Source organism: Ctenopharyngodon idella, chromosome 15, assembly GCF_019924925.1.
Source record: "Ctenopharyngodon idella isolate HZGC_01 chromosome 15, HZGC01, whole genome shotgun sequence".
NCBI lineage: Eukaryota > Metazoa > Chordata > Actinopteri > Cypriniformes > Xenocyprididae > Ctenopharyngodon > Ctenopharyngodon idella.
In genome coordinates, this window is record NC_067234.1 from 32440119 (window position 1) to 32501414 (window position 61296).

The following is a 61296-nucleotide window of genomic DNA, read 5'->3' on the forward strand; positions in this document are numbered from 1 at the left end:
CTACTACACCCACTCGAGTACATACACTTACATGTATACATATACAGTACTAACAGGCCCACACATGTACATTTGTCTATTTTTCACTAAAACATGTCATCTATCACCTTTGTAACCTGGAACGTTCGTGGATTTGGTTCTCAGACAAAGAAGGTCAAAGTTTTTAGTCATTTAAATAAATTACAAGCTGACATATGTCTCCTGCAAGAAACGCATTTATCAGAATCAGATTATAACAAAATTAAATCATCAAATTACAGTCATTTATTCTCTGCTCACTACAACACAAAACAAAGAGGAGTATGCATTCTAATAAATAAAAAAATCTCTTTTGTTCATAATACCACCATTACAGACCCTGAAGGACGTTTCATTATCATAAACATCTCCATTAATAATAGCCCAGTCACAATAGGCAACTTATATGGCCCAAACACAGATGACTCATCCTTTTTCCAGACCTTTTTCTCCTCAATTTCAAATTTTTCTAATTGTCCAGTCATAATCGCAGGTGATTTCAATACAGTTCTAGATCCAACAATAGATAGATGTAATAGTTTAGGCAATAAACGCATTTGGAAATCTGCAGAAACCATAAAACAGTTCATGAGTGATTTTGGTCTTGGCGATAGTTGGCGTCTACAGCATCCTAACAGTAAAGAATACTCATTTTTCTCACCAGTACACCACTCATATTCCCGCATTGACTTCTTTCTCACCAGTAATTCTATCATATCAAATATTTCTGAATCGAAGATCCATCCAATAGTCATTAGTGATCATGCCCCGGTAACATTAAAATGGAACACAACTAGTCAACATAAACCCACTACCAGATGGCGATTTAACACATCTCTTCTGAAAGACCATGATTTTGACAGTTATTTCAAAAGAGAGTGGGCATGCTTTCTAGAGATGAATGACTCCTCGGAAACATCTCCATCTCTTCTGTGGGAAACAGGGAAAGCCGTACTAAGAGGAAAAATAATTTCATTCTCCGTTTACAAAAAAAGGAAAGAAAAGGATCAACAAGTAGAATTGGAACAAAAAATTAAACAACTAGAAGACATTAACATAAATAACCCAACAGAAGAAACACAGGATTCATTAAGAAAATATAAACTCAAATTGAATGAATTAATCAATAAACATACACAATTCCTAATTCATAGGCTAAGACAAGAAAACTTTCATCATAGTAACAAATCTAGTAAATATTTGGCAAATCAAATCAAACAAAATAAGGAAAAAGCTACAATACCACTGATTACAGACACAGCAGGGAAATCCACCAACTCACCAGAAGAAATAAATCAAATCTTTCAAAATTTTTACAGTAAATTATATTCCTCCAATAAAGACCCAGATCAGAAAGACATTGACTCATTTCTCAACAGTATCAACTTACCTCAACTCAGTAAACATCAAATAAATACTCTGGATTCTCCCTTATCAGAACATGAACTTTTTAATGCCCTCAAACTCATGCCAAACAATAAAGCACCAGGCCCCGACGGATTCCCTGCTGAGTTCTATAAACACTTTTGGTCCATTTTATCACCACTCTTCATCCGTATGATTACTGAATCAAAACAAAAATCAAAACTCCCAGATAATATGAACACAGCCATAATTTCACTCCTTCTTAAACCAAATAAAGACCCAACATTACCGTCAAGTTATCGTCCGATTTCCCTAATCAATGTAGACATTAAAATCATAGCCAAAGCACTAGCACATAGAATTGAAAAAGTCACACCATTTATAATCCATCCAGATCAAACCGGTTTCATCAAAGGTAGACTTTCATCCAACAACACACGCAGACTTTTTAACTTAATGCATTATTCATCAACTCAGAAAACCAAAACCATCATAGTTACTCTCGATGCAGAAAAAGCTTTTGATAGGGTCAATTGGAAATTCCTGTTTTCCACATTAGAGAGGTTTGGTTTTGGGGAGTCATTCATTAATTGGATCAAAATTCTGTATACATCACCTTCAGCCACTGTCATCACCAATGGACTAACATCACATATCTTCACACTGCAACGGGGGACTAGACAAGGATGCCCACTCTCCCCTTCATTATTCACCATTTTCATTGAGCCACTAGCAGCAGCTATCCGTCAAAACAGCTACATTAAAGGAATTCAAACACTAAACATGCACCACAAAATTAGTCTTTACGCTGACGATATATTACTATATTTACAAGACCCACCATCATCATTACAAGAAACTATTAAACTCATTGATTCATTCTCTAATATCTCTGAATACTCAATCAACTGGAGTAAATCTGCCATACTCTCATTACATTCCAACAGCTTGGATGTGACATCCCAGACACCACCTATTCCTTTGTGCACCAACTATATCACATACTTGGGTATTAATGTTTCCCCCAGGCTGTCAGAGCTATTTGGACTCAACTTTACTCCATTACTTAAAACAATAAATGATGACCTTCATCGCTGGATGAATTTACCACTATCCATTATGGGCAGAATATCAGTAATTAAAATGACTATACTCCCTAAATTAAACTATTTATTTACAATGACTCCAGCACTACCCACCCTCACCTGGTTTAAATCACTAGATTCAATCGTCACTAAATTCTATTGGAAAAATAAAACCCCAAGAATTAAATTAACTACACTACAGAAACCAAAAACACAAGGAGGACTGGAAGCACCACATTTCTACCACTACTTTTTGGCCAATCAGCTCCAAAATATATACAAATGGATTCACCCAAACCCATCAGAAAGCACATGGCAAGATGTTGAACAGTCAATTTGTAAAGACATTAACATTTCAGAATTACCTTTCTATAATCAGACAATCAAAAAGCATCACTGTTTTAAAACACCGACAATAGCCGCAGCTCTGACAGCCTGGTGGAAATTTCATCAAATCACGAACACCCCTCTTGCACCATCTAAATACACCCCGATCTGGAATAACCCAGATTTTATGGTAAACAAGAAGCCACTCAACTTACGCACATGGGTAGATAAGGGCATCACACAACTTCAACACATCCTGCTTAATAACAACTTGGCACCATTTTCCCACTTGGTCCAGAAATACGGCATTGGGAGTAATTGTTTTTTGGAATATTTACAAATCAAATCATCTATTCAATCAAAAATCGACACTCAGACAATTAATCTAGATCTTCCCCCTCCAATCTCAGAGCTAATTAATATAACCTCCCCAAAAAAACTACTCTCCAAATATATAAAATAATATCCAAATCAGACAATACATTAAGCCTACCCAATGCAAAATGGGAATCAGACTTATCCATTGCTCCCAATGCCGCTTTCTGGACACAAATCTGTAAAAATATCTACTTCATGACAAAAAACGCCAACTTACAACTTATACAGTATAAAGTACTTCATAGATTTCACCTAACTGGACGGAAATTATTTAAAATGGGTTTTTCTTCAGAAACATGCTCACATTGCACACAAAACACTCCAGACACCTATTTACACGCTATTTGGGATTGCACCTCAGTTAAAAAATTCTGGGAAAACGTTACTGACTCACTATCCAACCTTATGGGATGTCACATCCCACTGTCTCCCTCCCTCTGTATATTAGGTGACATATCCATAATCAATTTAAACAGTACAAACAGTCAATTACTCCTAGTGGCTCTAACTATCGCCAAGAAAACTATCCTCATGAACTGGAAATCAAGGAACACCATACACATTACAACTTGGAAAAATTTACTAATAGAGTACATCTCCATGGAAAACTTGTCTACCTCCACTCAAAATAATACATCAGAATTACACCCTTCTTGGTCATCTCTCTTTAACTTCCTACAGTCATGAATCCACCGACCTTCTTTATCTGAAGCCATCCTCAATGGTACACCATCAATATTCACACATGATTGGGGGGAGGGGGGTCAGGAAGAGGTAGCAACACCGACTAATATCAAATATAAATAAAATACTTATAAGATTACATTTAAATCTCTCTCTCTCTCCTCTTTTTTTTTTTTTTTTTTTTTTTTTTTGCTGTTTCTGGGCCCTGGTTGGCTGTGGCATACTAGTCCCTGACATGTGCAGTTTTGATTAGGTGTGGGTGGGTGTGATGTGGGACCGGGGGCCTTGGGCTTTCGCCTTCCAGCTTGTACTTTCACCTGGGATTTCTTGTCTCTGGCTGGCTCAGCACTTGTCTCGCTGTTTTAATGCTTCACATATTAGATGAGGTGCACACACACATTCATTTGGAACATAAAATAAGTTTAAAGCAGGAAGGGGAAAAAAAAAAAAAAAAAAAAAAAAAAAAAAAAAAATGCACACACATAGGGTAAGTGTGGCGTGGGCGTGGCGGCCTGGGCTTTGCACTGGGCTGATTCCATGCTGCACGCCATGCTTTTTTAATGCATTATACACTAATTGACAAACATATTATGAGTATAACAATGAAAGCAGCCATATTTATTTAAAAAAAAAAAAGAAAGAAGAGGAAAAAAAAAAGAAAAAAAAACACACAGACAGGGTAAGCGTGGCATGTGTGGGACGGCTGGGGATGGATTTTGAGACCCTCGGCCCCGCAGCACCGCACCTTGATAGCTCGTTGCAACATGACACTGACGGGGGTCTATCCTATGCCATGGCCATGAGGGGAATAGAGGCAGCTTTATAATATCTTATTATTAATAGCTGTATCAATATTACCATTATTAATACTATTATTATTATTATTATCACTGCCATTGCAACTACTACTATTATCATTACTATTAATGGCTGTATCAATATTACCATTATTAATATTATTATCATTATTGCTATTACTGTTATCTTTATTTTTCCTCTTCCTGATCCTTTAACCTCCCCCTCATTCCGGATGAAATGAGTATATTTCTTAATATTTATCATTACTACTACTGCTAATACTATTATTACTATTTGTCATTTCTTATTAATTGGATTTATCATTATTATTATTATTATTATTATTATTATTATTATTATTATTATTATTATTTATTATTAATACTGTTGCTATTGTCACCTTCCTCATTTTTTGCGTGTGATACTATTATTATCTTCATCATTGTTTCCTCCTTTTTGATATATATTTTTTCTTAACTCTGGTTATGTCTGTTGTACTTTCCTACATGCTCCTTTATTCATATATTTCCACTCCCACACCCAGTTACACTTAGTTACACACACACACACACACACACACACACATATATACCCAAATCATACTGGCGGTTATGTATGTTTTGTTGGTCTTTGTATTTTGCATTTAATTTCTTTTCTGTAAATATTGTAATTATCTGTTTGCATAATAATAAAAAAAAAAAAAAAACTAAAAAAAAAAAAAAAAAAAAAAAGTATTTAGCCTGCCGTAACTGCTCTAGAGCTGCTGGAACCAGGGGCAACGGGTAACGAAATTTAACGGTGATATCATTAAGTCCGCGGTAGTCAATGCAGGGTCTGAGACTACCGTCCTTCTTCTTGACAAAGAAGAAGCCTGATGCCGCTGGTGACGTTAGGGCCGGATGAAACCTTTGGCTAGCTCCTCTTCAATGAATTTTTTCATAGCAGCAGATTCAGGTTGGGATAAAGGGAATATTCTGCCCTTGGGGGGCATGGTACCTGGTAGCAAGTCAATGGCACAGTCACTGGATCGATGTGGGGGTAACTCAGTGGCTTTGCTTTTGCTGAAAGCGATTGCCAGGTCAGCATACTCGACGGGAATGTGGGACTCGTCGGAATTAACTGTGTGGATTGATACAGCTTGAACTGGTAGTGGGGTGACTTGTTTCAGACAAAGTTCATGACAGGATGAGTCCCATTGAATAATCTGTCCCTCCTTCCAGGAAATATGTGGGTTGTGTGTCCTGAGCCACGGGAGACCAAGGATGACTGGGTTGTTGGGTGAGTGGATGACGTAAAATCTGATGGGTTCATGGTGTAATACTCCTACTTGCAGGACAACCTCAGCAGTAATGTGTGCGACCTTCCCCTCTCCGATGGGCCGACCATCTAGCGCCTCCACAGTCAATTGCGAATCACAAGCCGTTAGAGTGATGTTGTGTTCCTGAATGAAAGTATTTGACATGAAGTTGCCTGCAGCCCCAGAGTCTATGAGCGCATGAGTGGGTATGCGCTGGTTGTTCACAGTCACATGTACTGGTATTTTGAAACTGTTAGCTGAATAGTTGGTGGATTGCTGGGAACTCACCGCTTTTGGATTAGAGGGACTTGGCCGGATGGGACAATTGATTTTGATGTGACCGGCTTGGCCGCAGTACAGACACAGGTGGAGTGGTCTTCTTCTTTCTCTTTCTTCTGGGTGTAGCGGTGTATAGCCGAGCTGCATGGGTTCTGGAGTGGGGTTGGTTAAAGTTTGGGAAGTGGCTCCACGGATAGGACGTCGAGAGCGAAGTAAATTATCAATTTGGATGGCCAGCTCTATGAATTCGCTAAGCGTTCTTCCCTCGTCACGGCAGGCTAGCTCGGCTTGAAGTTCTAGGGACGGACCTTTGCGAAACAGCAACTTCAATGTGTCGCCGACCCAATTTGTTTGAGCTGCTAGAGTTCGGAAGGTAAGAGCATACTCAGCAGCGGTGGTTTTGCCCTGGCACAGCGACAGCAGTTGATCTCCAGCGCTCTTACCTCCCGCGGGATGTTCGAAAACCTCTTTGAACTTTCGAAGAAATGCGGAGAATGTGGGAAACGCAGAGCCGTCCTCTCCCCACACCGCCGTGGCCCAATCCAGCGCTTTACCAGACAGCAGCGAGCAAACGAAGGATATCCGACTGGAATCGGAGGGATACAGAGCCGGCTGTTGGTTAACAAAGAGTGAGCATTGAAGCAGAAATCCCTTACATTTAGCTGGATTGCCATCAAACTTCTCTGGGAAGGCGAGTCGTGAATTCGCTGCAGGAGCGGGAGTGACGGCCTGGTTGTCGGGAGCCGCGGGCGGTGAGGCGGCGACCTCGGGAGGCCTGAATCGAAGGCCCTGTAGAGTCGTTACCAGCTCCTCGGTAAGGGAAGTCAGTCGATTCAACTGATGTTGATGAACTGCGAGCTGGTTGGCCTGGGCGGATAGCTCAGTAGAGAGCTGCATGATAGCTGCTGGATCGCTAGTTGGCGAAGTCTTCTGTAATGATGGGTCAACAGAGTGGGGATCCATTTGCAGCTTTTATTAAGAATAGTAAATACACAGGTAAGGGCAGAGGCAGAGATGTAAACGGGGACAGGCAATGGTCGAGGCAGGCGGCAGACAAACGGTATCAGGAAGCAGGCAGAGATCAGGGCAGGCGGCAAACAAACACAGTCCAGTAAACAGGCAAGGATCAAGGCAGGCGGCAGAGAATCACAAGAGATAAACAGTCCAATCGGTAACGGTATAACAATCCACAGAAAACGCTTAGAAATGATCACCGGGGCAAATCAAGACTTCGCAATGTGTGTGTGTGTGCGTGCTGCTTAAATAGTGTGAGTGTGATGTGGTGCAGGTGTGTGTGCAATCAGTCCCAGGAATGAGGGCCTATGGGAAATGTAGTCTGAATGATGATCTCAATATTCCGGTGAAGGCTCCCTCCGGTGGTGCGGGGAAGGAAGTGCGGGAGCCTCACTTGTGACAAGTTTGTAGTTTCATCAGCAGAAGCTTCAAGTCTCACACGGAGTTCATATGCCACTCTGTGTACATTCACATTTCCATAACAATTATACTCTAACAGAGTCCACTAACTACGTCATTACTTAGGTAAAAATGATTCCGATTGGCTAAGAAAAAATAGACAAGATTAGTAATCTTCCAAACATGGACAGAAGCATATCTCCATTCGTCAGGATGCTGACGAGGGGACCCTGGATTTAGGTACTGGATGTCCTGTTGGGTCATGACATGACGTCTTCAGGTCTCCGGCCAAATGCCATCTGTCCATTGATACCAATACAGGACCTACACAGAGAACACTAGTGCACATACACAGATACACATGATTCACAGCTTTTTCAAGGTTGAAGTTGATCTGAGCTCTGTTCTGAGCTGGAAACTTTCCCAAAACATACTGATAACATGTTCTTTTCTCTCAGTGAGAGGTACAGACAATATTCAAAATTTATTTTCTAGTGTCTGAAAAAGAAAATAAATTTTTTAACATACATTGAAGAAGTCATTCTAATAATTTAACAGAAAGACAAATATTGATTAATAACTTAAAAGATATATATTGAAGCGGCAGTGGTTTCCAGAATCCACCCCCCTTCAGAGTCCTGGCTGAGCCAGGAGTTAGAAGGTTCTCCATGTGTCAGTGTGGGTTTCCACCACAAGACATGAGGCAGAGGTAAATTGGCAATACTAAGTTGTCTGTGTGAGCCCTGTGTTGGACTGGCCATCCGTTCAGGGTGTTTCCCCTGCCTGTGGCCTGAGCTGGTGGGACAGGCTCCAGTAACAGTGCAATCCTAGAGAGGATAAGTGGTGTGGAAGAGTAGAAGCAATGGTTTTTGCATTAAAAAAAAAAAAAAAATGGACGTTTTAAACCTTCAGAAAGCATTCAGAAATAATGTTTTCATAACATTTTCAAAATAACAGAATGGAATGTTCCTTTAACGTTCACATAAAACAAGAAAAAACATGCTTCATACATTTTTAAACATGAACATGAACATTTAAAAAAAAAAAACCTTCAGAAATAACATTTTCATAACTCAATGGAAATGTTAGCAAAACATTCTAAGAACATATTTTTGTTATCTGGGTGTCCAGTAGTGTCAGTTTGGGTCTCATCCAGTGTCAGCAGTCAAATCAATAATATTTCTTAAAAGTCTATTCTCTTTTAAGCCCCAGCTGAGCAAGACAAAGGACTTGGATTAAATATACAAGTAATACATCTGTACTGCTTCAACTTTTCATTCAGAAAGATGCTCAATTCTATAGAAGCTTGTTTCCGCCACAAAATAAAAAATGAAAAAGGTAATTGTGACTTTTTATCTCATAATTCTGACTTTTTTTTTTCTCAGAATTGTGTGATATAAAGTCAGAATTGCGAGTTATAAACTCGCAATTGCATGTTATAATGTCCAATTGCGAGGGGAAATTTTTCTCAGAATTGTGCATTTCTCACGATTAACTCACAATTATGAGAAAAAAAGTCAGAATTGTGAGATAGAAACTCGCAATTGTGAGAAAAAATGACTTGTGAGATAAAAAGTCGCAATTACTTTTTTTATTTTTTATTTAGTGGCAGAAACAAGCATCCATACATTTCAGATCATTTGAAACTGAAGCAACAGAATTTGCTTCGATGTCTGTGCAACAGCATTTTTTAATATACCTGAAAGAATATGTGTTAGTTCAAGTGTGTGTAAAGGTCATTTTGCATTGATATGAATGTGTCTTATATTTGAGGAAAGCTAGATCAAACTTGCCTATCTGACTGCCTCTATCTGCTTAACATGTTATTGCTCTCTGTCATTTCTTTTGAAAGAGAGTGTTTGGGAAAGACTACAAATATCCTTGTGCATCAAGCAACAAAACAGCATGCAGAAGGTTTCATTTAAGGTGGATTATGACTGTAATTTCTCTGTGTGATTTAATCTTTATGAACAAACTGCTTTTTAAGATTTTATCATAGAACATATAGAAAAGAATCAGCCACAGAAAATGACACAATGATGCATTGCCCATCATGAGACTGAAATGTGAGATATTATTCACTGTAAACCTTCCATATGCTGGAGCTCTGAAGTAAAAGCATGTTACAGAAATGATTTTTTAGAACAATGATGACAAAAAGTTCATTCTTGGTTGAACTATTCCTTGGTCCTGAAGACCTGTAGGACTGATAATCTATAAAATGTTTATGTGCTAAATGTCTATACACCTTTAACTTAGTGTGATGATCATGACTGAATTCTTGGCTTAACATAAGGTTGGTAACATCAAGGATAGTGAAAATCTATCAAATTACTGTAGTATTGTTCTGTTTTTTTTATCTGTTATTTAACTCTGAATATGTTTATATATTAATAATACAGACATTTATATCTATAACCATTTCAAATTATTGCATTTAAAATACTTCAATTTGACTTTTCAGCACAGACAATGCATCTTTGGTTTTTGCTGTTGTCATTCAGAAGTGTACAACACAAATGATATGTGAAAAAGTTAGTAATCCACAATTAATAGAAACTGAAATGAGTTTAAAATGATCTAAAAATGTCTTAAAACTCAAGAGTTTTAAGAGTCACTTAATAAATTTGTTTCTTCGGGAAAGAAGAAGGTGTGAAGGGTTGTGTGTTTGCATTTGTCCATGAATTATTCTGAAATGAAACCACTGTACAATTATTGAGCGAATATTTATTTTACATCATGCAGTCATGCAGTATGTGTATATATATAACTGAGCGGGTGACCCACGTGACGACCTGACGTGACGCCAGCGTCTTGAAATTAACTGGTTTTTAACCATGTAAGGAGCCAAGCTGATGTGTAAAGACTAGAAATGGACATTACAGGCACTAAATACAGATATTTTATACCTAAATACTAAATACTGAATCCTGGACATTACAGGCAATAAACAACACTAACATATTTTTTCCTGAATCCATGTGCTTGTCAGTGTTTTACTTTCAAAGACTGTCCATACAGACATTCCATCTTCTTAATTTGACCTATATTATCATTCTATCTTGTTTTTATTGTTAATTTTATTGCCTGCTGTACAATGTTCACAGTCCATGCAAGACACTCCAAATTAATAAATTGTTAATTATTGTAATTGCCTACTATAGTATACCATCAGACCAGTCTCTTTATTCTTTTTCCCAGGAAATCAACAGAATATCCAGGTGATATCATGTGAAGCCTCAGGAGAGCCTTTATAATGTTTTTGAATGAATGTTTAACATTACAATTCCTTTAGTGGACAGTTGCTCTTACCCTCATATAGTCTTTGGGATCTGTTTCTTTCATCTCAGTTGAATGAGATTTTGAGACAAAATTATCTGTAATTATCTGTAAAATTATCTATTATCTACAAATAAAAACTGGGATTGATTTGGTTGTTTTAAAGGTATGTACCCCTTAAAAGTCAATTTTGAGGCATGCCTTTTAGAAAATATATTATCTATATAAATTGTAAATACATTCTGTAGAAGTGTGTTGCTGTGTTTTTATTTTATTATCAGACATGACCTCAAAAAATACATACTTTACAGAAACAATCCCCAATCAAAGGGTTGCTATGTTTACATACAATTTTAGGTGTGCAGTTTTACAGTTTTTCTCAGTCGCTTTGGCTACATCATAAAAGCAATTTCTCATTCTGTTGAAAAAAATTTCGTAGAAATATGCTTTACCAAAAGTAGCGAAATCTGCAACCTGCATATCTGTTTTTTTATAGGCTACGCCTAAATAAAAAAATTAAATAAGCTATTGATATATTGCATAAAATATGCTGACCATTTATATCAGACATATAACCTACGACATCTAGCCTACACATATATATATATATATATATATATATATATATATGCATTAAAAATGATTAATACCTATCTTATATTATAAGTTTCAGGAACAGACATCTCTGACCATTGCTGACCAGTATAATTCTGACCATTTATATCAGACATATAACCTACGACATCTAGCCTACATATATATATATATATATATATATATATATATATATATATAAATGATAAATACCTATCTTATAGACAGATGAGGATCGGTTTGATTTATTGTCTTACACTGTAAAGCATTAGTCACTTTAAACAACAGATCACACAAATGACAAAAAAACAAACTGAAAAAAAAAAAGCTGGCAAACTTAGATTTAGGGATTAAAGAATTAAATATTTTAAGGGAAATATTACCTCGCACACACATTCGCCTTCGGCTTCTGTAAACAGTAAAGTTTGATTTGATTGGCCAAAACCTATTAAAAATTTTTTTTTTCATTCTAATTTGTTACATAGCAGTGAATTGATTATATTATTTAACTTCTAGAAATAGAATAGCTGCAAGATGCTTATTATCAAATTATTGAGACCCTAACCCCATTTATAATTACATAAAACAATTATAAATTAATTATAAAATACTGCCCCTGCACAACAAAAAAATGTTTTCTGATTTTGCATTTGTTTTGTTGTTGTTGTTTTTTTGTTTGTTTTGTTTTTAACTATAGGCCTATTTGATGTGACCATACTTTTTTTTAGAACCACACCAATTCGACTACATAAAAGTAGACATTTCAAGCTTTCTATAGATATATTTCTCATGTCTGTGAGGCAAGCAGCCTATAAGCTGAGTTTCTGTTCATTTAGCCTATAAGACGCGCTCCAGCTCACGCGCAAGTGATCGCGCCCGCGCCTCCATGTCATGATTATATTGTCTGCTATATTTGCTTCTTACTTATTAAATCCAGGCAATTTGTAAAAAAGCCCATGTTCAGTTTGTGTTCTTTTCTTATAAGGGCTGTACAGCTCTTATGTTGGTCATTGATTTGAATTGAGAGGGCGTGGCTTGTTTGGTGGTCGCGCGAGAGCGGATCAGTTTCAATGCGTGATCAGCAGAGTGAAAGCATAGGTCCTGCAGTCTTCTCTGAAAAGCAGCAAAGTTATGCAAATGAAGATCTTTTCTGTAGCGACTTCACTTTGTGAACTGCAGGGAGAATATTTGTGATCTCGATTGGCAGTGGATGATGCTTAATTGTCTCAGACTTCTCGTTGAAGTTTCCTTCATGACGATTCTGGAATGTGCGTCATTGAAGACCGTGAGTTTCATTTTGAGTGTTCATTATATTATTATTATGCCATTTATTCACTGTTTAACTTGATATACCACTGCTAGATTATAATTTATGTAAATGAGTGTGTTTCCTTGATTATGTGAAGTATAGTATTTTTATGATGGCGAGAATGATCGCCAATTATACAACTACAATGACGCAGCAATTTCTGTTGTGCTGTTAATGTCATCGCACATTTACGCAGTTTTCTGTTACTGATTAAGTTTATTTGCTTATTATAGAACCACATTTAGAGTCATATACAGCAACGGGATAAATCAATAAAGCACATCATAGACTTTGCAATCTTCATCGCCGACGATACATCGTGCATCAGGGCACCTGAGACTGCAGCTTAACGACTAGCTTCACATCGCTATCCTGACATCTGAGCGCCTTAAAGAACTGCAGAGACCAACACGGACTGTTGCACTCATTGTTTTTCACTACATATTTGTGAAACCAGCCTCCATCTGTATCCTTGAAATCCAAATCTGTTAAATAATTAAGTTTGTTTATTATTTTGCGTAGGCTTACGCTCTTTATATGTATAATTTATTTGCTATTTTGTGATCTGTTTTGATGGTGAATATGTACACAGTGTATTTGATTATTGATATTCAACATCTTAAAGAGTAAATTAGTACAATTTAGTACAACTGCCTCCTCTTTCTTTCTCTCGTGGCCATTGGACATCAGATGTGGTAAACGACTCTCTGAGACGGTTGGCACCGTAGTAGTAATTGGTGCAATACAGTTCCTTTCAAACACAATTGGTTGATGAAACATTGATTAAAATTAAGATACAATTTTTACAAAACGAAATTCACTTTAAAGAAAGGCTTTCTACAAAACAAAACTTAATGAAGTGATCAAAATCATGTCTGACCCACTCCATGTCTCCCGATATGTTGCGCATCATATGATGTATCCTCTTATCTTACTCATGCTGTTCACTTTTCATTATCAAATATATGAAATTAAAAAATAACATTATAATAGGCCTATTTAAACATAAATATGAAACTAAATACGTTTTCTTTAATGGCTAAACAGTAGCCTATACAGTACAGAGAAATTTCATGTCGTGAGCAAGAGCGGGTCATGAGTCGAGTCGGATCAAGCATAATTTATTTTTAGACTTATTTGTTGGCCAGTTGTGTTCTGTGCAATAAATATTAAAAGTTCTAAACCATCTATTGTGTTTTATTTTTTCACTATAGTAATGATAATATTTACAATAATATATTGAATTTGATAGGTGTCTCTCACATTGTCCCACAGCAACATTAAAATAGTGTAGATTAGTGTATGTTACGTCCCCTTTTTATCTAGGGGTGGCAGGAGAGTAACATATAGTATTAAAAATAAAAAAGTATCCCCACAGAGAAACAGGACCAGAGAGAGAGAGAGAGAAAGAGAGAGAGAGGAACAAGGAAAAAACTACACTTCACAGCAGGCTGTTGGGCATCAGGGAAACACAGTCACATACACGTATTCACAAAATTACAAAACAATGAACGATATACGTCCTGGGACGTAACATGTACAATGTTTTATAATAATATTTTATTCTATTTAGTGTCAATTTCATTCATTTAACATATTTAATATTGGGGCATCCAAGTTATTTGACATATTTGAAAAAAAGAAAATTAAAAAGTAACGCAATAGTTACTTTCCCCTTGTAATTAGTTACTTTTATAATGAAGTAGGCCTAACTTAGTTACTAACTCAGTTACTATTTGTGAGAAGTAAAAGAAGTTACTTTATTTTTTTAAAGTAACTGGTGAAAAAGGTGTGTAAAGCATGGCTATACAATTCAGTTCCTGCAGGGACACGACCAGCAGAGTTCAGTTTAACAGCCCGCACTAAAGGCTCTCCTGAAGCACATACCTGATTGGTATTCTGTAGATTTCCTGGGATGTAGGATAAAGAGACTGGTCTGATGGACTGGTATATTGTACAGTAGGCAATAAAGTTAACAGTTAGCATGATTATACGGGTCAAATTAAGACTATGGAATGTCTGTACAGTTACATGCTCTTTGTAAAACACATACTTTCAAGCACAGGATTCAGTATTTAGTATTTATGTATAAAATATCTGTATTTAGTGCCTGTAATGTCCATTTCTAGTCTTTACACATCAGCTTGGCTCCTTACGTGGTTAAAAACCAGTTAATTTCAAGACGCTGGCGTCACGTCAGGTCGTCACGTGGGTCACCCGCTCAGTTAGACGCTCAAAGTACAAGACGTTCGGATAGACGTTCGGTGGATCGGTCAGTCGTTCGGGCGCTTGATTTTGGCACGGAGTACACGCCATAGAGCGCATCTTAAAGCGGCCGTTGTGGCGGGGCCACCTTCAGAACACGGAACAGACATGTGCGTTTGGCTCTTTTGACTCTGGCTGCCCATCAAGGCTTTGCCAAGCCAACATCAATGGTTGATTTCAAACTTTATTTTCTAGTTGTACATGGAATCCAAATAATGTAGAAATAACTGTCCAGCAGGGGTCGCTAATTGACAACAATGTGGGGGAAAACAGATTCACCAAGTAGTTCATTAAACTTATTTGTAACAACAAGATTTGACAGCAGTACTTGTTGATTATTCAATGTGTTTTTTTGCATCGTGCTACAAGTGTCATTCACAGACATTGACACGGCTTACACAACTGCATTAACATGTTTATATTACAGTATCATCTACCACACTATCTACTGTATTTACAAACAGACGCATAAAGAGAGTTCATGTATGAGCAGTTACCTTCTTGATGCACCATTTAGACAGGCTCAACAGGATGTGTTTGGCCTTGTGCTAGCAGCAGTTGTGTTCAGTGCTGCAATGTGTTTCAGGGCCTTGCGGTCTGTTTGACACTCAGTTTGGTACGTGTGAATGATCTGACAGTTTTTATCAGTCGCTACAGTACTGTGAGGCCACAGGATGAGACACACGATGGCCGTTCATTTACATGACAATGCCGTTTTGGGGACCTGAAAACACAAACTTTCCAAAGTGAAAACGATACCATTATCATCTCGGTGTGAATTGCAAAAAGGGGAACTTGTGAAAACCGTTGTATTATGTGTTCAGTCTATAGGCGTGTAGCCTAGTATTTCTTTACAAAGTGACATCGCCAACTACTGGCCTGGTGTGAATAATACAGCGTTTCACAGATCCATGTGAATGGGATCATTTTGACAAAATTGTCTTCTGTACATGTAAAATGCAAAAAGAAAAAAACTTTTTCATTTTTAGTACATCATTGTTGTGTAATCATACCTTTTCTTTATTAATTTTCTTCCTAAATTGTTGGTGATGTAGAAACCCTGTTTCATCTTGCGTCTGCAGCATGTGAGCAGCCCATATAATCAGGTTTCTGTATTCACATTGCAAGAGTAGCCTAGCAGAAGCAGCCATTTTTTGCTACGTGTTGCACACTGAACTATGGTGAAAATATACTGTAAACCTATTTAGAAACAATATTTTGCAATATAGGCTTTTGTAAAGCATCACAATGGAGTGAAATCAAGCATAGCGTCAGTTCTGGCTGGTCACGTCAGTCTACCTATAGAAATACGACACCTATCACAGCATGAATATGTAAGCTCCTTCAGCATTATCAGCACCTGTTTCTCAGGAGCTAATTACCCTCCTCCATCCCCATCTTCTCCTCTCGTCCAGTCAGGATTTGGCTTTCTGATTCCACCTGAATCAGACTAAATTCTCAAAATATGTTGTGCATTAAAATATTGACATTAATGATATCTGTGGTACATTTATGTTGGTTTCTTTTCTGTTTACCCTAAGGGGGTTATCACTGCTCTCCCTGTTCTTATTCATGATAGGCTGCATGGCTGGGCAGGGAGTTCTTGCTCAGAACAGAACCATTCTGCCAATACAAACTCTATGCAATTGTCAATCATCTTTGATGGTAGTGGTCCTGACAAAACTATTGTATAAATCGCTGGTTTATCAGATAAGTGACATCAAAGCACACATTGTTTGATCACAAGAATATTGTGTGAAGCAATCAAGAGCAAATCAACTAGACGTGCATGAGCAGAATTTATTATGTTTGCAGAGTGTACATTATACAGTATATATTATAGCAGTTCCACAAATGATACATGATTATTATGCTCAGAACAGGTGTACAAGAATAATACTTCAAAGTGTGTGTGTGTCATAGCCCATAGCATAGTTTAATGAAAGATATGAGGAGGAAATCATTTATTAACAAGCCACAGTTTGATAACTGACACAAGCATTTTCAAGAAAAGGAAAATTACTTAATTATTTTCAGGCAGACAGAAAGCATCCACAATATTATTTTCCACACATTTCCGACATGCCATCACATTACTGGTTCTCTTACAGCGATAAAGAGGCACAACCGCATTGATCTTTGGGAATTCTTCTTGCAGAACTTTTTTGCTGTCCTTGTGCCAGATCTCTTTAAAGACAAATGCATTCATTCCCTCTTTTCTTATATTTATCCAGTTTGAAATGCCAACGAAAATATTCTTTTGGCCCTGAATGCATGTTTTCACACAAGGTGAGTAGTAAGAATAGAAAACTATACAGTTATCCCTTAGCTTTGTTTACTAGAAGTTCATCCATGGGAGATTTAAGAGGAGGATAGAGCAGAATATACTCAGCATGTTCCTTTGTTTTTGGATCTGGCCTTATAGCAATGACATTTTCTGATGGTGTGCATTTCTCTCCTTCATTGAGTAAACATTTCTCTCCTTTATCGAGCTTATCTTTTACTTTTTGTGCATCCTCCTTGTTGAACTCAGTCTGGATATCAGATCCTTCTTTTGTACCCTGATCCGGTGCGACACAGATCGCTATTGCGTACTGAGCATCAGTTTGGTCTTCTGGGTCTTTGGCTGGACGCTGGAAGACATAAAATATCATAAGGTTATCACAATTCTCAAGAAATATTGTATTTGCCTTGTTCTTTGTGCATTTTGTCATTCAAACCAAACTGCATGCAAATTTACTTTACTACTGCATGTACTGCATGTACAAATGGACCTACTTGTCATAAAAATACTGGATCATTTGTAGCAAGGGCGTCAGTGTTCACACCTTGAACACAGAGATGAAGCAGGCAGAGGAAGATGAGACCCCTCAGTGGGTGAAAACATCACTCATTTCAGCACAAAACATGAGTTAAATTCATGCAGGGGATGATCTGAAGAACCAGAGTGTTTAAACGTAGAAAAGAAAGTTTATTACAGTTTTTTTTTTCAATTGCTAACATACTTTTGTCCAGTCTATAGTGACATATTCTAAACTCTAAACACAATTAGCACAACATCCGTCTGTTATGACCATACCATTAACACAATTCATGTCGTTTTCACACAAAATGCAGTCAATTAACATGTTTCTAAAATGCTTAAATTTTCTTTTCATATAAGTTTACCCCATACCAAAATCATGGATCTTTCTCATTTTATTTGCAAATACTGAACAAATACTGAAACAATTGATAAGCATTTTTAATTAGTAGATTACTGAAATATTGAGAAATAGCAGATTCAAATCTCATTTGGAGGCATAGTCAGGTGTTGAAGTTGAAGTAAAATAAGACTCTTTGAATCGGTTTTGTTCAGTGTGGATGAAGAACAACACAGAGGAGCAGAGAGAGAAAAAATAATGTCTGGGTGAGGGAGAGGAATAGTTGTTGGAGGAGAGGAGTAGTTGGATCAGGACAAGGGAGAAGAGGAGGAAGATTGTGTGTTAGATTGTGCATCTCTGTGGTTTTCCCTCTTACACATGTAGAACATATAAAAACTTATTTCTGCCATGCATAGAAAATAAAAAATTGTAATTGTGACATTTTTTTTTCTCAATTCCTAGTTTATATCTCATAATTCTGAGAAAATTAGTCAGATTTGTGAGATGTAAACTCACAATTGCAAGAAAAAAAAAATAGAATTGTGAGATAAAAAGTCACAATTACTTTTTATCCTTTTTATTCTGTGGTGGAAAAAAGCTTCCACAATAACCAAAGGCCATGTATGTTGGATTTGTTGTTGATCAATGGCTGCAATTTCATGTTTTCATTTCAGTTTACAACGATTCCACTACCACTGTTCCATATATGCAGAAAATATGGTCTGCGTAGGGAACTAACTACCAAGAGGACACCATCTCACCCTTTATGGGTGCACCATCAACACCACACACCCAACCCCAGAAAGAGATTTCAACCAAGGGGCAACTGAAGTTCTGCATAGGGACTCATTTGACCAGTAGCTGAAGTGAGGAATTCTGTTACTTTCTTCTTCTTTTTTTCAACTGTATGTTGAAACAACTGTGAGTCAACAAGTAATGACTCATGTACTTTTAGATAGTTGCTATGTTGCCAAGAATGCACACATTCAACAATCAACCGAAAATGTAGAATGACTTACTTGTAAGCATTCTACTTTTACTGCAGTAAAAGGAAACTGAATTATAAAAACAATTTATTTCACATTTTTTTGTGCACCAAAAAACAAAATAACGACTTTATTCAACAATATCTAGTGATGGACTATTTCAAAACACCGCTTCATGAAGCTTCGAAGCTTTACGAATCTTTTGTTTTGAATCAGTGGTTTGGAGCGTGTGATTCGAAACAAAAGATTCGTAAAGCTTCGAAGCTTCATGAAGCGGTGTTTTGAAATCGCCCATCACTAGATATTGATGAATAAACTTGTTATTTTGTTATTGTTTTGTCAAAAAGTATTCTCGTTGCTTCATAACATTAAGGTTGAACCACTGTAGTCACATAAACTGTTTTAAATATATCTTTAGTAACTTTCTAGGCATTTTAAAGTGTTAATTTTCTTGCTGGCAATGAAGGCCTCACTGAGCCATCAGATTTTATCAAAAATATCTTAATTTGTGTTCCCAAGATGAACGAAGGTCTTACGGGTGTGGAACGACATGAGGGTGAGTAATTAATGACTGTATTTTGGGTGAACTAACCCTTTAAGAGTTTAGAAAAAGTACTTTATGTATTACTAAATGCTTGTTAGCATAAAACACTTAAAGACAACCCAATTTGTTATAACAGAGTCTACCGAAGAAAGACAAAAAAAAAGCTATATATTTTCACACATTTGACCTTTTGACACTGAAGCTGAGTGTGACTAAATACTTGCATGTCTCATCCCATTGCTCTTAACAACTGATCAAATCTGCCAGATCATTCATGTGTTCAAAGATAAGCAGACTGTAAGGTGCTGCAATACATTGCAATACTGATCGTAACTGCTGCTTGCACAAGGCCAAACAGATCGTGTTGATAAATTTTACTGCTCAAACATTATTATTATTATTTCAGCCCTGGAATTTCAGATTTTTTTTCAACTTTTTTATTTTTTACAAGTAAATTACTATATGCAACAAGATATAGAAAAAACACATTGCAGCACTTCTGATTCATTCTTGTTACGACTGCTGTAGTACAGTCAGTAAAATGAAAAAATGTTATTCTTATTCTAGAATGAAATATTGATTTATGTGAAAAAGTCCTTCAGTCTAATGAATAAAAGTTGATCATTTATGTAATGCTCCCTGTTGTTTTTAGGTCAGTGTGTTATGATGACACTCTTTCTGAGTGAGATTTGTTGCTTGTGTTATGCTGGAAAGAGCTTATTTTGAGACTTACAGTTTTTCTCAATCGATTTGACATGTTTCTCCAAACTCGGATCACTGTTCTCAAAACAGTTAACACAGTGATCTGAACACTTTGTAGTTGTCCTAAACAGATTGTACATTTTCATTCATTTCACACAAATTGCAAATCATGTGAATCCTTTTCTCAAAACACTATACGCACAAAATTCTCAAATGTTTTCATAATAGATAATACATCCTCGATTGCTTAAACACATTTCTTGAAACTATGCCTCATATTCTCAAAACAGTAAACACAAATCCATAACGTCTCACCCAATTCCCCAAACATCCTATTTTCAGGTCAAAATGAAGCTCTATACCCAAAACCATTCACTCTTGCTGAAAAACCAAACTTTGCCCTCAGACATCACACACAAGCCCTCAAAAACACACACACTACAACACAGTCTTACACACTGGTGAGATAAATTCAAAACAATACTACAAAAACCAAAAACCAGTAATAAGTTGTGTTACTTGTGGTTCTTCCCCTCACTGAACTTTTCACATGATGAACACGTGTATATACATTTGCACATTTTTTATTCTTTAATGTACTGTACAGTACAATACACCAAAAAATAAAAAAAATCCTGCCCCAGCATCACATCTTTGGTCTGGGACAGGCCAGAGAATCTCATCAACATCACAGGCTGTACTGGCCCTATCCAGGCAGCGGGGGGAAAACCCTCTTGCATGCCTGATCCACAGTAGAGTACACTGAGGTACATGTACCTGTTTTCCCCCCTGAAGGTTCTTATGATCGAGGCGACGATGAAGCAACTTAAGTTTGATTGAACTCATTGCCCAGCCTCCCTCATAGTCATACCATGGACAAGGACATGGTCAACTAGTGGCACGAATTTCATCTGAGACTCCTTGTCTCCTTGCACCTCATCCTCTTCCTCCACTCCTTACTGCTCTTGCTCATCCTCTTCCTCCTCCTCCTCCTCTCTGGTGTCCTCGACCTTTTCAATCACGTCTCTCTGGATCCATTGTTCCAAAACTGAATGAACTCAGGCTCTTTTATCTATCTATTGAAGGTTCTGATTGGTGTGATACATTTTGACTCTTAGTGTTTCCTCGTGGGTAACTGTGTGCTAACTGAGCTCAAGCTATGCTGACTTGAGTGAACAATATTGAATGCTAGTGCTTTCTAAATGACAACATGGTGTAGTCAATGAGAAATGAAGGGATTTGTGTGTAGAGTTTTGCAGCAACAGTTCAACAAATCTGATTCATGTGTCAAAATAGTGTTTATAGTTTAGGGAATTGGGTGTGCTTTTTGATAAATGGCGTTATGGTTTTGAAATTTTAGTTCAAAAGCCTGGTTATAGTGCTTAAGCAATCGAGAAAAACTGTAAAAGTAGAAAAGAAAGTTTATTACAGTTTTTTTCAATTGCTACTTTTGTCCAATCTATAGTGACATATTCAAAACTCTAAACACAATTAGCACAACATCCGTCTGTTGTGACCATACTATTAACACAATTCATGTCGTTTTCACACAAAATGCAGTCAATTAAAGGGGACCTATTATGCCCCATTTTACAAGATGTAAAATAAGTCTCTGTTGTCCCCAGAGTGTGTGAGTTTTAGCTCAAAATACCCAACAGATAATTTTTTATAGCATGGTAAAATTTACGGTTGACCAAAAACGCGCCGTTTCAGTGTGGGCCCTTTAAATGCAAATGAGCTGCTGCGCTCGGCCTAAGAGGGCGGAGCTTCACAAGCTGATTCTCCGGTGTCAGGAGTCAGTCAGGACGCACTATAATGTCAGAAACTGCGAATATATGATGCATGGAGATAGAAGAGGTATAGTTTAGTTTAATTACGGTAACTTATATTGTCTTCTTGTTTTTATCCACTATATTAGTACAAGCCTGTTGTACCATCCGAATGATGGCCAAAACTTTACAGATGAGTTTTGTCATGTTTATTGTACTTTACACAAAATAAGAAGCGTCCGTTTTCACCCTAGAAAATCACTGTAAGAGCTTCATAAAACACAGAGCAAGTGTGCATTAAAATATTATCCATAAACTCTCTCTATCTCTCTCCCTTGCATTATTATCAACATACACAGCGAAGTACACAGAAACACTCATTACAACTAACAGTAAACAAATATATAAAGACCTTTTGGGTGCCTTTTCGGGTGGTGCTTAATAAACTGGTAAACTTTATATCCGTAAATCATCTCTGATGAACTGTAATAAAGTGCTCTCACCTTCATTACTGCCATATCCAGTATCACTCTGGAGACTGTAATTACAGCTTAAAGGATTAGTTCACTTTCAAATAAAATTTTCCTGATAATTTACTCACCCCTATGTCATCCAAGATGTTCATATCTTTCTTTCTTCAGTTGAAAAGAAATTAATTTTTGATGAAAACATTCCAGGATTATTCTCCTTATAATGGACTTCAATGGCCTCCAAACGGTTGAAGGTCAAAATTATAGTTTCAGTGCAGCTTCAAAGGGCTTTAAACGATACCAGACGAGGAATAAGGGTCTTATCTAGCGAAACGATCGGTCATTTTCAAAAAAAAAAATGTAAATGTATATGCTTTATATTTAACAAATGATCGCCGTCTAAGTGCTTCCGCCAAAACCGTACTTTCATATTCTTCAAAAAGCTTACGCTGTATGTCCTACGCCTTCCCTATTCTACTTACGGAAAAAATGGAACTGGCGCTGCGTTCTTATTTGGAGGCATAGTCAGGTGTTGAAGTAAAATATGACTCTTTGAATTGGTTTTGTTCAGTGTGGATGAAGAACAACACAGAGGAGCAGAGAGAGAAAAATAATAAACTAAAGCATGATCCAAGGCACTCGAATAGAGAAACTATTTTAAAAAGCCTTTATTTCATCTTGGATGAATCTTAAAAACAGGTGACACGTACACAGACTGCACACCTACGCGTTGCGGCTGGTTTTGCCTTCGTCAGGGTGTGAGTAACAGAAACATTGAGAGTTCATTTTGAGCAGCAATTAATTAGTCTAATGACAATCACCTGGTTGTGCTATACAGGGCAGAAAGAAGAGAGGACGAGAGAAATCAAACACAGTATAATCAATAATATATATATATATATATATATATATATATATAAAAGATAAAAAATATTGAAAGAAATAAAGTATATATAACTCAGACTCCACAACTTAATGAATATAATCGATAATATACATAGTAACTTAAATTACTGAGGGAAAAAAAAAAAAAAAAAACCCACAATTTTAATAATGTCACAAATATCACAAATCAATAACCAATGTAGTTTATATTTCAAAAAAAAAAAAAAATTCCAATATGAACAAAATATTGTTTCCAAGTCTAACAGTGTAGTATAATCTACATCTGTGAATAATATATGTGTAGCATTTCATATTCATGTCACAGCTTTAAGATAACAGGATAGTAAAAAGAGAAATGACTGAAGAACATAAATCTAGAGTGTGTTTGAATATAATAATACTTGAACCACAAATGATGCTCAATGAAATGTATTTTTATTTGCAGACATGCTGTCATTGGTTTACTCTAACAATAATTACCATCTAACCAAGTGTGCAATTTCAGATTTTATGCATTTTACAGATTATATATTTTGCCAGTTTTAATGTTGTACTGCAATTTAAAAGAAACAAAAAGTTCCTCCACTAAATAAAATGGTCTGTATGAGGAAAGCAACTGTCAAGCATCTTCTTCCTACAGGCGATCACATTTAGCTTTGTTTCTCTCACACTGATAATATGGTAAACCAGGTGCCATTTCCTTCAGTTTTGCAATCACCTCATTCCTTTTATCAAAGCGCCAGATGTCTTTGAATGCAAAGGCTTTAATTCCATTATATTTTTCTAACTGTTGAAGACTGTCTAGAATGCTGTATTGTCCTAGGCATGTCTTCAAACAGGGTGAATTTACAGTGAAATAAACTACACAGTCATCGCTTTTACCCAAGATGTTTTGCAAATATTGCATCAGGCGAAACTCTGAATGTTCTGGATGAGGCTCTTGTATAGGCTTTGCAGCAATGAGGTTATTGCTCTCATAAACCTGGTCGTTGTTAATTTTATTTATCGCTTCATTAGTTAAGGTTACACCTTGAAATGTAGGATCAAGACAATTCTCCTTATTAACTCTGAAGGCTACAGCTGTCACATGTATGTTCAGTTTAGTTCAGTTCTGTCTTGTCTGCATTAGTCCTCGTTAGTCACTATGGTTTCTAATTAGTTAAGTCTTGTCAGCTGTTCCTGTTTAGTAGTCATTATCTGTGTATTTAAGTTCCTGCCTGTTCTGTGTTCTTGGTTGGTTATTGTTTGTGCCTTAGCACTCTGTTGCATATCTGCCTGCTTGTGGAATTAAAACCTTTTGTTTTCTAAAGCTACAGGCTTTGTCATTCTTCCCGTGACAACAGATAATTGATCACCACCCAACCTGGAGAACATGAAACGTTGGCAGTTTAATATTGTGTAAGACTTTGTTGATATTGTTAGATTACAATATACTAATGGATAAATCATTTTTATTACATATTGTACAAATAAAAATATTAAAATACTTACTGAGTTACAAAGTTGTTTACAATATTCATGAGGGTTTTTGGGTTCACACTCTTTGGGTCATCTACTGCAGTACAAAAATGAATCAGGCAGATCAGAAGGAGGATCCTCAGTGGTACAACGAAAACCTAAAGTGGGCAAACGCATAAAACACAAACACTTATGTACACAAAAACGTCTCGGTTACGTATGTAACCCTCGTTCCCTGAAGGAGGGAACGGAGACGTACGTCAGTAGTGACCGACGAATTGGGATATCGCTAGAGAGCCCTATCAGCTTCGAGTGAACTACAACAGGCCAATGGAGTTGGCGTGCGATATTTGCATAATGCGCACCGCCCCCGCCAGGTGGTATAAATAGGGGAGCAGATGCAATCGCACTCTGTTTTTCGCTGAGGAGACAATCTAGTCCGCACTACAGCGAGGGTACAGCAACTGTGGCGACGGGACGTACGTCTCCGTTCCCTCCTTCAGGGAACGAGGGTTACATACGTAACCGAGACGTTCCCTTTCAGTCGGTCACGTTCGACGTACGTCAGTAGTGACCGACGAATTGGGATCCCAAATAAAGCGCCACAGTATGAACCCCTTCCAGTGCCCAGCGCAAGCTCTAGCCACCCGGCGCACCAGTGGGACGGGGAAGGGGGCGAGCTTACGCCGAGAGAGTCTACTGCTGTTCCGATATACCCACTAAGTAAACTAGACTACACTGGGGAAGCGAACCCGTAGGGGACGCTGCGGAGACCACTACCCACCCGTAGGGGAGGAATTTACGTGGAGAGTACACATATGGACTGGCCGAGGGCAGTACGCATATGGAGTCCCTGGGATGGCTCCACCTGGGTAGGGGGAGACTCATCTGACAGGTGACAGCAGAGCTGGCTCTGCTAGGGAAAGACACGGGCTCGCCGTAGGGAGTTGACCGTGGACAAATACACACATGGGACCGCTCACGTGGAGGGGTCACGACATGTGGAACCCAGCCAAACGTCAACGTCGGTGACGGAGGTTTGGCCTGGCATCAGACACTCCGCAATGTCCGAGCCGAAGGGGGAGGCGGAGGAACTCGACAGGGTTCGCCAAGCGGGGAACTCGACTGGAGTAAAAAGGATGCACGTATCCGGCCCAGGGGGCGGGAGTGGCATTGCAAGCCGACACTAGAACGGGCTCTTCGCGTCTACCGGCTGGTGGAAGCGAGTACACGGGAAGATACCGGTTCTACACGAAGGCTATAGAATCTAGCGAACGTGTTAGGTGTCGCCCAGCCCGCAGCTCTACAGATATCTGTCAGCGAGGCGCCGTGCGCCAGCGCCCAGGAAGAGGCCACTCCTCTGGTGGAGTGGGCTCTCAACCTGAACGGGCAAGGCACGCCCTGGGACTCGTACGCCAGGGCGATGGCGTCCACTATCCAGTGGGCCATCCTCTGCTTGGAGACAGCCTTTCCCTTCTGCTGGCCTCCGTAACAGACAAAGAGCTGATCTGAGGTCCTGAAGCTTCGCGTTCTGTCCACGTACAGGCGCAGCGCGCGGACGGGACAGAGCAAAGCTAGGGCTGGGTCTGCCTCCTCCGAAGGCAGCGCTTGCAGGTTCACTACCTGATCTCGAAAGGGAGTGGTAGGAACCTTGGGCACATATCCAGGCCGGGGTCTCAGGATAACGTGAGAGTCACCGGGCCCGAATTCCAGGCACGATTCGTCAACCGAAAATGCGTGCAGGTCCCCTACCCTCTTGAGCGAGGCCAATGCAACCAGGAGGACGGTCTTTAGGGACAGTACTTTTAACTCGACTGATTGCAAAGGCTCGAAGGGACGACCCCGGAGAGATGTAAGAACCAGGGTCAGATCCCAAGAGGGTACAGAGGGGGGCTGGGGAGGATTCAGTCTCCTCGCCCCCCTCAAGAACCTGACGATCAGATCGTGCTTCCCTAGCGATTTACCATCAACTGCATAGTGATGTGCGGCGATAGCGGCAACATACACCTTGAGGGTGGAGGGAGACAGCCTTCGCTCCAGGCCCTCTTGCAGAAAGGAAAGCACGGTTCTGACCGAACATGATCGGGGGTCCTCTCGCTCTGGTTGAGAGGAACACCATTCGACGAATAGGTTCCACTTCAGCGCATAGAGGTTCCTCGTAGAAGGAGCTCTAGCGGAAGTGATGGTGTCTGCGACCGCTTGCGGGAGATCACTCAGAACCTCCGCGTCCCGTCCAGGGACCACACATGGAGTTTCCACAGGTCGGGACGCGGGTGCCAGAGGGTGCCCCGTCTCTGAGTCAGGAGGTCCTTCCTCAGAGGAATGGGCCAGGGAGGTGCTGTCGCGAGGAGCGTGAGGTCCGAGAACCAGGTCCGAGTGGGCCAATATGGAGCCACTAACAAGACCTGCTCCTCGTCCTCCCTGACTTTGCACAGGAGCTGTGCGAGAAGGCTCACTGGGGGAAACGCATATTTGCGTAGGCCCTGGGGCCAGCTGATTGCCAGGGCATCCGTGCCGAGCGTGCCGCCGGTCAGGGAATAGAACAACTGGCAGTGGGCAGTCTCCGGGGAGGCGAACAGATCTATCTGTGCCTCGCCGAAGCGCTGCCAGATCAGCTGGACCACCTGGGGATGGAGCCGCCATTCGCCCGGAAGCGGAGGCTGCCGTGAGAGCTCGTCGGCTGCACGGTTGAGCACGCCTGGGACGTGAATGGCACGAAGCGACCTCAGATGCTTCTGACTCCATAGCAAGAGATGGCGGGCGAGTTGCGACATACGGCGGGAGCGTAGACCACCCTGATGGTTGATGTACGCAACGGCCGCAGTGCTGTCCGAGCGGACCAGTACGTGCTTGTCTGTCAACAGCTCCTGGAAGCGGCCCAGTGCAAGACGTACTGCTAGCAACTCGAGGCAATTGATATGCCAATGCAGTTGGGGCCCCGTCCACAGACCCGACGCTGCATGCCCGTTGTACGTGGCCCCCCACCCTGTGGCAGAGGCATCTGTGTGGACCACAGCATGCCTGGACACTTGTTCGAGGGGAACTCCAGCCCGCAGGAACGAAGGGTCCGACCACTTGGTGAGGGTGCGACGGCAGTTCGGTGTCACGGGAACACGGAACGTACCGCGCTGCCACGCCCATCTCGGGATCCGGCCGCGGAGCCAGTGTTGAAGCGGCCTCATATGAAGCAATCCGAGCGGCGTGACTGCGGCTGCGGATGCCATATGCCCCAGGAGCCTCTGAAAGAGTTTCAGTGGGGCCGCTGTCCTGCGCTTGAGCGTACTCAGGCAGGTCAACACTGACTGGACGCGCTCCTCGGTGAGGCGCGCAGTCCGGGCGACCGAATCCAGTTCCATACCGAGATAAGAGATCCTCTGCCCGGGGGAGAGTTTGCTCTTGTCCCAGTTGACCCGAAGACCCAACCGACTGAGGTGAGCTAACACCATGTCCCTGTGTTCGCACAACTGCTCCCGCGAGCTGGCCAGGATGAGCCAGTCGTCGAGGTAGTTGAGGATGCGAACGCCCTGTTCCTTGAGCGGAACAATGGCCGCCTCCGCAACCTTCGTGAAGACGCGGGGCGACAGGGCCAGCCCGAAGGGTAGGACTTTGTACTGATATGCCCGACCCTCGAACGCAAACCGTAGGAAGGGTCTGTGACGAGGCAGAATCGAGACATGAAAGTACGCGTCCTTCAGGTCGATCGCTGCAAACCAATCCTGGGGACGGACGCATTCGAAAATGCGCTTCTGCGTAAGCATCTTGAACGGCAGCCTGTGAAGGGACCGGTTCAGGACACGCAGATCCAGGATTGGCCGTAGCCCACCGCCCTTCTTTGGTACAATGAAGTAGGGGCTGTAGAACCCTGACTTCATATCGGCTGGAGGGACCGGCTCGATTGCATCCTTCGCCAGGAGGACAGCAATCTCCGCCCGGAGAACAGGTGCATTGTCCAGGGACACCTGAGTGTAGTGGACACCCCTGAAGACCGGGGGACGCCGGGCGAACTGAATCGCATAGCCGAGTCTGATAGTGCGAATGAGCCAGTGGGACGGGCTGGGGAGCGCTATCCAGGCTTCCAGACACCGAGCCAGCGGGACCAAAGGCACCACAGACGCACCGGGGGTGGGGCAGCGAAGCAGAGTGCTGGAACCCGACTCGGACGGCGCAGCGGCCCGAAGTGGGGTCAGACTCTGCGAGGTGACAGTGTGAATGGGAGACGGCTGGGGGGCGGCCTCGACCATCACACTGGGACCTGCTGGCGAAGTGAGAGTGGGCTGCGAGTGGCAAGGCGGAGCCTCGCGCGCTGACAGCCACAGTCTCTTGTGACCTGGAGGATTGGGAAACTGCTCTTTTTGTGATGAAGTGGGTACCGCTGGACTCCGGAGAGCCAGCGGCGGGACAGACAATTTCACAAATTCCCCCCGGCCCTCCTCCGGGGGTGGGAGAGACGATGGAGTCCTCTCCCGAAGAGCAGGAACCTTCCCCTCCAGGTCGCCCGTCTCAGGGTCGCGTCTTCCTCGACCTCTTGCCACCTGGCTTGGCCTGAGCGGGCTGGGCGCCGCGTCCGCGACCGGCACCCTGCTGTTTGGCTGGTGTAGGCTGCTGCTTTGCCAACTTAGCAGGGGCGGAGGACGACGCAGGCGGGTGCCCTCGGCGACGAGCGGGCTGAGGCTGTGCTGCCGGCGGCGGGGTGGAGGCAGCAGCGGACCGCCGGGGCAGGACGTGTTTGATAGCCTCAGCCTGCTTCTGGGCGGCAGAGAACTGCTGGGCGAAGCTCTCTACCGCGTCGCCGAAAAGGCCGACCTGTGATATGGGGGAGTCCAGGAACCGATATTTGTCGGTATCCCTCATATCAGCAAGGGTCAGCCAAAGGTGGCGTTGCTGGACCACAAGCGTGGCCATCGCCTGACCAACAGAACGTGCCGTCACCTTAGTCGCCCGGAGGGCGAGGTCCGTGGCGGCACGCAGCTCCCCAAGCAGCTGCTGGTCAAGACCTCCCTGGGGCATTTCCATCAACGCTTTTGCCTGATGAACTTGCAAAAGGGCCATGGCATGCAAGGCAGAGGCAGCCTGTCCGCAGGCTCTGTAAGCTTTCTCTGTCAAGCCTGACGAGAATTTACAGGCCCGGGATGGGAGACGCGGCTCACCGCGCCAGCCAGAGGCCGTTGGACACAGTTGCATCGCAACAGACCTCTCGACTGGGGGAATCCGCGTATATCCCCTAGCCTCCCCGCCATCCAGGTTGGTGAAGGCGGACGAGGGACCAGGTCTCGCACGAACGCTATAGGGCGTCCGCCAGGACCTGGTCACCTCATCATGCACCTCCGGGAAGAAAGGCATCGGGGCGGGGCGCTGGGGACCAGCGCGGGCCGCCCCGAGGTACCAATCATCGAGCCGAGAAGGTTCGGGACACGGTGGAGGGTTCCAGACGAGCCCGACCTTCTCGGCAGCCCGGGAAAGCATAGCCGTCAACTCAGGATCAGGCTCGGACAACGCTACGGTCCCGGAGGGAGGTAACGCAGCCGAGTCTTCATCTCCCGAGGACTCTGGCTCACCTTCCGATGCCGCGATCGACATGCAGTCATCCGCCGGTGCTCCGAAAGAAACGGCTGGTCGCTCCGTAGAGGGACCAGCACGCTCAATCGGTAACACCACCGGTTGCAGTGAGGTAGAGGGGACAGGGGCCCGCGGAGCGGAGCTCGGCGGGGAAGCCCTGACCGTGATCCTCAGATCACCCTGCCTACACGCCGGCGCACCGTCACCCCGGCCGAAGCCAGAGAAAACGGCGGCACGGGGCATAGGGGAGGGGACCCCCGCTCCCTGAGAACCAAGGAACGAGAGTCTCGATCTCAACACTGCAATAGTCATGTTCCCACAGTGAGAACATGAACTATCCACAAAAGCTGCTTCAGCGTGCTGAACGCCCAGGCACGTGATGCAGCGATTGTGGCCGTCAGCGGGGACCAATGAACGACCGCATCCAGTAACGCACAGACGAAATGACATCTTGAAAAAGACGCAGGGTTCGTCTGTGAAGCTCTTTTAGGAGGGGAAAAATTCAGCTCTCTTGTGCTGAAGCACACAGGGAGTGTCACGATGTGTTCGGGTACACCACTCCCCGAACACAACGGAGGAACCGGCCCAAATCGCAACAGACCACAATGCTGGGAAATGGAAATTGAATGCTGTAAAAACAGCAGTTGAGAGCTTTAAGCTCAGGCTCCTCGGAAGCTCGCGACCTCGCTGGAGTGCCGTTGCACCAACACAAGAAAAAGAAATTTTCCTTTTTTTTTTGGCTTGAAGAATTCACTGAAGTCTGAAAGCTGGAAACACACTAGATGGCTCCGAAGCGAAAGACAGAGTGCGATTGCATCTGCTCCCCTATTTATACCACCTGGCGGGGGCGGTGCGCATTATGCAAATATCGCACGCCAACTCCATTGGCCTGTTGTAGTTCACTCGAAGCTGATAGGGCTCTCTAGCGATATCCCAATTCGTCGGTCACTACTGACGTACGTCGAACGTGACCGACTGAAAGGGAACCCCAAAATAGCATCCTGAATGTTAAGAACTGAATATTCTTTGAGTTCTTATTTATTTGTTTGTTTGTAACTTGAGTTACAATTGTTAACAGAGGATGTCTGTTATTTCATGTACTGATCTTCATGAACTCTGGTTGAATGACAAGCATGTCAAAAAAAAAAAAAAAAAAGTGTTGGTGAAAGCTAACTTGATGTCTCCAAAACAGAATGACACATTTTAATCATTCATATTAAAATCTTCAAAATTCTGCTGGTGTATCAAAAGCATTTTCAATTCAAATGAGCTGAAAATATTAATCTTTCTTTATAGATACTCCTAAATTCTAAAAGTATTGTTACTATATTTACATCACATTACACAAGTATTTAATCAAATAACATAAAATGTTACTTGCAATACTGTAATACTGTCATGATTTTTGTATTCAGTTGTTTCTGCGAAAAAGAAGAAATTCTACAGATTTGCTATTATTATTTTTGACAAAAACAGTATGTAGTAAGTAGTAAATAAGTCAAAAGGAAAAATAGTAATGTGGCATAAAGTGATGAAGAAGTATGAATATGACTTACCATTTTATCTGTTGCTCAAGTCAGGAGGTTCAGAGATGCTGTGTGAGTCTGCAGTGAAGCAGGAGTGATGAGGAAGAGGAAGAAGATGGTTTTTATTCTGACACTCGACCAGCCCTCTTCTTCAACACCATGAAAACACCAATTAAAATGCTTTACAGTTGCATCACTGACTCCTTTAATAATGTCACTGAGCATCTTTGTGTCTCACCATATACAGTGTTTGTTGGACTTCCTCAAAATGGCCAATAAGAAATAGAACAAAGAATAATTCCTCCAAGGGTAACACTTTGTAATAACTTTAATTAATACATCATTACAGTTTTTTTCAATTGCTAACATACTTTTGTCCAATCTGTAGTCACATTTTCAAAACTCTAAACACATTTAGCAGAACATCCGTCTGTTGTGGCCATACCATTAACACAATTCATGTCATTTTCACACAAAATGCAGTCTATTAACACGTTTCTAAAATGCTTACATTTTCTTTTCATATAAGCTTACCCCATACCAAAATCATGGATCTTTCTCATTTTATTTGCAAATGCTTAAACACATGGTGTATTGGGATAATGTGTAATTCATGTGTTGCATTCATTGGTTCCCATTCCTTGGAGCTAGTATTTAAGTCATGTCATGTGATATTCACCAATGAATACAACCCATGAATTAGGCACTTACAAATACACATTATCCCAAGTGATTTCCCTTGTCATTAAAGAGCATATTGCAGTATAATTTTTTTTTCGAACTGAATACTTAACCTACGAAAATACCATATGAAAAGTTAATGCAGGATTTACGGGCAGGGCCACATTAAGACTATAAGGGGCCCCTGGGCTTTATAATTAATCGTTTAAAAGACCACGATCTCAATTCAAACACTCACGCAATCTTATTCATAAATGACAATGATTCGACTGTGTCTATTAAACCTGACAAAATCACACAGGAACATTTAAATCTGTGTAGGTGCTGCTGCTGACCCACAGTTGTCATGTAACAGCTCAAACAAACGAACACACACACACACACACACACACACACACAGTATCATTCTTTCTGAGTACAAATGTAGCGCCCCCTACGCTCTTAGGATTTACCACGCCCCAAGTTCTGTTACGGTGGTGCACCGGGTTCTGGTAATATGTCTCTCGACAAGTAATATAAATTATTACACACCTCTGATATTAATAATAGTTATAAGCTAAGCCTAAATTTTCTCTGTTTGGTAGCCAAATAGATGCTGTAAAAAACACCTATGTTAATGGACTTTACACTACAGGCAAGTATAATTCACTACACCAGATGAGTGAGTGCAGGTGTAGTTAATCAGAATGCCGGGGAGAATGAACGCGTGGGCGGAGTGGGCTGGTCTGGTGACGATGGGCAGACTAATGTCTGAGATGGTTGCAACTCCGTGACAGTACCCCCTCCTCCATGGGCGGCTGCTGACGTCCAGATGGTGTGACGAAGTGGCTTGCCTTGACCTCTAGGTGCTGGATGATTTGGATGATCAGAACGGAATTGGGTGAGAAGAGATGGATCAAGCACATCATCACGAGCAACACAGTTTAGTAATACTTCAGCTGTATTTTACAAGTACTTTGGATGTATTGCACTTGTACTCCAGTCTTCTATCTATTTTATAGGCTATTTTGTGTCCAAAAAACTGCATTTTTCTATATGTAACAAAAACTGTAGTATTGCTACTAAAAAACTGCAGTAATCTTTTGTAAGGGATATTTCAAAAGGGTTTTGAGTAATGATGACATGACCAAAATTGTTACAATTGTCTCCCCTACTCATGACGTCATATACCTCCTCACACTATCAATAAATCGGCAAGGAATAAACACATAACACAGAACTAATGAATAATGGATAACATGAAATACATTGGCTACAATAACACTATACTGTCTGTGGTTCGGCCTGATCCGTCACAGATCTGTCACAGATCCGTCAGAGATGCAGCTCGACGAAAACGTGAACTGTGTACAGCAAGTCTTGTGTTTTTTTGTTTGTTTGTTTGTTTTGTTTTTACATTTGCTAACTACCAAATCAGTCGTGATGAAAAAAACGCTATATCACATAATGTTAGTGTGGACAGACATTAAAGGTGCAGTAAGTGGTATTTGAACAACGCTGTTGGACATTGTTGATATGTGAAATCAACCCAAACAAACCCACCCCTCTCTTCATTGCTCCACCTCCAAAACTCACACTCCAATTCTCACCACCCTGCTCTGAGTCGGCTTTGAACCACTGCCCGATCGCTGATGGCATGCGAGGCGAGTGCACTATCAATGACGCTAAACACCTCATTCTCTAGCAGTCATCAGTGTGCAGTGGTTTAACTGCAAAACTATCACTATCTAGCCACTGTTACACACGCAACGCGAGTGGATGTCTGTTTATAACAGCTGACGCGCAACAAAATGCTTCACCAAAAATAAAGCGCAGTTGATGAACAAACGACAAGGAAGCACAAAACAATGCACATGAACAACAATGAACATACACACGAGTAAATACAAAGTGTTTGTTGTAAGTCGCAAACAGCACAGCAGCTCCAGACAATCAAAACCCAGTGTTACTCACATGATAAGCGGGATCAAAGCAGTTTCCAGGCCTTCCCTCTTAGCTCTCTCCAGCACTGGAAAGCTTTTCTAATATAAACTGGGTCCTAAAGAGCTTGCCTAGTCATAAACATTCATTCCCGTAGTAGCCTATTCTTTTGAGCTGTTTTGTATTGTGTCCTATTTCTCGTTCTGCAGTTTTTTTCTTATTATTTTTAAATCTCCCTCTTGCTCGTTCTCTCTCCTCGACCGTCATACGCCCCCCTCATGCTGATTGGTTAGATGTTTGTTGTTGGTGTCGGCCCAACTAACTTACAAACAGTGGATTTCAAATATCACTGAGTTCCCCTTTAACGAGTGTGACATAAGCCTGAATCAAAGCTTATCAGTTTCTGTTATTATAAGTGTTCTGCTTATAAGTTTCAATACTCCTAGAATAAATGACCAATACTAGCTTTGCTGTTGTCTGATACATGATAATAATCTGTACAATATTGTGATCTGAGCACAGTACATATCGTTAACTAACACCGGTCTCCTGCCCTGTTTTCCACTGGTCCTCACACCACAACTCAATTTGTCTCCTCTCACCGTTGTTCTGTCTAATCCTGGCCTGTCCCTGCTCTCTTGGCCGCATAGCAGACTAACTGTATGTCTGTGGTCCGTCATACGTAATACATACATTTACAATTTCCTCAGCGTCCGAACTGTCATTGCGATCCATTGTTTTCCTATTGTTTATATTGACCGCACTCCCTCCCATTACTTCACTTCCGGTTTGGAATTTTTCAAATACGGCAGTATATTTTTTGCACAAAAACGACTCCAAAAGCCTCCATAGTGTATTTATAAGTATATTTTAAAGTTGGGGTATCACACATAGTTTCTGCCAATCTCATGTTAATCTTGCATCCTTCATATCTCCAAAAAGTTTAATCATATTTATAAAAGATACATACACTGTACCAAGTATTTCCGAAAACAGCCGAGTGACTGGAGGCGTGTCGTTGTGAGCGGAGCTAATGAGCGATGAGCACGCGCAGCTTTTGTGTAGAGATCGTCTGCAAGCTGTCCAAGGTCAGCTAAACACACTACTCATCATCGCATAATTTTTCTCTAAATTCTGCAAATTCAGCAACCCTCTGTTACTGGCACAGCAAATTTAGATCTACCCAAATCTTGGGTTTACTAGTTCATTGATTACTCAGTATGGGGCTATTATATTTTAAGCCGAATTTCCGCCACAGGAACTTTCCCTAGGAACTAGGTACTTTGGGGTGGTACTCAGTGTGTTTCGACCTCAGGAACCAGGGTCTAAATGAAGTTCCGGATAAAAAATTCCCCCTCACAAAGTACCTGCTCGCTAGGTAATACTTTTTCAAAGTTCCGGAACTTTTGGGGGTGGGACTTGGGTGCTGAACATGTCGATTGGTTGAGTTCATGCAGCATTTTGATTGGTTGACTCCACGCAGCATTTTATTTCAACCACCGTTTTTCTAAAGTTTGTTGCAGTGCGTGCAGTCATTTTTATCACCTTTGTCATTCTTTGATTTGAGTGATTCCTTTTGTCTTTATAATGGCATTAAAGAGTGTTACTGTTTATGTTGTTGTTGTTGTTGTAGGTCTTGAGGGCAGCAGTGATGCCAAACTAATCAAAAAGCCTCTGGTCTGTGTCTGTGTGTGCAATATGTAGATCAAAAGCAAAACTGCAAACTTACACCAACATTTAAAACTAAGTAAGACAAGTTTAATTCACATGCCAAACATAACATTATGACTCACCCTGGGCTGCAAATGTTGTGAGTCTACATTAATCGATGATGTAATTCAATATGATGTAAATTCCTGCATCTTTCATCTCCTTTGAGTTGGGCGTTTAGCACCTGATCAAAGAGATTTGAGTTTTGATATTTTCCTGGTATAGAAAAACAAAGATTTCAACACTTTTGTTTTTATTTATTACAAATCATTTATTTGCATTTTCATGAAGTATTATAATCATAGGTATTAATATTCAACCTGTAGGTTTCTATTGATATGGTTTTAATACGACTTCTTGCTGGTTAACCATTCTAGTCTTTAAAAAACACTCAAACTGTGATTTTGAAGAAAACAACCAGCAATAAAAAGCCTAAATATAGTAAACATTTAAAAATGAGGTAAATAAGGAAGCTGGTGTCAGATGTTTCTAGTATCTAGAATCTTTTTTCTTGTATTTAGAGGACTTACATTTACTTAGCAGTTGTGCAAACAGGATCTCTAGATGGAATGTCAACACTTTAAAATCATGAAGTTAGGCTATTTTTAGTAGCTAGTAGTGTGAGACTAATTTCAGTAACTCAGCCTTGACTCTTGGATTGCTGAGTTTGTGTGTTTACCGTTTTATTGCCCCATTTATCATCGTCCTTTGAGGTGAGCCCTCATCTGCTGCCAGCCAAATATCAACAGATGCCAAAATGATGGTTATTTCTAACAGTACCAGAAGTGGGAGTGTTTCCTTCAACTTCACAAGGCTGACATTCATTCTCACTCACACAGCTGAAGAGGGGAACATGCGCTACAATCTTCTTTTCCTCACAGTTCTTTTGAGGATCTTCCATGGTTTAGTTAGATCAAAAGATTTTTGAAAAGCTTTCATTGAACAGTTCTTGCTCCAGTTCTCCAGGCAGTCCAGAATGTTACAAGAGCTCAACTCATTAAGGCAGGATTTAACACAGGGAGATTTGTAGGTGTAGAAGATAGTACAGCTCTCCACTTATCCTTTACGCTCTCCTGTATACTGAATCCCATGTTTTAACACCTGCCACAATGAAACCTTTACCTTTGTAAATGTAACTTAACTCGTGTGTGACCAGCAATGGCTTCTGTGAACTGCAATGAACAATAATCACGTGGTTCACTATGACATTTATAACTACTTGGATCGAAATACAAATTAAAAAGGGAATAAACACAGTTTCCACACAAATCCATCATATTATGGAGTTACCAATGATTATATTATGCTGACTCATCGAGTTAAATGTGTCGCAACAATATTCAATCAGCTTCTTCAGATGCTGGATGGCTCAAAATAAATGAATTTAAAACTTTCGTACACTTTTCAGAGGGTTTTTTAATCTATATTTCATCAAACTGATGTTTTATTAACAAGGTTCGGAAGGAACAGGTGCAGATAATTAACCTAACTTGCTCAGGTGGAGAGCATTCAGTTAATCAGTGCAACCATGACAAGAGGTATAAATACAGCAGACTTACCTCTGTTCTTACCTCTGTTCGTCCGACAGTTCATCAGCATCCCTCCTCCACCCCTTCTCCTCACTTCAGTTCTATCTACTTCTATCACAACGGGGGGGGTACTCTGGGTTCAGGCCAAAATTTTCTGGAAACGGTATTTTTTCTTGGAAACGGTGTGCAACTGGGTTTGAGATGTGTTTTCTCTTGTTTGGTGGGTGTGTCAAAAATGTAAACCCAATCAGCATACATGTATATAAACCATGCGGTATTAAAGAGACAGCTCGCACAATGGGTCCAAGTAAAGTCGTTTACAAATGTGTTCTCTTTTATTCTGGACGGCAAGGGCAGTGACTGTAACATCGAGCGTATTTTGCAGTATTAAACACATATTTATACCAATTTCATCAGGCTCTGAAAATTCTTCAAAAAGAACACAAAGAATGGCCTTCTCAGCTGCCATAGTTGCAACTCTTGCGTCAGGGTGTTCAACGCACCACCGTTTCCGTTTAAAAAAAAAACAATAAAATTTCTCAAGAGCAATTTTTAAAGGGGACACAAATAATTATTACAGTTCACACATATGCTTATCACAATGTTAGTTGTAGTTGGTGTGGGTGACTTAGTATTAGGGCTGTCGCGATAACCGCAATATCGTAATACTGCGCTATTGACGAGCCAACCACAGAGGACGGCAAAAACCGCAGCAACCGCAATATTTGCATGTTTTCTATTTTTTAAAAGGTTATGTCCTTCTCATTTTACACTTCATCCATGTGTACTAAAAAAAAGTTAATAATGATAGCATAATATGTACCATGGTAATTTGTACAGAGGCTCCATAGATTTGCACTAAACAAGCCTAAACAGACAGTTGGTGCATTCTAAACGAGCGAGCGCCCCCTTTGCGGCCGATGTACACCCTCGATGCCCACTTTTGCTGAGCCCGCACTGGTGCGAGCTCCACGGCAGACTTCTTCCCAACAGTCAAAGCGACATTACGTCACAAAAGTGTGGACTCATAGGAAGGCCGTGAGTATTTAGGGTGCCATTTGGGACAGGGTCTCCAAAGGGCCCTTCGGAATGAAGGATTTCGAAGGGTACAACTGATGGACACTTCAGGCCCCCATGATCCTTTGCCCAGGGAAGTTGCTTGACGTCACAGAATAGGTACAGGAGGTTAGATTTTACCTATAAATGTATATATAGTATTTTTCTATACTACTTTAATATTTATACGAGCTAGATTTGGTAGACATTATTATAGTCAAAATGACATTGTACTTCAACAAAAAATACTTTACAGCTCCCTTTATCAGTCCATTTAAATGTTTCAAATACATAAACACAAATATACATTATATTTAAAGTAAAAGACCGGCAGTAGCTTATAATGTTACTAGCCTACAGTAAATGAATGCGTATTAATACAAAGAGTAAACCAGGGGGGAAAAGACGAAGGTGCCTCCTTGATTGTCTCGTTAAGATGACGCTGAAGTGCGTTCCAAAAAAATAGTTTTTTTGACCCCTACACCCTTCATCCCTTCGAAGCTCTCACTCCGGAGGGTAAACCTTTTTAAGGGATTAGGACATAGGGATGAGCCCTTCCGAATGGAACGCAGGGAGTGAATGTGAGAGAGATCGACTGAGCGCGTGCGATTACCTGCGTCTGTCCTTCAGGCCGAGACATATATTCGTGAAAAAAGGTTGTCGTCTCCAAGGATAGAAATCTCTCCCTTAGCATCGACGCATTACTGGTCAGCTGAGCCTTATAAAGTGGCGCTCAAAGTTAAAATGATTTCAACAGCTTGTTTCATTACATCTATCTTTAAATGAATGAACTGTTTAAAGACAATGTAACTGAACTGACTGACAGCCCTTCTGGAACGCGCAGAGATGAGTAGTTCTGAAATATGAAATATCAGCAGAAAGTCTCTTGTTTAGTCAGATTCAAGGATCGGAACTAACTATTATACATATAACAATAGCCCTACGATCTTACTGTCAGGTTTATGTTCTGTGATGTAGACCCTTATTTTGACATTCTCTTTTGTTACTGTTCAACGCTCTATTTAGTTTCGTTATTGAATATGACCGCGTGTATATATATATATATATATATATATATATATATATATATATATTTACTGTTAAAAAGGTTGTATCTATGTCTGAGAGACTTGCTCTGGCAATCAGCCAATGTCAGAGCATGCTGTCATAAAGACGCTATACTCCGCCCATTTCCAGCAGGTGGCGTTGATTAGCTTTCTCTGAATATAGCTCCTCATGGAGCGGGTGCAAACAAACAGATCTTTTGCTTCCTTCACGTTGGGTGATGTGTGCATATATAGTATGACACAAACCACACACATACTCACTCAAATGTACTTGCACTTATGTGCTCAGAGTTTATTCACACTGTGGAATTAAGGTGGTGAAATAAAGCAAACAACAAAGAACTTTCATGCTGCTTCTTCATGTCTCTAACCGGACATCTGTGGTGAACTAGTCCCCCACTGGCAATCCTTAAAACTGGTTGAAGACTTCATCAGTTTTCTTTATATACTGTACACACATATATATATATATATATATATATATAATTACATATGGCGGTAAAACCGCATATCGCAAGGGAAAATTCTTAACCGCGACAGCCCTAGTATCCAGCTATCGTAAACAAGCTCCCAAACAAGCTAGGTAACATTATAATCGCTAACATAGCGGACTCATGGGAAAAATTCATCAGTTATCAACATTTTTTTTGTTGTTGTTATGACTAATTACTCACCATCATCTGTATTAAAGAGAAAATAATCACTTCATCCGATGTTTTTGAATAAAATGGCCTTGACAGCCTACTTACTGGAGGTCTTCAACTAACATTACTGTCTGAAAAACTGGGCTGCGTTCAGCCCCGACAAAACGTTGCAAAACATTTTTTTAAATGGAAACGGTGGTGTGTTGAACCATAGATATACATAATAAAGGCTAGATGTCTTACGGCGAAGTCTCTAACGTCATCACCGGCGGCCATCTTGTCACAGGCAAGCTTTCTGGCGGGCTCTGTGGTACCTGATGTAAGGTGAGTGATCTGCACGAACACAAATACTCTTATCTCGCTGAAATCTTGACGGATTTACAAATGGTTTGGTTTCTTACAAACGTTATTAACGTGGCTATAATTCTGGATGCTTGAACATGTTGAAATTGCAGCTTTTCTTTTCGAAAAACGACTTAATCGTGCAGCATAGTTGTGTATCACGGCTACTTGCGCAAGTTATCAAGGCTGAGACCACAATCGAGCTGTTCAATTATATAGGTTTTACTGACACCAATAACGATTTTATGACAACTAATCTTTTGTCTAAATTACAATCTTTGTGGATGTGGTTGTAGTTATTAGCTGGCTAATAACAAGAAGCTTTGAGTGAGACCTAGTAGTTACAGTTTAGCTGCTACCCAGCAATTTTACATCAGTGGGAGAGGCAGAATTGCTCTTTCTTTTCAATATAACTTAAGTTGCACATGATTTCCAGTCGGTTTGGTTTGTTAAAAACATCTTACATTATGATACAGGAAATTGCTGGCTTTATAGGAGAAGATGCCAGACTTTTGTGCAGCCTATGGATGCTCCAATCGCCATAGTCTCAAAACGAAAGCCCGTGGGATCACCTTTCACCTGTAAGATATGACTATAATATGATTATATTTGGGATAATCGTTAGTTACTTAGTGGATGTATGTACAATACAGGTCCTGTTACACAGGAACAGCGGGGCTATGACATAATAGTATTACAAGATTGTTGTTGACCCAAAGCTTTTTACAAGTTTGTTTACACAATCGCAGAATGTTTCTTTTGGACACCTTTTTTTTTTTTTGTAACAGTGATCTCTGAAGTAGGCACAGTGCAATGTCGAGGGGAAAAGCCTAGTAAATGGCCCAACCCTGAAGAAGTTAAAATAAACATGTAATAATTCAAATTATTTTATTATAATAGTAATATTCATATTATAAAAGTGTATATATATCTCATGTTGCCATTCTGTACACTGAGTTTTAGTAGCCTATATATTGATTTAACATAAATACCTTGTGCGTGTGTATATTCATTGCACCTATCTGTTCTGTTCAATGTTATTTTCATATGGAAGTCCATGGTTATAATTATTCATAAGTATGCAGTGTCATAAGTACATCTCTGACGTTTATAACAAACCAAACAGTTTGAAAATTAGTAGAAAATTGAGCAAGTTATGGTTATTTAAAAAGTACATGCACCATTTAAAAACACAATGTTACAAGTGAGCGAGCTGACTGTTACAAGATGGCCGCCAGGTGCGGACATCGACCTCCATTGGCCAGCAGCGCGGATGAGACATCTAGCCTTTATTATGTATATCTATGCGTTGAACACCCTGTTCTGATGACGCAAGAGTTGCAACTATGGCAGCTGAGAAGGCCATTCTTTGTGTTCTTTTTGAAGAATTTTCGGAGCCTGATGAAGTCGGTATAAATACGGGTTTAATACTGCAAAATATGTATAGTACTTTTATGTTACATTCATACCCATTGTGCGAGCTGTCTCTTTAATACCGCGTGGTTTATATACATGTAGTTGCTGATTGGGCTGACATTTCTGACAAACCCACCAAACATGAGAGAACATATCTCAAACCCCGTTGCACACCATTTCCAGGAAACATGTCGTTCAACCCGGAAACCGTAGCAAAACGTTGCACACCGGTTTGAGCTTGAAAGTGCCCCTGATCACTGGCCTGTTGCACAAAGCCGGTTTCAGTTGCTACTCAGGTAAGTTCAAGATTAGTTTGAGTAAACTCTGGTTTTTCGGGTTTATGAAGTTTGATTGGTTTTTAGCGGGGTTCGTTGCTATGGTAACTTACGCTACATGGCTAACCTGCTCTGGAGCAGGTTTTATTCTGAGTTAGAGATCACAAACCCAAACTCGACCAATCAGCTGTGTGTAAAGTGACATGTATCTGATGCAATAAAGCCACTCCCCCTGTATCTCTCACTCCAAATTAAATCAGTTTATAGTGAAAACATTTTAGAGACAAAATTTCTCAACATTTGCTGTTAATTATTCATTATATTTATATTAAATAAATTAAAATGATGAATAATTCATGACATTCATATAATTAGGCCTATTATATTAATTGACAATATTAAACTTTGCTTTTAAATTAAAATAAATTTAATACATGCATAATATATAAAGCTTTTAAACAGATTAAGCTTACATGTATTCTTTTGAGCTCTTTGTGAAACTATATTAATTATTTGGTCTATTGGGGGTGGCGGCTACAATTATAATAATGTTTGAGCAGTAAAATTTCTGTGACACTATTTATCAGCATGATTGGTTTGGCCTTGTGCAAGCAGCAGTTGTGATCAATATTGCAAAGTGTTGCAGCGCCTTGCAGTATGTTTGACACTTATCTTTGTACATGTGAATGATCTGGCATTAAGAGTCACCACAAGTATTTAGTCACACTCGGCTTCTGTGTCAAAACGTCAAATGAATGTGTGAAATTTCACTGAATGTGTGAGCAGGGTAGAAGAAGCAGCCTCTATTTGCTCTGTTGCATGCTTATTTAGAAGAAAATACAGTGTAATAAAAATATTCATTTTTATAAACAATATTTTGCAATATAGTGCTTTGAGAAACCATTACAATATAATAGACTGAACTACTGTATACTTATGATGGAGATTAATATGCTTTTGAATTAATCACTTTATTACTAGTAGAACAAAAATTTTAAACAAAACATTGTTTTGTCACAAGAGTTTTGTTTAAAGCACTTACTGTAATTTACATTTATTTATAAGAATTTATTGTTATGCCTGAAAAAGTATACACACATTTTATAATAAATATTGTTGCAATCAACAAAGGACAATAATACTTCAAAAAAGTGTATTTGGTGCAGAGTTATAGTTAACTAAAACCATAAAAACATTGTTGTACTTGAAATAAAATAGGCGATGTGAGGTGCAAATCATTCATTGACATGCCAGCATTTGATAACTGAAGCAAGGCAAAGCAGGTATATTTATTTATCACATTTCATGCACAATGGTAATGCAAAGTGCTTTACATGAAGAGGTTAAATATTCATAAAAGGTGCATAAGAAACCAATCATTCTTTAAGGCAGACCAGGGCTGTGTCTGAAATCGCCCCCATACCCTTAAATAGGGCACTATTTGAGGGGACAGCCATTTGTAGTGGTGTCCGAAACCATAGTGGACGTTATCGAGTGCACTCATTCAATCCCACCGCAATACAACTGATGGACGCTCAATGGCTAGCGAATACCCATAATGCACTGTGAGAGTTGCGTGCTGAATAAATTCCAGCATCTCACTTGAAGATAGCGCCCGCAGCTGAATCATCTCTCCAACCATTTTCCAGACTGCAAGTCCAATGTAGAGGTCTGAGTGGGACTGTCTTTTTCGTTCCGTTCCCGCAGGGTTCTATTCCACTCCCAACCGCTCCCACTTAAAAATCACTCTGTGTTCATCCACTATCCGCTTATAATGATTTTCTTCCCAACCCAACGGGTCCCTCTAAATTTAGGTCTCGTTTCCAGAATCTCACATTTAACCCCTTAGCGTTCAAGGATCGCGGACGGCCCCAGATTAGGCCTATTGATGTTCAACAATCCCTGCACTTTAAAGTATAAGATAATGGATGATAGTTAAAATAGGCATGGCCAGTCCATATGACTGAATAACATGAATCTAGAGAGTGTTTAAATGAGATAATACATTGAACCACAAATGATGCTTGATAAAATGTATTTTTATTTGCTCCAGCAGTAAGCAGACATGCTGACTTTAGTTTACTCTAACAATAATTGCCAGCTAATCAAGCACGCAATATCACAATTCATGCATTTTCCAGATTATAGATTTTATTTGCAAATTTTAATGTTTACTGCAATTAAAACAGAAAAAAAATCCTCAGCTAAATAAAACTACATCTATGTGTGAGAAAAGCAACTGTCAAGTATAAGCATTACTTACAGGCGATCACATTCAGCTTTGTTTTTCTCACACTGATAATATGGCAAAGCAGATGCTATTGCCTTCAGTCTGTTTATCACCGCCTCCTTTTTATCCTCTCTCCAGATTTTTTTGAATGCAAAGGCTTTAATTCCCTCATATTTTTGTAATTTTTCAAGATTGTCTTTAATGCTGAATTCCCCAGATTCTGATACACATTTATTCAAACAGGGTGAATTTACAGTGAAATAAACCACACATTCATCTTTTCCATTCAAGATGTTCTTCAGATAATTCTTCAGGCGAAACTCTGAATGGTCTTGTTTATCTTTATCAGCCTTTGCAGCAATAAGATTACCAGTCACATAAACCTCATTTTTCTGAAATTTTTGTTTCACTGCAGTTAGTAAGTCCTGACTTGGATAGTCAGAACCTTCAAGACATGTGTTCTTCTCAACTCTGAATGCCACAGCGTATTGTCCTACGTTACCCAACCTGGAAATTATAAAGCAGTAGGAATTTGTGTGTTAAAATTACAAATATTAATAGAAATAATAATTATGTTCATCAAATACTTTTACTTGACCCCACACCCAGCCTCAGCCCAATCAGAAGTACTGGTACGTAGGTAGAAACCTATATACATGTTAGCCTGATAAAAATGGTAATTTTAAATAAATGCCATTTATACAGTATCTCACAGAAGTGAGTACACCCCTCACATTTTTGTAAATATTTTATTATATCTTTTCATGTGACAACACTGAAGAAATGACACTTTGCTACAATGTAAACTAGTGAGTGTACAGCTTGTATAACAGTGTAAATTTGCTGTCCCCTCAAAATAACTCAACACACAGCCATTAATGTCTAAACCGCTGGCCACAAAAGTGAGTACACCCCTAAGTGAAAATGTCCAAATTGGGCCCAATTAGCCATTTTCTCTCCCCGGTATCATGTGACTCGTTAGTGTTACAAGGTCTCAGCTGTGAAAGGGGAGCAGGTGTGTTAAATTTGGTGTTATCGCTCTCACTCTCTCATACTGGTCACTGGAAGTTCAACATGGCACCTCATGGCAAAAAACTCTCTGAGGATCTGAAAAAAAGAATTGTTGCTCTACATAAAGATGGCGTAGGCTATAAGAAGATTGCCAAGACCCTGAAACTGAACTGCAGCACAGTGGCCAAGACCATACAGCGGTTTAACAGGACAGGTTCCACTCAGAACAGGCCTCGCCATGGTCGACCAAAGAAGTTGAGTGCACGTGCTCAGCGTCATATCCAGAGGTTGTGTTTGGGAAATAGACGTTTGAGTTCTGCCAGCATTGCTGCAGAGGTTGAAGGGGTGGGGGGGTCAGCCTGTCAGTGTTCAGACCATACGCCGCACACTGCATCACATTGGTCTGCATGGCTGTCGTCCCAGAAGGAAGCCTTTTCTAAAGATGATGCACAAGAAAGCCCGCAAACAGTTTGCTGAAGACAAGCAGACTAAGGAATCATGTCCTGTGGTCTGTTGAGACCAAGATAAACTTATTTGGTTCAGATGGTGTCAAGCGTGTGTGGCGACAACCAGGTGAGGAGTACAAAGACAAGTGTGTCTTGCCTACAGTCAAGCATGGTGGTGGGAGTGTCTTGGTCTGGGGCTGCATGAGTGCTGCCGGCACTGGGGAGCTACAGTTCATTGAGGGAACCATGAATGCCAACATGTACTGTGACATACTGAAGCAGAGCATGATCCCCTCCCTTCGGAGACTGGGCCGCAGGGCAGTATTCCCACATGATAACGACCCCAAACACACCTCCAAGACGACCACTGCCTTGCTAAAGAAGCTGAGGGTACCTAAACCGTATTGAGCATCTGTGGGGCATCCTCAAACGGAAGGTGGAGGAGCGCAAGGTCTCTAACATCCACCAGCTCCGTGATGTCGTCATGGAGGAGTGGAAGAGGACTCCAGTGGTAACCTGTGAAGCTCTGGTGAACTCCATGCACAAGAGGGTTAAGGCAGTGCTGGAAAATAATGGTGGCCACACAAAATATTGACATTTAGGGCCCAATTTGGACATTTTCACTTAGGGGTGTACTCACTTTTGTGGTCAGCGGTTTAGACATTAATGGCTGTGTGTTGAGTTATTTTGAGGGGACAGCAAATTTACACTGTTATACAAGCTGTACGCTCACTACTTTACATTGTAGCAAAGTGTCATTTCTTCAGTGTTGTCACATGAAAAGATATAATAAAATATTTACAAAAATGTGAGGGGTGTACTCACTTCTGTGAGATACTGTATATATTATACTAAATTCACTACTGTTAGTTTTTCTTTATATATTTCTTGTCATTTCTTTATTTCTTGTTGTGAATGTGTAATTTTTCTTTTTTATTATTCTTTTGTTTTTTTTACATTGAAAATTCTACTTGTATGTTCGATCAAAGAAACTTACTGATTCTCAAAGTTCTTTACAATATCCATGAGAATTTTTGGGTTCACATCCTCACCTACAGCCCAACAAAAGTGAAGCAGACAGATCAGAAGGATCCTCAGTGGTACAGCAAAAACCTGAAGCAAACATAAACACTTATATACAAAATATATGCACACAATTCACACAAAGTGCATAGAAACTCGAAATAGCATTTTGTTTAAAATGTAATATTCTTTGACATCTTATTGTATGCACAGCTTTTTTGTTTAGTGCTTAAAAAGATGCTTTAGCACCACTAACGTTGGTATTAAGTGATGAGGAAGTGTAACTTACCATTTTTTCTGTTGCTTAAGTCAGAAGGTTCAGAGATGCTGTGTGAGTCTGCAGTGAAGCAGGAGTGATGAGGAAGAGGAAGTAGATGGTGTTTATTCTGACACTCGACCAGCCCTCTTCTTCGACACCTTGAAAAGACCAATTAAAATGTCACTGAGCATCCACGTACAGTATGTTGGACTTCCTCCAGGAAAAACTCCATTCATTCATTGCTATAGGAGAGGAAGAATTGTCCAAACTCTTTAAATCATCAAAATCAACAACATGTATGTTAGACCCTATACCGACTAAGCTACAGAAAGAGATGCTTCCAGAGGTCATAGATCCTCTTCTTACAGTTTTTTTCAATTGCTAACATACTTTTGTCCAATCTGTAGTCACATTTTCAAAACTCTAAACACATTTAGCAGAACATCCGTCTGTTGTGGCCATACCATTAACACAATTCATGTCGTTTTCACACAAAATGCAATCAATTAACACGTTTCTAAAATGCTTACATTTTCTTTTCATATAAGCTTACCCCATACCCCACCCCCAGAAAGATTTCAACAAAGGGGGCAAATGAAATTCTGCATAGGGGACCCATTTGACCAGAGGCTGCCCTGAGCAATTCTGTTACTTTCTTCTTCTTTTTTTCTACAGCACATTCTTTAAAGTAATGACTCATTCACTTTTAGATAGTTGCTATGTTGCCAAGAACGTACACATTCAACACTCAACCAAAAATGTAGAATGTAAGCATTCTACTTTTACTGCAGTAAAAGGAAACTGAATTTTACAGTTTTTTACAATTGCTAGGACCCATTTCTCAATACTTGAGTCACTTTTTCAAAACTCTTCACACAGTGAGCACAACAGAAATCTATGTGGGCTAAACTGTGGATCATTTATCATTGCTTTGGCACAAAATGCATTCAATGACTTCATCTTTCAAATTACATTCATTCTTTTCTCACTCAGACACAAACGACAAAACTCGGTATACCTACAGGCTAGTTTGCACATGCTTACATACTGTTTTCAAAACTGTTAAACTTAAGTTCAAAACAATAACATAATACAAAACTGAATAAGACTGAAATTTGCTACATTTCTACAGTAATATTGTAATGAAATATTACAATAAGAGTGAACAACATTTGCGGTGATAAAATAATATTTAAACCAATGCATTCCAAATCCTGACTGTTGAACCACTGAATTTCATTACACTGAATACTATCCTTTATATATATCATTATCCCACCTCCCTTGGAACCTACTCTGTCCTTTCTAAAAACATTAAAACCAGGCACTTGAACTACTGCAGGAGAAACATTTTCATGGAGCCAAGTCTCTGATAAACAAAGGTAATCTAAATTCAGCTTCAATAAGAGATGATGGACTTGATCACTTTTTGATTTGATGCTTCTTTTGTTCAAATGACCCCCTAAGAGTCCCTTTGTTTTAGCTTTAGGATACCAAACTATCCTAGATTGATTGACAGTCCGAAATATCTTCCATTTTCTATTTTTTAAGATCACCGGATTAACCACCTTTTTATTTAGACGTTTCAAATTTTTCATGGATACACTATATTGGCAAAAGTATTGGGACACCCCTCCAAATCATTGAATTCAGGTGTTCCAATCACTTCCATGGCCACAGGTGTATAAAATCAAGCACCTAGGCATGCAGACTGCTTCTACAAACATTTGTGAAAGAATGGGTCGCTCTCAGGAGCTCAGTGAATTCAAGCGTGGTACAGTGTTAGGTTGCCACCTGTACAATAAGTCCATTCGTGAAATTTCCTCACTACTAAATATTCCACGGTCAACTGTTAGTGGTATTATAACAAAGTGGAAGCAATTGGGAACAACAGCAACTCCAAACTTCGTGTGGCCTTCAGATTAGCTCAAGAACAGAGTGTATAGAGCTTCATGAAATGGGTTTCCATGGCCGAGCAGCTGCATCCAAGCCTTACATCACCAAGTGCAATGCAAAGTGTTGGATGCAGTGGTGTAAAGCACGCCGCCACTGGACTCTAGAGCAGTGAAGACGTGTTCTCTGGAGTGACGAATCATGCTTCTCTCTCTGGCAATCCGATGGACGAGTCTGGGTTTGGCGGTTGCCAGGAGAACAGTACTTGCCTGACTGCATTGTGCCAAGTGTAAAGTTTGGTGGAGGGGGATTATGGTGTGGGGTTGTTTTTCAGGGGTTGGGCTTGACCCCTTAGTTCCAGTGAAAGGAACTCTTAATGCTTCAGCATACCAAGACATTTTGGACAATTTCATGCTCCCAACTTTGTAGGGAACAGTTTGGGGATGGCCCCTTCCTGTTCCAACATGACTGTGCACCAGTGCACAAAGCAAGGTCCATAAAGACATGGATGAGCGAGTTTGGTGTGGAGGAACTTGACTGGCCTGCACAGAGTCCTGACCTCAACCCCATAGAACACCTTTGGGATGAATTAGAGTGAGCCAGGCCTTCTTATCCAAAAATTCCCATAAACACCTTCCCAGCTTTCCCAGAAGAGTTGAAGCTGCTATAGCTGCAAAGGGTGGGCCAACACCATATTAAACCCTACGGATTAAAAATGTGATGTCATTAAAGTTCATGTGCACGTAAAGGCAGGCATCCCAAAACCTTTGGCAATATAGTGTATGTAGTTCATGATGGTAAAGCCAAGGAGACTGGAGGAGTGCCCTCTAGTGGAAATCAAGGGCACTCCAGCTGGTGGATGTAACAGTATTATCAGCAGTGGAATCTAATTCCATGTTTTCTTATAATATTACCAAGTGGCAGCATGTAAATTGAAAATAATAGAGGGCCTAACACAGACCCTTGCGGCACTCCATAATTTACTGCTATTACTGCTATTATTTTTCCCTGTATGACCTAAACCACCTTAATGTCTCTGAATACCAATGTAATATTGTAGTCAATCTAAGAGTATTTTATGATCTATAGTGTCGAACGCAGCACTGAGATCAAGTAACACTAGTATTGAGATACAGCCTTGGTCAGAAGCTAGAAGTAAGTCATTTGTAATTTTAACGAGCACAGTTTCTGTGCTATGATGAGGCCTGAATCCTGACTGAAATTTTTCATAGATCTTTTTTGTTGTTGTTGCAAGAGGGAGCACGATTGGGCCAACACAACTTTTTTTTAGTATTAAATGTAAGATTTGAAATTGGTCTGTAATTTGCTTATTCATTTGGATCTAATTGTGGTTTCTTAATGAGAGGCTTAATAACTGCCAGCTTGAACGGTTTTGGGACATGACAAGAGATAAAGACTAGAATGAAGTTAATAATATTGAGAAGAGGCTCTTCTGCTACAGGTAACAATTCTTTCAGTAGTTTAGTGGGTATTGGATCTAATAAACATGTTGTTGGTTTTGACGCAATGATAAGTTTATTTAGCTCTTCCTGTCCAATAGTTGTAAAGCACTGCAACTGTTCTTGAGGGACGATAATTGAGGCTGAATCATAAAACGCTGTCAAAGATTGTATACATTTACAATTGTATTTCTGATGCTTTCGATTTTTTCAGTGAAGAAATTCATAAAGTCATTACTACTAAACTGTAATGGAATATTTTGTTCTGGTAATGTCTGTTTATTTGTTAATCTAGCCACTGTACTAAACAAGATTGTTTTTGGATTGTTTTGGTTATTTTCTATGAGTTTGTGGAGATGCTCTGCCCTGGCTGCTTTTAGAGCCTTTTTATAATGGGAACTGCTCTCTTTCCATGCGATTTTAAAGAACTCTAAACGAGTTTGTCTCCGTTTACGCTCTAGATTATGAGTTTCTCTCTTGATAGCAAGGGTAATACTTCCATGGTGCAGTATTTTTCTCTCTAACCTTTTTTAATCTGAGAAAATGGTGCCCATATTGCTAGTCATTTCCTCAAGTTCATTTGTGTTTGGGTACAATGAACGGCTGAGACAGATCAGGCAGGTTATTTGTGAATCTATCTATGGTGGTTGGGAGAATTGTTCTATCTAGTCGATAACGCGGCGCGGTATGGCAAATATCAGCAGTATGCATGTTACAAGGTAGTGATCAGTGACATCGTCACTATTGTATATCATAAATGTAATCTCCTGCAATATATTATATTAATGATGATTCTAATTATATATATATATATATATATATATATATATATATATATATATATATATATATATATATAAATATATAAATATATATATATATATATATGTGTGTGTGTGTGTGTGTGTGTGTGTGTGTGTGTGCGTGTGTGTGTGATTCCTTCAAAGAGCTCTTCTTGTTGTCAATCAGCAAATCAAACAATATATAAACTGTTATATAAACTTCAAACCAAATCTTAAGTGCTAGGAATGGCTTAAATGTATTTTGCATGGTTTATCAACTGTTACTTGATGTAACATGTTGCTTGAGCTTCTTTTGTTTCTTATTTACAATGTACCAAATACCTTAAACTTCTCTTACTTTTTATGCTTTTTACTTATTTAAACTTACTGCATATAGTTTTTGTTAATCTGTGAGTGAGTGAGTCTGCATTTCACAGTCTTAAGTACTGTTGTAGTGTTTTTACATGTTTGACAAATAAAACTTTGCCCTGACTACAGGTAACCATTCATATATAAGGTCACGAGAGAAACAAAACTGAATGCAAATATAATGACAACATTACAACTTTGTTACTTTTATTAAAATACTTACAAAGTGTTGTGAATATTAACAATACTTTTAGAATTTAGAAGTAGGCCTATCTATACAGAAGGATTAATACATTTTCAGTTCATGAAAGCTAAATGAATGGAAAATGCTTCTGATACATATGATTTGACACATAAGATTTTAATCTGAAAGATTATATTTTATTTAGTTAGCTGTATAACTTTTTGCATGTAACAGCCTGATACAAATGCATTTTCCTATCTGAGGAGAGTCTGTTAGCATGACTATCTGATTGGCTCTCATAATCAGGTGGTTTACAACAGCCAAGCACTCTCTTTTATTCTCCTTTGCTCCACCGCCTTTTTAATAACGCTCTTTAAAACGTGACTGGGAAACAATTAATATCCCAACCTTTCATTTTGTGAACCTCATCTTCTAAAATCATAAATAATGCCATTTTATATGAATGCAGATTTTCTTTTTCTTTTCTTATTATTATTTGTTTTGTTTTGTTGTTAAACACATAAAACATCTTTAAAAAACAGAACGAAACTATAACAATATCAGAGTTAGTAAATAAAACCTGAAAAGGAGAAGATTTGTCTTAACATTGATTAGAATATTTAAAAAAAAAAAAAAAAAGTATATATATTGACGAACCAGAAACTAGATATGTTCTGTACATTGACTGAAGAAAATGTGAGTGGTGCTTGCCGTGCACAACTACACTGCATTACATGTCTCTACAATATTCTGAGAGGGATATAGGTGTTGTTTTAGACCTGTAGTCTAACGTCTGTGGTCATGAAGTCATTTGAGAGACTGGTGTTGGCCTACCTGAAGAACCACTGCACCCTTGCAGGGTTACGACTGAGGTCTGCAGAAGAGCATCTCTGAACACATCAAACCTTGAAGCAGATGAGCTACAGCAGCAGAAGACACACCAGCGACACTGAAAACAGCAAACTAAGGTGACAATTCACACAGGCTCACCAAAATTGAACAATAGAAGTTTGGAAAAACATTGCCTGGTCTGATGAGTCTCGATTTCTGCTGCAACATTCAGATGGTGGAGTCAGAATTTGGCGTAAACAACATGGAATCATAGATCCATCCTGTCTTGTATCAACGGTTCAGGCTGCTGGTGGTGATGGTGTGGGGAATTTTTCTTGGCACACTTTGGGCCTCTATAGCAATATATAGAGTATTGTTGCTGACCATGTCCATCCCTTTATGACCACAGTGAACCATCTTCTGATGGCTACTTCCAACGGGATAACACACTATGTCACAAAGCTCAGTCATCTCAAACTGATTTCTTGAACATGACAATGAGTTCACTAAACTCAAATGTCCTCCACAGTCACCAGACCTCAATCCAATAGAGAAGCTTTGGGATGTGGAGGAAGGCAAAATGGGGTCCAGCCCTGTACTATCAAGGTGTACCTAATAAAGTTTCCAGTGAGTGTATATTTTCCTATCTGAGGAGAGATGTCTGTTAGATCAAAGTTTGCTCATGGTGAGATGTGGCAACACTGTCTATACCAGTCGATACAGTCATGTGTAGCCCTTACTGTCTAAAACTGAAACATCACTGAAAGCTGTTGCGATCATCATCAATTTGTAAATCTGCTTTTTCTCATAGTTGTGTCTATGGAATAGTCTGTAATTTTTATTTTTCAGTGTGTTGCCCGGAAAGCGAGTTCTCATTTGTTTGTTTAAAATAGATTCATCTCCGAGGCCTGACGCCGGCACCCACTGTGTCTGTCTTTGTTCACCCCAACAGCTGCATTAAGCGTGTTTTCTTTCTTGTCATTTGTTAACAATGTGAGAGAGTTTTCAGGAAAAAAAAAAGAAAAAAAAAAACACTCAAAAAACACAAAAACACTCATCTGCACTGTTCACAGTAAATCACCTTTTGCATTTTGCCTGTAAAAAGCTTTCTTATATCCTCTCTTTTGACTTTTTATGACACACATGGGTGTGTTTATGTGCATTATACTTTCATCTTGAAATAAAACCCAAACACAAAGTTTGCCAAGCAGAAGTATTTTATTTGTTGAAGTAGGAAGCAAGGTTATTTTTGAAATGCATTTTATTACTTCATCTAAGCATACTGAATTTTGTTACTAACATAACTGTTAGATTTTTTTTTTTTTTGGAGGCAGACACTGCACGTCTATGGGAGTTTTTCCTTCCCCTTTACAAGCATAACACTCATGTTCATTCTTACAGCGGAAGAGAGGAACATGAGCTACAATCTGCTTAAACTTGGCCTGAAGATCTATTGTAGTGTCTTCTTCATCAATCCTCCAGAAATCCTTGAAGACAAAAGCTTTAATTCCATCATGTTTTTTCCATTTCTTCAGAGCATCTAAAATGTTGGCACTGTTGGTCGGATTCAGACACGTGTTAGCACAGGGAGAATTAAATGTGTAGAAAACCAAGCAGCCGTCTTTACTTTTATTCAAAAGTTTGGTCATAGGCGAGTTGTCAGCAGGATTCAGCAGGAGAGATTCTGAATGCATGTTGTATTGCTTCTTTTTACTAATTACAACTTTTCTAGTTCCTGCAGCGATGAGCTCTGAACCTTCGTAAAGTGCCTTTGTTTCATTATTAATAGCATTTTTCACTTTCACCGCATTCTCCTGAGTCAGGAAGTTGTCCTGTTTAAAGTTCTGTTGACACTGATGCTTCAGCACATTGATGGCGGTAGCGTACTGACGAGGATGTCCATCTTCATCAGCTCTCTTAAAGCTGGAAAACAGTAAACAATAATAATAATAATAATAAGTTTTATTTATATAGCGCCTTTCCAGGGCTCAAGGACGCTTTACAATTATCAAGGAAGAGATAATACAAGTAGACAATGATGAAAACAATAATGGACAGGGAAGCATACAGAAGAATAGAGTCAAATACAGAAATACAAAACAGGACTTAAGAGACATAACATTCAGAGAAATATTAGTAATAATGCAGAGCAATCAATTCATCAAATCAGAGGTATAACATTCAGAAAACAGGTGAGTTTTGAGTAATGATTTAAATTCAGAGATATTATTAACACAACAGAGTGAGCGGGGGAGAGAATTCCAGAGTTTAGGTGCGATAGCACTGAATGATCTGCCCCCCATTGAAGAGAGGCGATGCCGAGGGACAGCGAGAAGGCCAGAGTCAGAGGAATGTAGTGAGCGAGTCGGAGTGTAGGGGACGAGCATATTACAAAGATAAGAGGGAGCCAAGCCATGCAAAGATTTAAAAGTGAGCAGGAGAATTTTGAATTTAATACGGTAGGCAACTGGAAGCCAGTGGAGATCATATAAAATTGGGGTGATATGAGCAGAACGCTTGGTATGGGTGAGTATTCTAGCAGCAGAGTTTTGAATGTATTGTAATCTGGAAATGGAGCTGGCAGGTAGACCAATGAAAAGGGCATTACAATAATCAAGGCGTGATGAGACAAATGTGTAGTGATTTTTACTCCATTCACCGGTGACGTAGTGATTTTTGATCACGTGCCACTTTAAGGTGTGGTTATAAGTGTATCAGATGACCCCTCCCCCCTTTTGTAATACGATGCACCAGTTAAGAATACTATCTTAACAATTTAAGAACACTCCAAAAGAGCTGTTCAATAATTCAGAATTAATATAAACTGGAGGGAGTTGGTCAACTGATTTATCTGAAGGATTTGTGAGAGTCTGGTCAACTAGTAGAGTCTTTGATCATCAACACAAGGAAGACACAGTTATAATAAAAATCAATGAAATTTATTAACAATAGACATGCAAGAGTAAATACCACAACGATTAATAATGAAATAATGAATATGCACTTCTAAAAGATAGTAAAATAATAATCAAAGGAAAATACTGAATTAAATCAAAGAGACAAATAAATGAAGTGAACACGGAATGGATAAATGCAATGCTGTTAAATTGAATGTAGAATGGAAGAGAAATGTATGTGAATACTTCTTATGGAAGCCACCTAATGGCTCTGGTAAAACGGTGATAAATAATTGCTTATTTATCATTCAACAAATAATATCCCTATTATTTGTAACAAGCTGACCTCAAGTAACTGTTATCTAAACAGGTTAGAAAAACATATGCTGCATGTATAAACTAATGCCAAGGTCTCTAGAAAGAGGTTTGGTAAGTTTATATTTACGTTCCACACAGTCGGGTGATCAATCCGGTAGCAGAGACGTCTTCCACTGAGGATGCAGGCTGCGTGCAGTGGGAGGGCGCGGAGTTGCGATCCAGTAGTCGTGCTACCCTGGGCTGGAGGATGCTGAACTTTGGTTGCGCCAAGAGGGTCCTTTAGGATGGACTGGGCAGCTGGGTCAGATGAATCTTCACAGGTTCCTTTGCAGGCTGGCTGCGTCGCTGAGGAGCCGTGTGGTACAGGCAATGTCTGCCAATTCAGAGGTCCTTTATGGACTGGGCTGCGCTGCTGTAGGAGCCGTGAGGGTCAGATGAAGTCCCTCGATGCTGGGGCCCTTTTTGCAGCTAGAGTGCAGCTGAAAGCAAAAGGTTTTGCTCGCGAAAGCTTCACCTTAACCGTCTTGTAGTCTCTTTCCTCGTCAGGTCAGAAACTCAGGACGTGGGGTGTCTGTTAATGTCTCCTTCCCCGTCGAGCTGGAAATGCAGAACAAGGGTGTGTCTACCCGGGGGACATATTTATCCCTTTCTAATGAGGAGGAGATTGAAATGTGGCGCCTTGCCGATCCTGGAGTGTGATTGGCCACCGTTATCCGAAGCAACCCCGGTGTTGCCCACCCTAGTGTGGAACTCATTTGCATAGACTGAAGTACAGTGTTAAAATAGTGCCTTTAACATTTTACCCATGCATTATTTCTTTACCAAACCTCTTTCAAATTATTAAAGGCATCATAGGGAACAGATAGACACCAAACACAATATGAAATGGTTAAATCATCGTCCATGCATTTGTTTATCTGTTAACAGGACTGTCCCATGACCTGTTGTTTTAACAGTCAGTAACCATTAATATAAACTGTGCTTTGCATGAAGATGGAGTGGATGTGATGCAGTTTCGATCAAATTAAGGCCTCCAAACTTAGGTATGAATGGATTTAGATAGATCTCTGTGGCCTCTCTTTATTTCAGTCACTGCTGCTCCATCCAGGGGGTCCTGAAGGAATTTTTATGGCAGTCCTTGCCTAAATCTTAGGAATGAGTTTGGTGGTTAGAGTCAATGTGTCGTCCAATGAGAAGTCCTCTCCTTGGTTTTGGTGGGTGCAGAAGGTTCCCCTTCCTGCTCTGGAAGAGGTGTCTGGTAGTTGTCCTAACATCTTATCTGATGTTGCTGAACATTTGTTTATGTTCATTCACCAAAGATCCAATCACAGTGTGGCACATCTTCTTACACACCAGCAGTTAGAGAGGGGCCCTGTCGTAAACTGGTCCCTGGAATGCCATCTTAACTGTTGTTCACAACAAATGCATGGATGACAGTTTCAGCGTCTTTGTTACTGATGAAGGGACGGAGTTGGGCAATGCGACGTAGATGAAAGAATGCAGATTTGGTAATAGAGGTAATATGAGACTGAAAGGAAAGAGTGGAGTCAATGATTACACCTAAATTTTTAACAGTATTGGATGTTTTGATGTGAGAACCAGCAATCTCACAGGTGAAATTGGTAGAAATATTGCTGGTAAGTGAGGGAGTTCCAATGAAAATAATCTCAGTTTTGTCCATGTTGAGTTTCAGAAAATTTGAATTAAGCCAATCTTTTATGTCTCTCACATAAGCGGAGATTTTGTCAGTTTGGGGAGGTAGAGTAGGTGTGCAGAGTGAGTATAATTGAATGTCATCAGCGTAAAAGTGATAGTTAAGACCATGATGTTGTAAAATCTGACCTAGTGGTATGATGTAAATTATGAATAATAAAGGCCCGAGAACGGATCCCTGGGGAACACCTCGCTTCAGGGGGACAGTAGGTGATTGAAAATCCTTAACTGAGATGTAGAACTGTCTGTCAGAGAGATAGGAAGAAAACCAAGAAAGAGCAGTACCAGAAATACCCAAATCAGAGAGACGAGAAACAAGTAATTCATGGGAGACGGTATCGAAGGCAGAGCTGAGGTGAAGTAGCAGAAGTATAGACAGAGAACCAGTCACCAGAAAGCAGTAGATCATTCACTACCTTTACAAGTGCAGTTTCAGTACTATGGAAGGGGCGAAAACCAGATTGAAAGGGATCAAAGAGATTATTTTCACCTAGAAAAGACTGGAGTTGGGAGGCAACAGTGCTTTCCAGTAATTTAGCTATGAAGGGTAAATTTGAAATAGGACGATAATTAGATAGAACTGAGGGGTCAACATCACTGAAAGCTGTTGCGATCATCATCAATTTGTAAATCTGCTTTTTCTTATAGTATGTCTATGGAATAGTCTGTCTTTATTTTCTGTATTACACTTAGCCTCATTTTCTACTTTTTTTCCAGTGTGTTACCCGGAAAGCAATTTCTGCAATTTCTTTGTTTGTTTAAAATAGATTCATCTCCGAGGCCTGACGCCGGCACCCACTGTGTCTGTCTTCACTCCCCCCAACAGCTGCATTAAGCTTGTTTTCTTTCTTGTCATTAATGTTAACAATGCACCAGAGTTCTCAAATAAATACAAACATACATCTGCACTGTTCACAATTAACCACCTTTTGCATTTTGCCTATAAAAGGCCTTCTTATATCCTTCCTTTTGACTTTTTATGGCACACATGGGTGTTTATGTGCATTATACTTTCATCCTGAAATAAAACCCAAACACAAAGGTGCCAAGCAGAAGTATTTTATTTGTTCAAGTAGTAAGCAAGATTATTTTTAAACAAATTTTACTAGTTCATCTAAACATACTGATTTTCAAAACAAGATTTTCATACTGAATCACATATGAAAGAAGTGAATGTTACTAACATAACTGTTAGATCTCTTTTGGTGGCAGACAGTGCTCGTCTATGGGAGTGTTTCCTTCTCCTTTACAAGCATAACACTCATTCTCACTCACACAGCGGAAGAGAGGAACATGAGCTACAATCTGCTTAAACTCAGCCTGAAGATCTTTTTTAGTGTCTTTTTCATCAAACTTCCAGAAATTCTTGAAGACAAAAGCTTTAATTCCATCATGTTCTTTCCAGTTCTTCAGAGCCTCTATAATGCTGTGACTACCTGTTGCATCCAGACACGTGTCAACACAGGGAGAATCAAATGTGTAGAAAACCGAGCAGCTGTCTTTACTTTCATCCAAAAGTTTGGTCATGGGAGAGTTGCCTACAGGATTCAGCAGGAGAGACTCTGAATGCATGTTGTATTGCTTCTTTTTATTAATTACAACTTTCCTAGTTCCTGCAGCGATGAGCTCTGAACCTTGGTAAAGTGCGTTTGTTTCATCATTAATTGCATTTTTCACATTCTCCACTTTCTCCTGAGGCAGGAAGTTGTTTTGTGCAGGAAAGAAGTTCTGTTGACACTGATGCTTCGGCACATTGATGGCTATAGCGTACTGACGGGGATGTCCATCTTTATCGACTCTCTTATAGCTGGAAAACAGTAAAGTATCAAGATCAAGTATTTAAGGTGCTTAATGATGACACACTCCCATGTTTTGAAACCATGGCCATTTGACCGAGTGCTTCTCATTTCTCTGTTTCCTCTTTGCTTAACTGTTAACTTTTACTTTTTCATAGACACTGGAGACAGACTTACTTCTGCTCAAAGAAGTTAATAATACGGGCGAGAGTATTGATGTCCACAGTGTCATCTTCAACACTTTCTGTCCAGTCGGAAAGCAGAAAGAGCAGCAGGAGTCCACTCAGAAACACAGTGAACTTCTGAAATCACAAAACAGCACACCAACAAGAGAAAAACAAAATAAATTGATAAATATTATGTGCATAGTTCATTATAGTAGAAAAACAAGCCCATTCAAAGTGACCTGCACATACTACCTCTCACCAGCACCACTTCTATAAGTAATAATTGCTAGTAAATCTTGAATGTGACTGACCATGTTTGTTGTTCCAAATCTTCAGGCCCAGAGATGCTATGTGAGTCTTCAAAGAAAAAGGAGTGATAAGAGTGAAAGAGGAAGGGGATGGGATTTTATTCTGAGTCAGGACCAGCCCTCTTCTTGGAAAAAAAACATAAAATTACTAAGAAAACTGCCTTAATCACTGACTTTCACAATCTTGAACAATGTCATTGGCCTTTTTTGTTTGTATGGCTCAGTAACATAGGCGGAGTGTATGTAAGACTGGGCAAGGCTTAGCCTTCCCCTAACCATGGACTAGGCTAGTGTTTCTCACTCAAACCACTGACTGCTGCTGCTTTTAGGGGGAAAAACTGTCTATGACTGCTGGTCTAGGATCAGTTTTCTCCATAATAATAGCAGATTTGGAGTTTGTGCTTTTGAGAGCATCAAAGGTTTCTATTTACAATGTGTTTTGCAGCGTTAAGCAGTATAGCAAATCACAAACAAATCTGTTGATTTCTTGAACGCAATGGCCAATCAGACATGTTTAAGTTAGTATCTTACCACTCAAAACGTTTTTGTCCAGTTCTGCATGCTCACAAATCCTCTCGTTATAAGTTAACTTACAACAAACAAAGTGTAGAAATGGAGCAGTCAGCTTCATTAATTATAGCATATCTTTGTGAGATTGCGATTAATTTTTGATGAGTAACAGCTTTTTAGTAATTATGAAGGAAACGCTCTTTGCGCTCTTTCTAGTCGTGCATAGCTCAGACCTCAGACTGTTCACTTAAACTCGCAGCAACAGTGTAAAAAGTAGCCCAATTCCGGGGGAAATCAACGGACTTGGCAACACATGCAGCGCTACGTCA

The 61296-nt window shown here is 40.0% G+C and overlaps 1 protein-coding gene, 3 long non-coding RNA genes and 1 pseudogene across 5 annotated transcripts; 1 reads left to right on the plus strand and 4 right to left on the minus strand.

Moving 5' to 3' along the window:
* Positions 1–12567: 12567 nt before the first annotated feature.
* Positions 12568–13111, plus strand: LOC127495933 (uncharacterized). The gene is made up of 2 exons (XR_007925208.1): positions 12568–12802; positions 13060–13111. It is a non-coding gene; the product is annotated as an uncharacterized LOC127495933 (long non-coding RNA).
* Positions 13112–17051: 3940 nt separating this feature from the next.
* LOC127495608 (uncharacterized) lies at positions 17052–17745 on the minus strand (annotated as a pseudogene).
* Positions 17746–24501: 6756 nt separating this feature from the next.
* LOC127495935 (uncharacterized) lies at positions 24502–32297 on the minus strand. The gene is made up of 3 exons (XR_007925210.1): positions 32161–32297; positions 25082–25206; positions 24502–24953 (listed from the first exon to the last, which is right to left on the minus strand). It is a non-coding gene; the product is annotated as an uncharacterized LOC127495935 (long non-coding RNA).
* A 12491-nt stretch (positions 32298–44788) lies between these two features.
* LOC127495934 (uncharacterized) lies at positions 44789–47879 on the minus strand. Its single transcript, XR_007925209.1, has 3 exons — positions 47770–47879; positions 47455–47570; positions 44789–45507 (listed from the first exon to the last, which is right to left on the minus strand). It is a non-coding gene; the product is annotated as an uncharacterized LOC127495934 (long non-coding RNA).
* A 6943-nt stretch (positions 47880–54822) lies between these two features.
* LOC127495930 (uncharacterized) lies at positions 54823–60648 on the minus strand. Of its 2 annotated transcripts, XR_007925207.1 has the most exons (4): positions 60461–60524; positions 60160–60284; positions 59821–59993; positions 54823–55014 (listed from the first exon to the last, which is right to left on the minus strand). XR_007925207.1 is itself a non-coding variant. In XM_051863397.1 (3 exons), exons 1-3 carry the CDS (start codon positions 60461–60463, stop codon positions 59378–59380), a joined length of 744 nt encoding a protein of 247 aa, XP_051719357.1. In that variant the 5' UTR covers positions 60464–60648; the 3' UTR covers positions 59230–59377. The 2 variants fall into 2 exon arrangements, 1 of the variants encoding a protein (XP_051719357.1); XM_051863397.1 differs by lacking the exon at positions 54823–55014 and having other exon boundaries at positions 59230–59993; positions 60461–60648.
* Between the last annotated feature and the right edge of the window lie 648 nt (positions 60649–61296).

Bases quoted from the DNA above. Each gene is read 5' to 3' on its own strand.
- LOC127495930 (XM_051863397.1), bottom strand. The intron at 59,994-60,159 runs GTAAGTCTGTCT...ACTGTTTTCCAG, and splicing joins ATTAACTTCTTTGAGCAGAA to CTATAAGAGAGTCGATAAAG.